At 41.5% G+C, this 59,141-nt stretch overlaps 2 protein-coding genes across 3 annotated transcripts; both read right to left on the reverse strand.

Annotated features, from left to right (window-relative positions):
- Positions 1-299: 299 nt before the first annotated feature.
- DNLZ (DNL-type zinc finger) lies at positions 300-10,889 on the reverse strand. The gene is given in 4 exon segments (XM_044659679.1): positions 300-570; positions 3,429-3,568; positions 6,216-6,620; positions 10,869-10,889. Coding segments are annotated over 4 exon segments (729 nt in total). The 3' UTR covers positions 300-407.
- Positions 10,890-18,554: 7,665 nt separating this feature from the next.
- On the reverse strand, positions 18,555-58,928 carry CARD9 (caspase recruitment domain family member 9). Of its 2 annotated transcripts, XM_044663934.1 has the most exons (13): positions 58,862-58,928; positions 46,481-46,736; positions 42,987-43,124; positions 41,295-41,599; positions 40,446-40,625; positions 35,732-35,875; positions 33,973-34,098; positions 31,843-32,034; positions 26,831-26,872; positions 25,340-25,388; positions 20,442-20,503; positions 19,882-19,958; positions 18,555-19,293 (listed from the first exon to the last, which is right to left on the reverse strand). In XM_044663934.1, the coding sequence occupies exons 2-13, from the start codon at positions 46,662-46,664 to the stop codon at positions 19,194-19,196; spliced, it is 1,599 nt and encodes a 532-aa protein (XP_044519869.1). In that variant the 5' UTR covers positions 46,665-46,736; positions 58,862-58,928; the 3' UTR covers positions 18,555-19,193. The 2 variants fall into 2 exon arrangements, with proteins under 2 accessions (XP_044519869.1, XP_044519870.1); XM_044663935.1 differs by lacking the exon at positions 31,843-32,034.
- Between the last annotated feature and the right edge of the window lie 213 nt (positions 58,929-59,141).

Here is a 59,141-nt window from a genome sequence, read left to right on the forward strand (position 1 = left end):
TCCCAGCTGTGTGACCCTGGGCAAGTCACTTGACCCACATTGCCTACCCTTACCACTCTTCCACCTATGAGTCAATGCACAGAAGTTAAGGGTTTAAAATAAAAAAAAAATATATATAAAAAAAAAAAAAGGCATGTGTCTATGACTTGAGTGCCCTGTGGCCCATACAGGCTAGTGTGGAGGTCACCCAAGGCCTAAGAGTATTCTCAGAGTTCTGATTTTTTGACCACTAAGTTCTAAGACCTGAGACTAAACAGCTTATGAAGCCTGAAAACAGATAACAGACACTGGAATTTGAAGATGATTCATTTTTGTTTATAAAAACAAACAAAGGTAACCCAGAGCCAAGATTCCTTTCTTTTACAGCACAGAGAGAAAATGAGAAAACAAGTCAACATTCATCTGGATCAGGCTGGATCCTTCCTCGAGGCCCCTGAGGGATCTGAGCTGCTTTCCCCCTCCGAGGGAGAAGCAGGCTGGGCCTCAGTCTCCAAAACAACTTCGAGAATCTCCTCACCAGTCAAACGGGTCACCTTCTCCCCTCGAGCTGCCAGGATTTCTTCAATGTTCCTAAAGACAAAAATGACCCAATGTTAAGCCACAGCCAGCTCCCCCGGAGATCTGCTCCTGAAGATGGAGGCTTGACTGACCAGATGCAAACCCATCACTCTATTCTTGCTGACTCTCTAGCTGGTCTCTGCCTGCATTGCCTCCTCTCTCAAGAGTAGAAGACCTATGGCAGGACTGCAAATTGTCACCATCTAAGGTCTTGATCTGCAAATAGGGAGCTATGTAGTACTAGAAGAAAGATTTAAATACTCCTTCCTAAGTTCAGGGCTAGCCCTAAGCAAAATTTTCAAATAAGAAAAGTTAATTTCCATATTCTCCCACACCTTTCTCTCTATTGAGGGAACCTTGTTTCCAGGGTCCTGGCCTTTAGAATGCCCATGAAGTCCCAAAGCAACCCAAAAGAGGCCTAACAAGCCAGCACAAAGAACTCCAAATTCCAAAATACCAGCCTAGGAAGCTAGACAGCACAGAAGATAGGGTGCTGAGTCTGGAATCAGGAAGATCTGAATTCAGATTCAGCCTCAGGCACTAGCTTTGTAATCTGGACAAGTAATTTAATCTCTATCTGCCTCAGTTTCCTCAACTGTAAAAATGGGGATAACAAGAGCACCTAGTTCTCAAGGATAATGAGGGTTCAAATGAGATTTTTTTGTATATCCTTAGTACACAGTAGGCACTTAATAAATGCTTTGTTCTCTCCCTCCCACCTCCACATACCCTAATCAAAAACTTATTCCTTAAATGTAGTTCTCACAAATAGGTGTTAGAGAAAACCAAACTGCCTGAACTAATTCTCACTAAGGCATAACTTACTGACATCCCCAAAACTCTCAGAGGGGCATTTTTTAATACAATGTTATTTCAACCAAATTATCTATAGTTGTTGGCATTCCAGGCAATTTAACAAAGGAAGTGAAAAACTCAGAGCAAGGGGAAAATAGCAGTCTTAGGCAGAAGGGCCACCACATAGAAAAGCCAGTCATTGGTCAAAGGATATGAACAAGCAAGTTTTCAGATGAAGATATCAAAGCTATCAATAATCATATGAAAAAATGTTCTGTACCACTCCATCAGAGAAATGCAAATTAAAACAATACTGAGGTACCACCTCACACCCAGAAGACTGGCCAATAAAGCAGAAAAGTGGTCATGTTGGAGAGGATGCGGCAAAATTGGGACACTAATGCATTGTTGGTGGAGTTGTGAACTGGTCCAACCATTCTGGAAGGCATTTTGGAACTACGCCCAAAGGGTCACAAAACTGAGCATTCCCTTTGATCCAGTAATAACATGACTGGGTCTGTATCCTGAAGAGAGAAAGGACCTACTTGTAAAAAATACTTATAACTGCTCTTTTTGGGGTGGCAAAGAATTAGAAATTGAGGGGATGTCTATCCATTGGGGAATGGCTGAACAAGTTGTGGAATATGATAGTGATAGAATACTCTTGTGCTGTAAGCAATAAGCAGGATGATTTTGGAAAAAGCTGGAAAGATCTAAATAAACTGATATAGAGCAAAATAAGGAGAATCAGGAGAACCCTGTACACAGTAACAGCAATATTGCACAATGATCAACTGTGAAAACATGGCTGCTCTCAGCAATGCGATGATGTGGGACAATCCTGAAAGACTTATGATGGGGAATGCTCTCCAACTCCAGAGAAAGAACTGTTCATCACTGTATTTAGAGTTTTATTTTGGGGGTTTTGTTTTGGTTATATATGAGTGTGTTCTTACAACAACTATCAATATGGAAGTGTGTTTTGCATGATAATACATGTATGGCTGAGATCAGATTGTTTACCATCTCTTAGGGAAGGGTGAGAGACAGTTTGGATCTTATAATTTTGGAAAACACATGCTGAAAATTATTATTACATGTAATTGGGAAAATAAAAGATCTCTGAATTAAAAAAAAAAAAGCAGTAGTGCTAGAAATCAGTTCTCCTAATAAGTCCCTGCTATTCACAATGACAAGCAGTGAAAGAAACCCTGTAGTGACAGCTATCTGGACGTACAAGGTGGTTTGGAAAGTGAGGGAGAGCTCTCTGTATAGATAAATCCAGAACATCTTTTTTTTAAAGATTCACTTCAATATTTTATTTTTAATCACATGTAAAATCAATTATATATGTAAAATATGTATGTAATATATATTATATATGTAAAACATGTATATATGTAACATATGTATATATGTAACATATATATAGATAGATAGATATACTTTTTTTTAAATTTTGAGTTCCAAATTCTCTCCTTCCCTTCTTCTTCTCCCCTCATTGAGAAAGCAAAGCAGTTTGATACAGGAATAACAAGATATCTTAAAAGATTTTTCTTATAATTGTTTTAACTGGTTTCTAAGTATTTCAAATGATGTGAATGTGACTATGGGGGAAATAAATGAAGTTCACACTAAATGTGGGAAAGACAGTGCACCAGACTGTGTGTCAGAAGAACCAAGTTCCAGTCAGAACTGCCATTTACCAGCTATCTGGGGTCAAGACTCTGGATGTCTCTAGTCAAGCCTCAATTTTCTAATCTATAAAATGGGGATAATGCTTATACTGCCTACCTCTCATGATTACTGTGAAGATAAAACACTTAGTAAACTTTAAAAGGTGAAAGAAATGGCAACTATCATGAAGGGCATCTGTACTTATCACATGTTTTCACATATCATGTTTTGGTGAGTATCAGAATTCTGGTTATTGATGAGTTCATGAGTTTGGATGTTGTGTGGCAAACTTCCTTTTAAAAAACTAAAAGGAGCTTATTTCTTAGATCATCGCTGGGATTGATTCCAACACACACCCAAAGGGACTCAACTGATTTCTGTGGGAACTGAGTACTCACTTCTTCCCATCCAGGTCTGAAAACCAGCCCAGGTTGTCAGCAATGATGTGGTGGTTCTGGCAGCTGGGACATGTCACAATCACCACGCCATTATGATAGGCAAGCTTGGAGATTCTTTTAGTTGACCTTGTCCAACAGACCTTGGAGAGAAAGCAGGATTGTGAACCTGCCACCATCACTGACTCCCACCCATGGCCCATCTCAACAACATTCTGTGCTCAAAACAGCCAGCTTGGCCTCAGCCCTATTGCCCTCTACGTAGGGGACACACATGCTGAGATAGGAGGCATGATGCAGTTAAGGGAAAAAATATTGGACTTGGTGTCCAGAGACTTGGACAGACTGCAGCCCGACTCTCTTGTTTACTAGTTGTATGTGATCCTGGGAAAGTTTCCTTGTTGAAATTCAGCCTTCATTTCCTCACCTGTAAAATGGGTATAATAGATACTTTCACTATCTCCCTCACACGTTGTTATAACAAAAGTGCTATGTAAAACTTGAACAGCTTTATCATTATTTCTCCTTTGGCTGCCTTGGTCAGGGCTAAACATTATATAGGTGCTCCCAAGAGTCATATAATGTTTTATAAGCATCCTAGCATAGGCATAGCAGCACAGGCATCCTCACATTTAGCTTCTGCCTCTGGTCCAGTGCTGTCTCACCATGTCCCTATTCTCCCTATCAATGTCTTCCAGCCTGTCTCAGCTCCTCTCCCACCATTTGCCTTGACCACTAATAATACCTCACATTTATAATGCTTTTAAGGTTTACAAAGATTTTTGCCCCACTCCTAATAATGTAGTAAGCAGATAGCCCAAGTACCATTTCCATTCTACAGATGAGTAAATGAAGGATCAGTGGGAAGAGGCTTGCCCACTGCCTCCTATGCCTTAACATCACCTATGGAAAGGGTTCCATTCTCCTCCTCTTTGCCCTTCATCCCTCAACCTGGTGTGCCCTGAGCCATACCTTCCCCTAGACATTGTGCCAAACTATCTCCCCAAATCCCTCAGACCCACTTCTCTTCCTCTTAATGCTCCCTGCCTAATCCAGCCTCAGACCTGTCCCACATGTGACAATCCCTGCATCTCCTGGACTTGTAGATTTTTCTCCCCCACTGAAAGTCCCTGTTACCCCCAAACTTTGATTCCCAGTTCTGGGGCTTATTCCTCCCTCCTCTTCCCCCAGCCCAAAGCCCTTCAATACCTTTAAAGCAATAGAAATATGAGTTATTACAAACACAATGCCTCTGGTTTCCAGAGCTCCTACTTCAGTCTTTCCTCTGCCCTAAGGGCAGCTACAAGGACTGGAAGGGCCTGGAGTCAAGAAGACCTGAGTTTAAATCCAATCTTAGACCCAGGTGACCCTGGGCAAATTACTTAAACCTCTGCCTCAGTTTCCACATCTGTAAAATGGGGATAATAGCTCCTACCTCCCAGGGTTGTGAGCTGTAAAGTGCTTTGCATAATTCCTGGCACATAGTAAGTACTATATAAATATTAGTTCTTTACATTAAATGTAAAGTGCTTACCACAGTGCCCAGCATATAGCAAGCACTATATAAATATTGACTATTAATTGTAATATGCTTACCACAGTGCTTGGCACATAGTAAATATTAGCTGCTACTATTATTTTTATTAAGTGAGACCATAATTGTAAAGCTCTTAGCACAATGCTTGGCACATGACATAAATATTAGCTATTATCATTGAGACAATGATTGTAAAGCACTTTGCACAATGCCTGGGACATAGTAAGCATTATATAAACATTAGCTATTATCACTATTTTTAAATGAGTTAAGTGTAAAGCATTAAGCACAGTGCCTGGTACATTTTTATCATTCTGTTGTATCTGCCTCTTTGGGACCCCATTTGGGGTTTTCTTAGCAAAGATACTGGAGTGGTTTGCCACTTCCTTCTCCAGCTCATTTTACAGATGAGGAAACTGAGGCAAGCAATGTTCCCTGATTTGCCCTGGATCACACAGCTGATGCCTGAGGCCATACTCAAGTCTTTCTGACTCCAGTCCTGGCCTGGAATCCAGGCCCTTTGGCTACCTAGCTGCCCCCTGGCACAAAGAGAGTGTTATATAAATATTAACTGTTATTGAGATAATTGTAAATCACTCAGCACAATGCCAGGCACATAATGACATCAAAATATTAGCTAGTAGTAGTAGTAGAACTCTATCCCTATAGCTCATTCCATGGAAGTAGCCACCATTCGCTATGGGAAGAACACCAACAAGGGAGTCAGAAGTAGATTCTAGTCCTGGCTCCAATTCCAACCCTACTGTGTGACCCTGAGCAAGTCATTGCGCTCCTCTCTGAGCCCTAATTTTCTCTATGTGAAAAATGAACGATTTAAAAATAGTAGTTTTTGAACTAGATAAAACTTAAATCCCAGGTGAAGGTTCTCCAAGTCTGGCCGTGGAAGGGTCCCTGAGCCCCTTTCAGGGAATCTTTGAAGGCCAAGACTTTTTTCCTAATACTTCTATGACGCCTTACTCTCTAATCTCCAGGGCATTGAACCACAGAACCTATAGGCTCCCAGGGATGCACGCACGCGTCAAAGGGGCGGGGACTGCAGCAGCCCAGCCTGGCCCCTCTCAGTTGATCTTGACAGTTTCACAGTCACGCTACTTCCGCTCAGCTGCCCATGAGGTTCGAATGCCGCGTGGTCCAACGGTCCGAGATCCCTTCCCACCCTGCCCCGCTCGGGTTCGAGAAACAACTTCCCCCTGCCGCAGACTTCAATCTGCATCCCTACGCCGTAGGCCCACCTTGCAGGTGTAGACCAGCTGGTAATGAGAGGCCTGTATCCGGCCCAGCTCAGCCCCGGTACCTGACTCTGGCCCGGAACTCAACAGGCGCCGCCAGCACCGCCTCCCTTCCTCCGGGCTGGGCCACAGCCACCTTCTCCCCATGGCATGTCGGATGCATCCCTGCCGTGGGCCCGGCCAGGTGCCGGGGACCAGAGTCCGGGCCAGTTGCGGTAACCGCCAGCCCCACGTCGCTGCCCGTTGCATGTTTCCGCCCACTCCCGGAAGGGCGGATGAAGCCGTAGCACTGCCATCTTGAAGTTGGGCAACGCCGTGGCCTATGGCAACTCCAGCCGGCGAACAAGCTTCCTGTCACGCTGCCCTCCCCTGGCTGGATCGACTCTTTGCAGCGCCATCCTCGCTGTTCTGAGGGAAGAATAGAGGACCCTTCAAGACCTCCAGCCTTCAAATGTTCTGGACGCCCTAGTTTAAGAAGGATACTGATAACCTGGAGAATGTCTAGAGGAGGGCAACCAGGATGAAGAAGGGATTTGAGTCGTTTGTCATAAAAAGTCTGGTTGAAGGGACTGACGGATAGGGGGTGCGGTTTAGCCTGGAGAGAAGACTCTAGGGGATCAGATGGGGAATCTGATAACTGTTTTCATGTATTTATTCTCTTTGATCCCAGAGGGAAGAACCAGGAACAACCAGTAGAAATTGCAAAGTGGCCAATTTCAACTTGTTAAAGAACTGTCCAAAAGTGGAATGGGTTCCTTTCAGAGGCTCCTCTGAGCAGATTTCTTTGATGTGTGGATTCTACTAAATGGCTGATGTGATCAATCCACAAATATTTTCTTTCAAACTCTCCAGCTCTGGGGTAGGGCTGCAGAATCTAGAGCAAGAAAGGATCCTTATATGATGGATTTAGGGCTGGGAGAGTGGATTTGATCCCATTCTTTCATTTCACTGATGAGGACAGCTGAGGTTATTCACCCAAACATCAGAGATGAGATTTTTGAACCCAGGTCTAACTGCAGAGCCAGAACTCATTTCAGTATACCTCTCTGGACCTCAGTGTCTGCACCTGTAAAATGGAGTTGCACTAGATGATTTGAGGTCCCTTCCAGCTCTAAAACCTGTCATAACTCTTGACTTGCTCCCCATTGCTCTCCAGTAACCAACATTCATGAGGCAGTTTGTGACTAGGGGTTGAGTACAAGTCAAGAGACTTCCTCTTCAGGTCAGAAGCATTAAGACCTGCTTTAGAGGAATCTTGTTTTGATGGTTCTTAAAGTGCCTGCTGTGATCTAGACACAGAAAAAAAAAAAGACACCCTACTCAGCACCATAGCCAAGAAGATAAGTCCAAGTAGGACTTCTCAGGCCTGTCTTCCCCCAAGTGACAACATTGCTCCCTCTAAAGTCATCTTCAATCTACTACTACTACAAACAGACTACCCTGATAACATTGGAAGACTAGGCTGTAGGAAGGCAACAATCCAGGCCTATATTATCAACTAATCAACTGGCAAGCATTTATTAAGCACCTTTCAAATGCCAGGCATTGACAGTTGTGAAAATCGTGAAAAGCAATCCCCTCTAGGAACATACAGCTGAGGCCTGGGAGAGGTGTCCATATTTTATTGTTGCTGTTGTTCATTTCAGTCATGTCCAACTCTTCATCATGCTGGAGTTTTCTTAGCAGAGATACTGGAGTGATTTGCCATTTCCTTCTCCAGCTTATTTTACAAATGAGGAAGTTGAGGCAGACAATGCTGAGTCTTGCTTAGGGTCACCCAGCCAGTGTCTGAAGCCAGATTTGAACTCAGGAAAATGAATCTTCCTGATTCCAGACCTTATGCTCTATTCACTACATCACCTAGCTGCCATGTCCATATTTAGGTAGATACAAAATAGATATAAGGGGATTTTGAGGGGAAGGTACTAACAGTTGGGCATCATATTAAGGCACCATGTTGAATGTGACACAAGCTGAACCTTGAAGGAAGCTAGGAATTCTAAGGGAAAAAGTTGAACGGGGAATGAAACCAGGAGCCAGGGACATGGATGAGGAAAAGGAAGAAGGCATGTCCAAGTACAGTGTGCATGATGGGAAATAATATTCAATAAGGTCAGAAAAGTAAGCTGTAACCAAATTGTGGAGGACTTTAAAGACCAAACAGAAGAGTTTAGATTTGATCCTGGAAGTCATAGAGAACTGTGTATTCTCTTCCTTGACTATCTGGAAAATCACCACTGGAAAGGACTTATGACAAAAGATGCCATCCACCTTCAGAGAAAGAACTGATGGAGTCAGTGCAGACTGAAACATACTATATTAACTTCGTATTTTTTTTCTGAGTTTTCTTTTATAAAACAACTAATACGAACAATGTTTTATCATGTAAAATCACTATCAGATTGCTTACATCTCAGGGAGGGGGAATGAGAAGGACAGAATTTGGAACTCAAAATATTTATTGCTTTTACAGGTAATTGAGGAAAAATAAAATAACCAATGAACAACAAGAAATTGAGCTCTGGGCATTCTAGTGAAGCAGAACAGTTCACAAGGGGGGAGTTCCTTTGTATTCCAGATGATGTAATGTGGTTCGGGAATTAATCTTGCTCCTTCCACTTGATTCCAGTATTTAAGATCTTTCAGGAGCTTTTGAAAAGGAGTAGGTATATCTTCCATTAGGTACATGGCTGTCACATTCCTTCATTTTTGGCAAGCATTCAAAATACCTTCTCCCAAAGCATTCAGGTTAAATTGATAACCAAGTTATTACCTGCTTTCTAACTTCATCACTACACTGAAACTATTCTCTCCAGTTACTAATGGCCTCAAATGCCAAATCTAAAGGCTTTTTCTCAATCCTAATTCCTTCTCGACCATTCAGCAACATTTGACACCATTGAATGCCTTTCCTTCATTCTGCTCTCTCCGTTCTACTTGTGATCACTTCTGTTTTCTTTGCTGGATCATTTTCTGTATCTTACCCCTGAACTGTATACCTCAGAATTTCATCTGGGGCCCTCTTATTCTCTTATTTCTGTTCTCTCTCTTGATGGCTTCATCAGTTCCCATGAGTTTGTCATTTCTATGTAGATAACTATCTAGCCATCCCTAGTCTATTTCCTGGGCTCCAGCCCAACATCACCAACTACTTATTGGGCATTTTGAACTGGATGCTTCATAAGTTTTTCAAATTCAACATTTCCAAATCAGAATTCATTATCTTTCTCCAAGAGCTCAACTGTCTTATGAACTTTTTTCTATTTTAAACCCTTACCTTCTGTCTTAGAAGAAATATCCATTCCAAGGCAGAATTGTAAGGGCTAGGCAATGAGGGTTAAGTGACTTACCCAAGATCATACAGCTAGTAAGTGTCCAAGGTCAGATTTGAACTCCGGACCTCCCATCTCTAGGCCTGGCTCTCAATCTACTAAACTACCTTGCTGCCCCCAATCTACTCTATTAACATTTTTCTCCATCGTTTACTCAAGTCTAGGCAATCAGTAAAACAGATCAAGCCTTGATATATAGTATTTGCTCATTTTTATGTAAATGCTCACATGGAATTAACACACTCCTGGAAGTAACCTTAGAAACCATAGAATCTGAGAGTTTAGAGCTGAAAGTGCTCTCAGTCCAACCCCTTCATGGAAAGGGCCTGATTGGAAGGAAAAGAACAATAGCTTAGCTGTCAGAGGGGTGGCTCTGCTAGTCACTGATTTGAACAAGACCCTTACTTCCTGTCCTTGGGACTTAAACCCTTTCTGTCTTAGAAACATTGGTTCCAAGGCAAAACAGTAAGGACTAGGCAATGGGGGTTAAGTGACTCGCCCAGGGTCACATAGCTAGGACGTGGTGTCTGAGGCCAGATTTGAATCTAGGACCTTCTGGGTCCAGGACCTACTCTCTATTCACTGAGTCACCCAGCTGCCCCCTGAACTTAACTACTTTTGTCAAGGGATCACCTTTCTAACTGTATGGGATCACAAACTAGAAATCATTCTTGACTTTTCACTTTTATAATTCCTACTTCCTGACGTAGGAGAGCAAATTTTGTTGTGGGAGAGCAAATACTGATTCTCACCCAAAGAATCACAACTCAGGCATTTGTTTATGGATGTTACACATAGTGTAGTTGGGGCGATGGAAAAGCCATAGTGGAGATTTCAGGGGTCTAGCTTTTTTTTATTATGGGTCTGGGGTACTGCCCTCCTCCCATCCTAGGAATTCTCTGCCCTCCCCTTAGATTATTCCTCCCAGGGGCATTCCAGGGGAAGGGACAGGGAAGGAACACTAAGATTCCCAGTACACCTGGGTGATGTTTCCTCCTATGTCCCATTTGTTAAGCTTGATTTAGTGTTTGAGTGTCCTTTCTCAGCCTTGTAAAACTCTTATCAAAGTCATAATATCCCAGATGCTTCCCCCTCCCTTCAGGCTTGACCTTGCAAGTGCTTATCAGCTGGGAGTAGCTGGGAAAGTACGGAGTTTCTAATATCTGCTACCTAGAAAAAAACATAAGATCTAAAAGCACCATTAAAAAGGATTTTGAAAATGTTTCTAAGATTTTAAAGCGCCATTTACCACTGCCAGCCCTCATTCCCTTTTTAAAATTTTTTTAAAAAATAAAACATTAATATTCATTTTTGAACTGTTTACATGCTTCACCCCTTCACCCATGTTTACATACTTTCCCCTTCACCCATGGCCAACGCACATTTCCACTGGTTGTCCTCATTCCCATTTAATCACTTTAAAAACAAAATCCTTACCTTCCGTTTTAGAATCAACACTGTGTACTGATTCCAAAGCAAAAGAAAGTTAAGGGCTAGGCAATTGGGGTTAAGTGACTTGCTCAGAGTCACACAGCTGGGAAGTGCCAGGCTAGATTTGAACCTAGGATGACCTCCTGTCTCCAGGCCTGGCTCTCAATCCACTGAGCCACCTAGCTGACTCCCCTACCCCCCAATCACTTTCCAGGTTGTATCCATTCTTTCCACACATCTCTTAAACACAATATTTAATTCACTCACACTGCCATCACTTTAGTTCAGGTCCTCATAATTTCTAGTTACCTTCAAAGCTATTGTAGTAGCCTCCTAATTGGTTTCCTTGTCTTAAGTCTCCTTTTCAGGCTAACCTCCCTACAGATAACAGTGCCATGCTTAAAACCCAGGTGTGACCTACTCAAGAAGCCTTAGTAGCTCCCTAAAACCTAACTCCCCTCTATGGCACTTTAAACCCTTCACAAGCTATATCCAACCTACTTTTCCAGGCTTAGTATACATTATTTCTCTTTAGACAAGCTGGTTTTCTCATGTGGAGAACCTCTCTTTCCCTCTCCCTCTATCTGTCCTCTCCTCTCTCTTTCCCTCTCCCTCTATCTGTCCTCTCCTCTCTCTTTCTCTATCTCTAGCTCTTCTCTCTCTCATCTTCTTGCCTCTCTATATCTGTTCATCTCTGTCTCTTATCATCTATCTGTTTTTGCGGGCTTTCCCCCAACCCTGGAATACACTCCCCTTCTCACTTCTCCCTCAGATTTTCTTGCCCCTTTCAAAATTCTGCTCATGTCATTACCTACCAGAGGTCTTTCCTGACATGACACTGTTCTCCCCAGATGCTAGTCAGCCCCCTCAAAAAATGAACTTGTATTTGTTTTGCATATACTCCTTTGTGTATAGGCAAAGACTGTTTCATTTCTATCTAGGGATCCCCAAAGCTTACCGTAGTAAGGGTTTAATAAGTGTTTATTGATTGAAGATTAAAGACTGGGTCTGAAAGCTACTCATTTGTAAATGAAATGGTGTTGATTGTAAAACTTCACAAATCAATATGTATCTAAGTAGGAAGCGCTTATCACTGGAGAACTGAGAGAAAAGAGCAAGATTTCAAGCTTGGCACATTTATAAACAGATGTTCTGTCAGTGCCCAATGGCATATTTCCATACATTGAAATCTTTAATTATTCTCTTCTCCCTCTACACTATCTCACTTAGTGATCTCATCAGCTCCCATGGATTTAATATCTCTGTGCCCGTGATGGCAAATCTTTTAGAGACTGAGTGCCCAAACTGCAACCCTCACACCTCAAGAAGGCATCCTCCCTACCCCCACCCCCGCCAGACAGGGGAGGGAGGAAGTGCTCCCATTGGGCTGCTGGACAGAGAGGCAGGTCATGTGAGAAATGTACTCAGGCATGGTGGAGAGGGCAGGGGAGCCGTCCCCTCTGGCACTCATGTCAAATTCGCCAACATGGCTGGCTCTGTGCTAATGATGCTCCAGTCCTAACCTTTCTCCCTACCACCATTATCATGCTTCCAATTGCCTGCTGGACCTCTCAAAATGGATTACTTATAGACAAACTCAACATGTCCAAAACTGAACCCATATTTCCTCCCCAACTCTTCTCTTTTCCAAATTTCTCTATTATTTGTCTCTCTCTTTTTACATTCTGTGTTAGTATCAATTCTAAGATGGAAGGGCAAGGGCCAGACAATCAAGGTTGTAACTTTCCCAGAATCACACAGCTAAGAAGTGTTTGAGGCCAGATTTGAACCCATGGTCTTCCAGACTCCAGGCCTCGCTCTCTTATCCACTGAGCCGTCCCACCTGGTTGCTTCCTCTGTTATTGTCAAGTTACCAACATTCTTCCCTTCATCTAGGCTCACAGCCTAGATGTGTGTTATCCTTGACTTCTCACTCTTTCATCCCCCATATCTAATCAGTTGCCAAGTCCAGTCAAATCTACTTCACAATATCTCTAGAATATTCATCCTTCTCTGACACTCCCACTACCCGATGTCTGGAATACTGCAGTACCCTACTGGTTAGTTGATTAGTTGCTCTGAATCAAGCCTCTTTCCACTCTAATCCATCATCCACTCATCTGTCAACAAGATCTTCCTAAAGCATTGGTCTGACTCTATCACCTCCCATGGATCAGAGATAAACTCTTGTTTGGCTTCTAAAACTCTTCAAAACTTGGTCCTTTCCTACCTTTCTGGTCTTCTTACTTCCTAACTGGCATTGCTCTTCCTGCTTTAGGATACTCCATCTCTACATTCCAGGAATTGTCAATGACTGCCTCCTATTCCTGGGATTCTCTCCCTCTTCCTCTCTACCTGACTTCCTTCAAGTTCCTCCCAGCTAAAAGCCCACCTTTCATAAGAAACTTTTCTTAATTCTAGTGCCTTCCCTCTAAGATTATCTTTAATTTATTGTGTTTGTGAAGAGTTGTCTGTATATTGTCTCCCCCATTAGACTGTGAGCTCCTCTGAGAACAAGAATTGTTCTTTGCCTTTCTTTGCATTGCTAGGGCTTAGTACAATGTCTGGCACTTGATGTGTACTTAATAAAGGCTTGTGGACCTGGGATAGTGAGGTGGCTCATTAGATAGAGAGCCAGGGCTGGAGGTGGGAATTCTTGGGTTCCAATTTGGCCTCAGACACTTCCTAGCTGTGTGACCCTGGACAAGTCACTTAACCCCCACTGGCTAGCCCTTACCACTCTTCTGCCTTGGAACAATATTTACTATTTATTCTAAGAGAGAAGGTCAGGGTTTTAGAAGAAGGAAACAAAGCTTATGAACCTAACGTTAGAAAAGAAAAAAGACAAAATTTGACTTACCCCTCCTACTCGTTCCTGAAGACAAATTCAGGTCCCGAAGGAACATATTTTCTTCCTTCTGTACAACTAGGTCATTGAGTGACTAAAATCTTTTCATTCTCCCCTCAGGGAGCAGAGGGTGTCTTGGGACAAATGAGTAAATACACACACTCATGCATACTATTTAAAATGAATGAAAGTGATAATGTATGTATAATCCAGTGAAATTACTTGTCACCTCTGGGAGGGGAGAAGGAAGAGGAGAGGGAGACAACAAGAATCATGTAACCATGAGAAAAAATTTTTAAAAATTTAAAAATGAGTGAAAGTTATTCATACTCAGAATGAAGAATAAGGCCAAGAACCTTTAGGCACATGGTAATTTATCTCAGGATAATAAGCCTGGTACTGGATACTTCACAGGACTGTTGAAGAAATGTAAAATGCATTGTATCACTATATAGAATAGATAAGAATTATTACAAATTGAACTACTAATTTTCCTCTAAGTTTGGCCTGCTTCTGCTGATTCTCAGTCATCTCCATAACTGAATGTGTTTCCTACTCAAAGCTGCCTCCCAGAAGACTTATCTTATTGGAAGGCTCAGTTCAGATGATGAGATGATGCCTTTTCCAGGAAGCCTTCCTTGATCCCCTGAAGTAGATCTCTTTCTTCCTTTTCAAGTAATGGGGAAAGGAATAAACATTTATCCATTGCTTTTTTGTGCCAGGCACTATGCTAAACATTTTACAAATATCTGATTTGACTCTCAATGTTATCCCCATTTTACAAAAAAAGAAACCGAGGCAGAAAACTGACTTGTGTAGGTTCACACAGCTCAATAGAGTCCAAGCCTGACTCTATATCTGCTGAGCTGCCTAGCTGCCTGTTATATTTATTTATATACCTGTAACTCCCCAGTAAAATGTAAGTTCTTTGAAAGCAAATATAACTTGTGTGCCATAGATATTTAATAAGATAGTTTAATGGTGTTATTCTTAATACTATAATTATTTGATTTGGACTTGTGAGTGCATTGGTTTAAGGAACTCTTTTGTGTGGAAACTGCTTTCTCTGTTGCAGAATGAGGACTCATCTTTATAATCATAGAGAACATTACCTAACAACTTGCCCATGGTACACAGCTAAAGTGTGTAAATGGAATTAGCTCGAGCCCATTCATAGTCAAAAATCTGCCCATCCTAGGCGTAGAAATGATGTAATCCTCACCTTCCTTAGTGGGGAGGGGAAACGAGTTACGCACACGTGACAATGAGTAGCAAATCTAGAACAAGGGACTGCCCTTTGGGCAGTCCAAATCAAAGTAGAGACTGCCATTTGTCCATTTGAATTAGAGGTGGACCCACGGGAAGTGACGAAGGACACTATCTCTTTAAGTATGTTACTCACTTCCTACTCGGTGCTGAAGGATCTCCTGAGACCACAGACAGCTTACACTCTGTATTGTCACATGGGTAAGTTAGGCTGACTTCCTTGGCCTGACTGGGCCGCTTCCAAGCTCTGCCTATCTGGCTGTTGTGCCTTGTGGCTTACAGCTTCATTTATTTAGCCTTTTAACCCTCTCTCCGTCCAGGCCTTTCCCTTTCTCTTTATTCCTACTCCTTACCTACCAGATTGTAAATAAACTCCTCAACCCGATGCTGACTTGGGTCTGATTTAATTACGGAATCAACCTGAATCATTGATTCCTGGCAGCCACACTTTAAATATATTATCTATAAAATACCCTAAATTTTCCCTCTTACAAAAGCAAAGATCTAAGCAAAGGTCTTTCTGGCCTCAAGGTTGGCCCTCCGTCCCCTGAGCCAGGAGTCTTCCATCTTTTTTGTATTGCAGACTATAGTAAAGCCTAGGAACCCATTTCTCAGAATAAAAAATTACAAAGGAAACAAAATATACTGAAATATTTTTGTTGTTCAGTCATTTCAGTCAACTTCATTTGGGGTTTTCTTGGTAGATACTGGAGTGATTTGCCATTTCCTTCTGGAGGTCATTTTACAGATGAGGAAACTGAGGCAAACAGAGTTTAGTGACTTCCCCAGGGTCACATAGCTGGTAAATGTCTAAGGACAGACTTGAACTTGGGAAGATGGAGTCTTCCTGACTCCGGGCTCTATTCACTGTGTCACCTTGCTGCCCTGGGTTGCCACCATAATCCTTTAAAACAGGGGTCGGCAACCTTTTTGGCCATGAGAGCCGTAAACGCCACATTTTTTAAAATGTAATTTCGTGAGAGCCGTACAGTGCTCACAGTGTGCGCTCCTGTAACCGCGCCTGAAAAAAAATTGACTTTATGGCTCCTGCAGAAAGAACCATACGTTGCCGACCCCTGCTCTAAAAGGATAAAGGCAGCTAGGTGGCACCATAGATAGAGCACTGGGCCTGCAGCCAGGAAGACCTGGGTTCAAACCTCCCTACTTCCCATTCCTATTTTTCCTGTCTCTTTTTTTCACATCTTCCTTTGCATGTTGTCTCCTCCATTAGACCAAAAGCTCTCTGAGAGCAGGAACTGGGTTTTTGGCATTTCCTTGTATTCCTAGTACCATATCTGGCTCAAAGTAGGCACTTATTTAATGCCAATTGACTAACTGATGTCACACAACTATTAAGAGTCATTGGAGAATAAAGAACCGAAGGAATTCCATGTGAACTGGAATGACCTTCAGGAATTGATGCAGAGTGAAAGGAGCAGATCTAGGAGAACATTGTACACAGAGTCTGATACACGGTGGTACAATCAAACATAACAGACTTCTCTACTAGCAGCAATGCATGGATCCAGAGCAAGGCTGAGGGACTTATGAGAAAGAAAACTAGCCACATTCAGAAGAAGAACTGTGGAAGGAGAAACACAGAAGAAAAACAACTGCTTGAACACATGGGCTGTTGGGGATATTATTGGGGATGAAGACACTAAACGATAACTCTAGTCCAACTATCAATAATATGGAATTAGGTCTTGATCAATGATACATGTAAAACCCAGTGGAATTATGTATCTGCTAAGGGGGGTTAAGGGATTGGGGAAGAGGGAAAGAACATAAAATATATAACTAGGGGGAAATATTCAAAATTAAAATTAAAAAAAAAGTTGGGGTTCAAATCTAGCCTCCTGGCCCAAACTTCAGTAAACTTTCCACTATAATACACTTTCTCACAATTCTAATTATTATTATAAACAATTGATTTCCCATCATCCTACAGCCAAGTAGGCAAGGAAATCAGTAGAATACATCTAGATCTTTTCACAAGCAGACCACTAAAGTTACAATAAATTCTTACTTATCTGCTTTGTGATGATTAAGAAGAGTACTAACAACATCTGTAGAAGACAGTTTATCATGCCTCCAACTGTTCACTGCTTTTTTGAGTACAAATCCATTAAAATTTTTTTTTGAAATCTTGACAGTAGACATTCCAACAAACAGACCCCTCCTGTGTAGAGATATTACTTCCATATCATGGGGGTTATGACTGTGGTGTCCTGGCAATCTGGAAAATCCAAGTAAAACTTTTTTGGCTCTCCCTTTGTACCAGAGAAGATTTGAAATATTTCTTTTTCTCTTATGGGTATTTATAGTACCTTATTGTAAAATTTGGGTTCAGTATTTGGTCATGTTAAGTACGTCGATGTTAAGATATCTCTACATTTCTAGCCTTTGTGTATCATCTGCTGGCTATTCCATTCTTTTCACAAACCTTAACTTCTTACTTATTTTAACTTTAAAAAAGAAATTGTTTATATTTATGGTATTAAAAGATAAGATATATTGATATTATATAATTATATAATATTATATAATATTATATAATATATTTTATGTATTTCTGAGTTTCTAAACTTTTTCTGTATTGTCTGTTGGCCTTTGAGTGTCACTAGTGGCTTCCACGAAACTCATCCCCCACAAATTCCCATTTAATTTCTTATGTTGACCCAAGATATATCAAAACCAAAATGAGGAAGTCATTGCAATGTGGAAGTGTAGGAAAATATAAGTAATGGGGTCACCAGGGATATTAAAAATCAACTATGGGGTTTGTGGGAACACTCTCTGGGATGTAAGAGAGACTATAACTGAACACTGAAGTCTTGTACAGCTACACCACTCCCAACTGAAAAAATAACAGCCAACTGTCACTCTGGCCAGAGGCCTTGAATTAACTGACAAGGTAACAAGGTGAAACTGGGTTTTAATTAGAAACAACTAAAAGGAGGGATAGGAATGACTACTCTAAAATCTTAACACCTAATAACAAAACCCAAAGGGACAGAGAAGGACTTATTCAACTACACTAATTTAAGCTATCTAACTAACAGGGCCCAAGGAGCTATACTGGAGTCTCTGGGTTTCTGCCTCAAACCTGGAACCTGCCAGGCTTGGGTACAGCTGGGGCTTTTGTGGCTTTGGGATTTCTCACTGCAATCCATTGATGATGTCTGGATGCCAGGAGCTACAGTTGTCTCAGGAACCAAGCAGTAAGGGGTTTGCTTGAAGCACTGTCCTCTTCTCTTGTTCTTTCCTTAAATGCCACACCACACAGGATCCCAGGGGAAAACAGGATGCAAGGTGTCCTTTGCTCTGAGGTCTCCCAGGCTGGCAACAGTTTTTTGCCTACCACTAATGGAGTCCACACACAGAACACAGATAGACTTCCTCCTCCTTCATTCCAACCTGGAATTCCCAGCTCCAGCTCCTTCCTGCTAGGTACTTCCTAATCAATATATAATCAATACCTAATTACTAGCTAATCTAATCTTACTCATAACAGAAGTGACACCTGCATTAGCCCCAAACAACTGAGCAAAACAGCCTCGAAGATTGAGTATAATGACAGCACAGATTACTTTCTACTTTTTGTAGTTTTTTATTTGTTAACATGAAGGATGGTCACATCCTTTAACTTTGATAATTTGTTTCCATTGTTTTCTACTGAATTTGACCGAGTTTTGTTTCTGTTTAATATTTTCTTCAAACACCTGGTTATAGTTATTATTTTTTCCTCAATTTTCTTTAGTCTACACAGCTTATATAAGTCTGCTTTTTATTTTCTCAGAATTCTTCATATCCATCCTTCATTAAGGTCACAAATCCATTTTAATACCAATCTAAAGTCAATCCTAATTCAGAACAGAAATCCTTGGGTTTAGGGCCTTAGATTCAATAGTCCAAAATAAATGACTTTCCTTCTGAATCTAAGCCAAACAGAAATGGTTTCGAGGCTTAGATGAAGTTTTTGATAATTTACCTTCCCACTCCATTCTGTCCCCATGATACTGGTAGTACAGGGCTTCTCAGAGAGGTTAAATAACTGACTGGGGGGATTCAGGGCTGTGGGTACAACAGGCAAATATAGAGCTAGGAGCCCTCAGTATCTGTGTTGTCACTTCCTGTGGTGTTTTCCCAGTCGACTTCTCCCTGCCGAGTGCTATGGTGAACCTTTCTGTGTGCCCACTTCCTGTGAAAGTGAGAAATGGGTGCAAATGTGAGAACACATCTTGGGATTTTATTGAAAGTCTGAACCACAAATAAAGGACAACCTCCTCTTCCATCCATCCAACCATCCGTTTGTCTGTCTGCCTGTCTATCTACCTGTCTGTCTGTATGTATGTATGTATGTATGTATGTATGTATCTATCTATCTATCTATCTATCTATCTATCCATCCATCCATCCATCCGGATATCCATCCATCCATCCATCCATCCATCTAAGACCCTTACCTTTTGTCTTAGTATCAATTCTAAGACAGAAGAGTGGCAAGGTCTAGGCAACTGGAGTTAATTGACCTGCCCAGGGTCAATTGCTAGGAAGTATCTGAGCCCAGACTTGAATCCAGATCCTTTCAACTCCAGGCCTGGTGCTTTATCCATTGTACAACTTAGGTGCCCAGACCTCTTCATTTTACATGCAGGGAAACCAAGGCCAAAAGAGGCTTAGTGCTTTGCTCAAAGTCATATGGGTGGGAACTTATTAGGAGCATTTAAAATCCAAATGCATGGCACCAACTGGGCACCTTCCTTCCTTTGAACCAAGTCACTCTTACCTACGATAGTTCTCAAAGCTTTCTTTGATACGGCGCCGTTCCTTCTCTTGGTGATCTCCATTGCTCAATCTATTTCCCTGGAAAGAGAAAAGAATGAGGTGGTAGTCAGTGTCAGTGGGGTGGGTCTGGCACCATTTCAGAGAGCCTAGAATGAGGGCGGTTTGGGTTCCATCTTTAGTTCTTTTTTTCCTGCCTTCCAGGCCCTCTCCCATGGTCATTGCTCCAGCCATGAGTCTCTTGTTCAGCTCAGATGAGTTGGTCAGAGAAAGAACTCTGAAGGTTTTTTGTTGTTGTTGTTTTTTTTTTTAAGCAAGCATTTATTAAGGCCTTACTGCTTTTCTGCCTTAGAACCAATACATAGTAAGGGTTAAAAAAAAAAAAAGACAAAGCTGCGTGTACAAGTGAACACAAAAGTACAGTCTCGTATGCATGCCAACACAGAGCCACAGGATCACACAGAGGGGCCGGGATCCGCCACAGGGGGAAGTTTGCTGACTCATGTGAGCATCAGACACCCTGTATCTAGTTTCCATCCATCCAGGGGTCACTCAATTTCTTACATTTTGGGCCAGAAAAAGCTTCTCCTTCGTGGTGGCAAGACGGTTCTCCTTAGCTGGATGACCTGAAACATACAACAGGGAACCACAATGTCATCAGTCCATAGGGCTGGGCATGGGATCCGGTAAGACGGCTCCACACTCGGGTCTCCTGCCAGCAGTGTGCCCTGAAATAACAGTCATGCCTCACTAGACATAATATAATGATATTAATAACAGTGGCAATTTATGAAGTGCTTTAAATTTTGCAAAGTTCTTTATAGATGTTAGCTTATTTGATACTCACAAAACCCCGCAAAATCACTTTTCTTTAATAAACTTATCCCAACTACTTTCTAACATCATAAGATACTATTTCTTCCTGGTTTTCTGATATATACAGGTGACCATTGGTGACATTTTACAGATAAGGAAATTGAGACTGAAAGAGGACAAGTGAATTACCCAGGGTCAAGTGACTCAGTATCAGAGGAAGGATTTGAACTCAGGTCAACCTGACTTCAAGTTTAAAAGTCTATCTATTATACCATGTAGTTGCCTCTATTCCCCAAAAGGTCAAAAACCTAGGGAAAGAATCCCTGTGAATATTTATGGCAGTCTTTTTATTTTGTAGTAACAAAAAACTGGAATCAAGATAGGGACAAAACATGCATAAACCTCCCTCCTCATCTCCACCTCCTGGCTTCTCTGGCTTCCGCTAAAATCCCATCTTCCACAAAAAGCCTTTCTAATTTTTCTTAACAATGGTGCCTTGGGGAGTAGGGGGCAGCTGGGTGGCTCAGTGGATTGAGAGCCAGGCCCATAGACAAGAGGTCCTGGGTTCTAATCTGACCTTAGATATTTCCTAGCTATGTGACCTGGGCAAGTCACTTAACCCCTATTGCGTAGCCTTTATATACACAGTATTGATTCTAAGATGGAAGGTAAGGGTTTAAAAAAAAATGGGCCTTCTTTCTGCTGATTACCTCCAGTTTATCTGGTCTTGTTTGTACATAGTGGTTTGTATGTGGCCTCCTCCATTAGACCAGGAACTCCTTGAGGACAAGGACCATCGCTGGTCTTTCTAAGTATCCCCAGAGCTTAGTTAGCATGTGCCAGGCAGAGGAGGCCCTTAATAAATGCTTGCTGACTGATAAGTTGACATGAATGTAATGGAAAACTCTTATGCCAATATAAATGACAGCAGTGTTGTTGTATTGTGAGGAGAAGCCATGCTTTGGAGTCAGAAAAGACTTGGGTATGAGTCCAGCCTCTGACATCTACTGGCTATGGGCCCAAGGACTAGGCACTTGATCTCTCAGTGTTCAAGCCACTGAGAAAGACTCATAAGTCTTTAGGTAAGTGTCAATCTACATTGGTCAGAGGGAGTTTCCTCACTGGGAATTGCAAGAGGAGGAGGAGTTCATCAGGAGTCCAACTACAGAATCCCACGTGGTAGCTTCCCACACTAATTACTCATTATTGCTAATTAGGTCTTCACCTCAGTTATTTTTACTTACCAAAGGAGTGCAAATGCATTTGGTTTGTCTACACTTTGGTAGCCTGGAGAAAAGCACTGGTTATCCACTCTGGTTAAGTCTCTTCACAGGCCTCTAACCCAATTTGTCGAAATAGAACTATCTTCCTCCTTAAACACACTCCTTCTCTAAATTTCCCTATTTCTGTTGCAGGCATTATCTTTCTTGTACTCAGGTTCACAACTTAGAAATAATCCTCACATCTCTACTCTCTCTTATTCCTCATATCCAATCAGCTGGATCCAACGAAGGCTTGTTGATTATACCTCTCTAATACCACAGCAGCCATCCCCTCCTACCTGTGATTCTACTGGGCCATGACCATCACTCTGTAGTTCTGGACCTCATCACCTTTTGCCTAGGCTATGGAAATATCCTCCTAATTAATCTCCTTTTTTTTCTAGGCTTTTCCTTTTTCTAATCCACCCACCACACAGCTCCCAAAATATTTTAAGTCTAACCATGTCTACTTTTTGCTCAAGAGCTTTAATGGCTTCTTGTCTCCTCTAGGAAAAAAATACCAAGTCTTTGTTTTATCACTTACTGATCTCTACAATCTGATTCCATGTTGCCTTTCCTGATAATTTTTCTTGTTCCCCATCATGCTTTCTTCATTTCAGCAAAACTGGGATGCTAGCTCTTTCCTTCTCTATGGGTTCCCAGACACACAGGTATCCCCCATGCCTAGAATGCTCTGAGAACCTCCTCTCTTCCTCTGAAATCCCTAGCTTCCCCCAAGGCTTCCCTTTGGTGCCTCATCCCCTAGCCCCGACCCCCAGCAGAATATGCCCTCTTTCAGGGCAGGGACCATTTCATTTTTCATCTTTGTACCCCCAGGGTCTAGCATAGTGCCCTGCACATAGTAGGCCTTTATTTTTTTTACTTTTTATTTTTTAAAAATCCTTTACCTTCTGTCCCAGAATCAATACTAAGTATTTGTTCCAAGGCAGAGGAGCGCTAAGGGCTAGGCAATTGGGATTAAGTAACTTGCCCAGAGCCATACAGCTAAGTGTCCAAGGCCAGATTTGAACCCAGGACCCCCATCTCTAGGCCTGGGTTCTTTAACCATTGAGCCATCTAGCTTCTCCTACATAGTAAACCTTCATTGAAGGAAATGAATTGAATTGGATATAATTTAATCCTTTTCAGACAGTCATTTTCTGATAATGTTGATCTCTTCCCCACTGTTACAGTTTTAGAAAAGATAATAATAAATTGGAGTGTGTTAAGAGGAAGATGAACAAAGTGGTGAAGAAACTAGAGATTAATCAATCAAATAATTAATAAGCACATATTAAGCTGCCCACCCTTTACCACTCCTGGGCCAAGGAGGGTCCCTAGCCCGGATGAAAAAAGGAGGAGGGTTGGGCGTGGGGCTAGCAACCCCACCCTGTAAAAACTACATCTGCTAAAGAAACTGCAACCTAAAGTAGGGGTAGCTGGGCTAGTTCAGTGGATTGAGAGCCAGGCCTAGAGACGAAAGGTCCTAGGTTCAAATCCAGGCTCAGACACTTCCCAGCTAGGTGACCCTGAGCGACTGTGTGTCCCATTGCCTACTGGTTGTGGCCCTATGCTCCTAGAATGGAGTCCCAGGATAAAAAACAAACAAACAAAAAAAAACATATTAAGCATCTATTATGTGCTGTTCCTAGGTCATTCCTAGGCTCAGGGGGATGCAAAAACAAAACATAAAAATAATCCCTCCCCTCAGGGAGTTTACATTCTATGGGAGGTGGATTACATAGCAATATATGCACACATAAATATAAAATAGATACAAAGTAAATACAAAATAATTTTGACGGATACTAGTAACTGGGAACATCAAGGCAGGCAAGACAGAGGAGCTGAGTTAAGTGTAAAAACATCTGAAGATCATGCTTTCTGGGGACTGGTTGAAGGAATTGTGGCTATTTTGCCCTGAGAAGATTTAGGAAGGGGCATAATTACTCTAAGTCATGACAATCCATTATGTGAAAGAGGAATTGGGTTTTGTTCGGCTCCACCCTAGAAAACCAAACAAGGAACCTTGGGTGGAAGTCACACCAAAGTTGCTTTAAGTTAAATGTAAAGACAAACTTTGTTAACAGTCAGAGCTGTCCCTAAGAGAAAGGGGCTTCCTCCCAGCTCTGGAGCTTCTCAGGGAAGGCTGGATGAGCACTTCTTGGGGAAGGAGTAGAGGTGGCATGAACCCCAGATCTATAGGAACAGGAAAGATTCGATGAGTGTCTGAGGTCTCTCCCCACTCTGAGTTTCTGCAATTCTGTCTTCTCTTTCCTTGAGGCTCCTCACAATGTGATTTCTCCCAGCAGATCTCCTTTTGGAAGGAGCTCTGCATGCTAGAAAGACTGAGAAGTCCACACCACAAGCTGCCTTCCCATGGCCATGGCCCCTAGGGCTCAGAGCTTAGCCTTCTCAGAGCCTTGACAAATAAGAAGCTGAACTCACAAGAGATGTTCCTCCAGACTAAAGATCCTCCTTCCTCATGCCCTAGCATCTCCCATGCTGCCCTTGCCAACTCAGGGACTCCTTCCATTCTTCCTCAAACCTTCCTGCTCTGCCCCAAACAGTCCAGCAGAAGAAAAACTCACTTCCTATCTGATTTCCTTCCCAGATCCAGCTGAACAGCAGCTGGTTATTTAGCCACACATGGCTCTTTATCTTTTTGACACCTTTACTCTGTGGGATGTGTGTGTGTGTGTGTGTGTGAATGGTTCTCTCCCAAGAATTTAGAGCTGAGGTCCCCTTTGGACAGATATGTGAAATGAGGAAACTGGTTCACAGGCCTTTGCTTGTGAACTTCTCCCCACCCACCCCTAGACGTTGCCAGGATGGAAAAAGGGTGTCACACAAAATCATACTAAAAGTGAAAGTGAGTGATGATCATGACTAAGCAAGTTCTCTTTCCTAGGGATAATTAACTGCATCTGAACCAGACTCTCAGATCCCTGACCCAAAGCAGAGACCCTAATGGTAGTATATTAGGCATCAGTGACTGATTGGTTGGGGGATGTGAGGGAAGGGACAGGATGGGTCTGGGAAAGTCTTAAATCCTCTCAGTTTGTACCGCATTATTGGTTCTACATACCCATACAGTCTACCCAACCATATATACAGACTCTTCCCAAAGTCTCCCAAGGCGGCTGCTTAAAGATATAAGACAACCACAGAATATGGAGTAAAAGAGACTAGAGATTAATTAGTCCAACTCTTATTTTACAGATAAGGAAACTGAGTCCCAGAGAGATTAAGTTATATGTCCAAAGACAAACAGGTAGTAGGTGTTAGAGATAGAAATGGGATTGGAGAACCAAAGTCCTCTAAATTAGTTCCCTTCCCACTGTACCACACTGCTGGGGAGCTGAAGCGCAGAGATGGGCTCACTTTTGTCGGAGAGTTGTGTATCCTCCTCCAGGTTCCTGGGAAGAGTTAACTTTGGGAAAGAGACAAACAGCCTAGTTTAGACCTCTATACTGGCCCTCACCCATAACCTCAAATTAGATTGCAATAACTTCCACCAACTTTATCCCCTTTTAGGCTCTCTACAAGGTACACCTCCCCCCAAACCTGCTGATGTATTTAAGACACCACAAAATATTACGTAACAAAATCTGAGGAATGTGAAAGAGGTGTACCAAGAGGGTCCTGTTGGCCCTTCACTTCTCCTTTTAGCCCACATAGGGAGAGAGGCCTCCAGCAGTTCTTTCTGAACAGCCCTAAACTCCCTCCTGAGACTATAGCTTTCCCACCTCTTTCCCACCCCTCCTCACCCTTGTTGCCCAATAACCGTCATAGTAGGAGTGTTCCTTTTTTTGTGCCCGTCACTGAATTACAGTCTTTCTGGGTTACAAATCCACCAGCTTGTCCCTCTTACGTTTCTGCCAGCCTAGCCCCAGCCTCCAAACTTCCCACTGTCATAGTACTTTCTATTTTATAAAGTACCTTCTCACATGATCTTCCTCAATTCCCCAACATCCCCAGGAGTCACAGAGTACTTAGGCTTGAAAATAATGTGAAATAATGGAGAGAACACTAAATTTGGAGTCAGCAGAGACATGGGTTTGAACATTCTGCCTTTGACATTTATAGAGGTGTCATATACAATAGACTCTTTTAAAAAAAAAACCTTACCTTCTGTTTTAGAATAGATATTAAACAGAAGTTTCAAGGCAGAAGAGTGATACAGTAAGATCTAGACAATTGGGACTTGCCCAAGGTCACATGGCTAGGAAGTGTCTGAATTCAAATTTGAACCCAGGTCCTCCAGACTCCAGGCCTGCCATCTATCCACTGTGCTACCTATCTACCTCCAACAGATTCTTAAATCTTTGTTGAGTTGAACTGAATTCCAAGCTATGTAATCATGGGAAAGACATTTCTCCTCCCTAAACTTCAATTTCTTTGTTTGCTAAATGGAAATAATAATGTATATTTTATATATTATAAATATCTATATTTTTATATTTATAAACTTAACTTATATATAATTATATCTATACAATACACATTTAAAATGCATTTATGAACTTAATATTTATACTACCTATCTCAGAGGGCTTTGTAAACCTTAAAGTGCTTTGGAAGTAGAGTGATCTGCCCCTTGGTCACACAACTGTTAAATGGCAGAGATGGGAGGAGAGTCCAGATCCTCCCTCTGACTCTAAAATCCTTGTTTTTTTATAGGACAGCCATTTCTTATGAGTCAATAGACACTGGATAATCCATCACCAAAACTCTTTAGAGTCTGACCCCAGCAGTGAGGAAGGTGAAAGATGGTTCTTAACTAACTCTTGGTCTAGGCAAAGCTATGAGTCTAGTGAGGAAGGAAAGATAATACTCAGAATTAAACTAATGTTGAAGAATCATAACACTCACCTCCTGAGAATTTCTGGGCGAGCTGTCCTCTAAGTCTGAACTCTGGGTCACAAGAAAAGAGAAAAAAACTTATCAGGGCCTTTGTCCCTCCTGTGTAGAGAGCGGAAAAAGAAAGAGGAAGAGAAGAGAATGGGCTTGGGACAAGACAGCATGAAGGCAATTGGGATCCAAAGGCAAATCACTCATAGACATTCTCTAAAACCATTTTAAAAAACAAGGAAAGGAAGACCAAGCAAGAGTTAGAAAACATTACAAAATATAAAAGAAATAATTTTGATTACATTAAATTAAAAGGGTTTTGTACAAACAAAACCAATGCAATCAAAATTAGAGGGGAAATAACAAATTGGGAAAAATCTTTTATAATAAAAATCTCTGGCAAAGGTCTAATTACTCAGATTTATAAGGAGTTAAATCAATTGAACAAAAAAATCAAGTCATTCCCCAACTGATAAATGGGCAAGGGACATGAATAGGCAATTTTCAGATAAAGAAATCAAAACTATCAACAAACACATGAAAAAGTGTCCTAAATCTCTAATTATTAGAGAAATGCAAATCAAAACAACTCTAAGGTACCAACTCACAACTAGCTGATTGGCCAAAGGAAAGTAATAAATGTTGGAGGCGATGTGACAAAATTGGAACATTAATGCATTGCTGGTGGAATTATGAATTAATCCAACCATTCTGGATGGCAATTTGGAACTATGCCCAAGCACTTTAAAAGACTGCCTGCCCTTTGATCCAGCCATATTGCTGCTGGATTTATACCCCAAAGAGATCATAGGGGAAAAGACTTGTACAAAAATATTTATAGCTGCGCTCTTTGTGGTGGCAAAAAATTGGAAAATGAGGGAATGTCTTTTGATTAGGGAATGGCTAAACAAATTGTGTTATCTGTTGGTTATGGTATACTATTGTGCTGAAAGGAATAATGAACTGGAGGAATTCCATGTGAACTGGAAAGGCTTCAAGGAATTGATGCAGAGTGAAAGGAGCAGAACCAGAACATTATACCCAGAGACAGATACACTGTGGCACAATCGAATGTAATAGACTTCTCTACTGGTAGGAATGCAATGATCCAAGACAATTCTGAGGGATTTATGAGAAAGAATGCTATCCAGATTCAGAGGGAGAACTGTGGGCGTAGAAACAACAGAAGAAAAACAACTGCTTGATCACATGAGTCGATAGAGACATGATTGGGAATGTAGACTCTAAGCAATCACCCTAATGCAAATATTAATAATATGGAAATAGGTCTTGATCAATGACATATGTAAAACCCAATGGAATTACTCATTGGCTATGGGAGGGGGATTAGGAGAGGAGAGGGAAAGAACATGAACTATGGGAAAATATTCTAAATCAATTAAACTTTTTTTTTGTTCTAGGGTGGTCATTAAGAGTCTACATCCCAAGTGTGTCTGCATCAATCCATGTGTTCAAGCAGTTGTTTTTCTTCTGTGTTTCCACTCCTGCAGTTCTTCCTCTGAACATGGGTAGTGTTCTTTTTCATAAATCTCTCAGAATTGTCCTGGGTCATTGCATTGCTGCTAGTAGAGAAGTCCGTTATGTTCGATTGTACCACAGTGTATAAGCCTGTGTATAATGTTCTCCTGGTTCTGCTCCTTTCACTTTGCATCAGTTCCTGGAGGTCATTCCAATTTATATGGAATTCCTCCAATTTATTATTCATTTGAACACAATAGTATTCCATCACCAGCATATACAACAATTTGTTCAGCCATCACTGATGGTCTTAGGCAAACCACTGACACCCTGGGAGTCTCAGTTTCCTCATCTGTTAAGTGGAAAGGTTGGGCTAGTTCATTGAACAAGTGGTGTTCTGGGACTTTTTGAGGGGGCAGTGAGGTGCTCAGTGGAGAGAGAGCCAGTTCCAGAGGCAGTAGGTCCTGGGTTCAAGTTTGACCTCACACACTTCTTACCTGTCTATAACCCTGGGCAAATCACTTAACTCCTATTGCCTATCCTTTACTACTCTTCTGCCTTGGGACCAATGCACAGTCTTGATTCTAAGATGGAAGGTAAGAGTTTTTTTAAGTAGACTTTTTGAGACAAAGATTCAGGCCCTTGTTTGCCCCTTGACTGATCAATTTTATAAAACCTTCTACTTTGACCCTGTGCCTCACATCTTTATCTACTAAAATTCATCCACCACAAAATTGCCAAATTGATTCTCCTAAACCAGTGATGGGCAAACTATGGCCCTCAGGCCAGATGTGGCCCCCTGAAATGTTCTATCAGGCTTCAAGACATTATTTCTAATCTGAGGAATACAATGAGTAGGATACAATACAATGAAACTTCGAAAGAGTTGCCTTAGAAACAGAATGACAGATGAGCATTTCCTTTCCTTTGACCCCCTCTTTAAAAAGTTTGCCTATCACTGTCCTAAACCATAGATTTGATGATGTAACTCTTATTCCCTCAATAAACTTGGGCAGCTCCTTTATTACCTCTAGAATCAAATCTGAAGTCATCTGTTTGGAATTCAAGGCTCTTCACCACCTGATCCCTTCCTACCCCTCCTAGTCTTCTTCCCATCAATCTGATGGTGATATCAGCCTGTTTGTTGTGCCTTGCACATGACACTGGCCCCTACCTTTGCACTGCCTGCTCCTTCAGCCTCGAAAGCTTTCCCTTCTCACCTCTTGACATTCCTGGCTTCCTTCAAGACTCAGTTCAAATATTACCATCAAGAGGCCTTCTTGGTCCTCCCCCTTCTCCACCCCTTTCCCCCAGCCTTTACTTGTCCCTTCACCTTTAATTCCCCCTGTATGGACCCACATATTTATATGGTATCTTTCCCATTAGTACAGAAACTCCTTGGGGTTGGGGATTTTTTTGTCCTTTTGCCTTTCTTTGCATCTCCAGCAGGGAACATATATACAGGTATCCCTTCCAGACTATAACTTTCCCCATCACAGTTTTGAGATATCACAGGTCAGGATAAGAAATTAAATGATAATTTGGGTGGGGGGGAGTTTTGGAGAAGCTGTAAATGACATAGAAGAAGTTTAGAAACTCAGAAATGTATAAAATATACCTAGAGTATTATATAATAGCAACATTTTATCTTTTAATATCATAAATATACACAATTTCTTTTATTGTAAATACCCCATAAAAGAAAAAGAAACAATTCTGATTTATTTTCTGGTATGAAGGGAGGAGCAAAAAAATCTTATGTGGATTTTCCAGATTATGGGGGTTCCATGATGCGGAAGGGATGTCTGTACTGAACAGCTTAATGACTAATTCAATCAGCTATACAGGCATCAGTGTTCATCAATGAAGAAGAGATGAAGGAGAAGGGGAAAACTCTATGGAAAAACTTATAATAGAGAAAGCAAGATAAGACTGGCCCAAGAAACTATATGTGGCATAGGATCCTTACACAAAACTGGCTCTCAGTAAATGTGTAAACAGAATAAGGAAACAATAGGAAGTCACATGTAATTAAGTGCTAAGCTTAAATTGGGGTGGGGAAGGGGTAGGACTTAAGCTGGAGGCTTTAAAGAATAGAGAGAATTGGGAACTGGTAAGTAGAAAGGAGGAGAGAGGATATTTATTGAATCAATCCATAAACATGTCTTAAGCACCTACTATGTGCCAAGCACTGTGCTAAACATGAGGATGCAAAAAAGTGGCAAAGGACAGCCCCTGCTCTCAAGGAGTTTACAGTCTAATGGGAGAGACCACGCTCAAACAAACATGTACAAAGCAAGCTCTATAATGGATGAGTAGGAATAATTAACAGAAAAAGGGCACTGGGGGTAAGAGGGATTATAGAAGACTTCCTGTAGAAGGTAGGAGGAGAACCAGAACACAATGGTATCCTGAAAATCCAGAGAGAAAAGAATATCAAGAAGAAGAGCTTGATCAACAGTGTCAAAGGCTGCAGAGAGGTCAGGGAGAATGAGGAATGAGAAAAGGTCATTAGATTTGGCAACTAAGGGATGATTAGTACCTAGAGAGAGCAGTTTTAGTGTAATGATAAAATCAGAGGCCAGAGTATAAGGAGTTAAGATGAGAGTGAAAGAATGTGGAGACACCTATCATAGACTGCCTTCTTTTGGAGTTTAGCTCCAAAGCACAGAAAAACTAGAGGACTCTAGTTAGCAGAGATGGAAGGAAGAATCAAGTGAAGGCTTTTTTCAGGGTAGAAGAGACATGAGTCTATTTGTAGCTAGCAGGAAATGAGACAATATTCAGAGAGAGATTTAAAATAAGAGCAGGTGACTCAGTGGATTGAGAGCCAAGCCTAGAGATGGAAGGTCCTGAATTCAAACCTGACCTCGGACACTTCCTAGTAGGGTGACCCTGGGCAAATCAATTAACTCCCATTGCTGCTCTTCTGCCTTGGGACCAATATACAGTATTCATTCTACGATAGAAGGTAAGGGTTAAAAAAAGTAGATAGAAGGAGTAGAAGAGGAAAAGATTTAAGATTAATGGAAATTTGTTGCCTATGGAATAGATATTGCCTATGGAATAGAGGACAGTGAAAGGGCTAGGTGGAGTTAAGTTGGAACTTTGCACTAGGAAGGTTGAGGGGGGGGTGGGAATGAGGAATTGGGTGGTGGGTGGTGTGGAATGGGGTTTGGATGATGATGTAGAGGAGCTCAGAGTTGCTGGGATGTGAAGAGTATGACTACGTGAGGGAATGTTCATGATCAAAAGAAGGGTGCCACTGTCTTCCCCTGTAAATATTAAAAATGATAGATGCTTGTATAAATATATAAATTAGTATTTTAATTAAAGCCATGTTGATAGATAAAATCATTAGACCACGCGCTTGAAGTCATGACTGATAAAAAGTGGACCCCAAAGGTAATAGAATCCTGGGGGTGAGGGATGTAAAGAGACAATGAATCCCACTGTCTGGCCTTCAGGAAAGACCAACACGAAGGCTCCTGGGACTAGAGGCAGACAGGACATCATCTGGGGGCCCTGACGAATAACCTCCTATAAAAGCATACCAGGATGGGGGTCTCCAGCTGAAGCCGCTTCAGCTTGCTCTCCATAAACAGCAACTCGCCTTCCTTCTTAAACAGCTGGAGCTGTAGCTCATCACACTTTCCCCCCAGCTCCCGGATCTGCTTCCGCAGCTCGTCCTTTTCCTTCAGGCTAGTTGAATACTGCAAGTGGAACTCCTCCCTCGTCATGATGGCCTAGGGTGGGAAGGGTGGCACAAAGGGAAGCTGGGCTGCTGCCCCTCCAGGAGAGATGTCCCAGGACTCCCCACCCCGCATTCAGAACATAGTTCTTAATCCCACCAGAAGTAGGACAGCTGCCTAGATGTATCCTGAACTTTGGGGCCTGATAAAGATGGTGGGATGCCAGCACAGAGATAACGGCATTGTGGACAAATAGCAGAACTCATAGGGCAGGTGGCTCAGTGGATGAAGAGCCAGGTCTATAACTGGAAATCCTGGATGCAAATCTGTCCTAGCTGTGGGAGCCTGGGCAAGTCATTTAACCCCAGACGCCTAGCCGTTACCCCTCTTCTGCCTTGGAACAGATGCTTAGTATTTATTCTAAGACAGAAGATAAGGGTTAAAAAAAAAAAAGGAAAGAAAGAAGCTGTAGAGCCAGAGGATCAAGGTTCAAATCCTGCTTCTGACACAGCAGTGTGACCCTGGGCATGCCACAACTTCTCTGGTCCTCAATTTCTCCACATAAGAAATGAGGGAGTTGAACTTGATGTCCTCTGAGGTCCCTTCCAGCTCTAGATCCACTATGAAGAGAATATTTGTTGTTCATCCTTAGTTTTTGAAGAAGACTAGTGACAGTCAGTGAGGAGTCACAAGATTCCAGAGTAGGAAGGAAGGCTAATTATTTCAGCCTCTTCATCTTATACATGGGGGAATGTGGCCCAGAAACATCCCAGGATGGCCACAGGAAATGACTTTCCCAAGTTTACAAAGCCTAGAACTCAGGTCTAAGGAATCAACACCCATGGTTATTTCTGTTGCCCCCATCTCATGAATGTCCCTCTCTCATGAATGAGGACATTTTCCCATCTCAAGGCAGATGAATAAGTCAGAGGATCATAGAATGAGAGTCATCGGAAGGTCCCTTTCTGTTACTGTTTTAAACCCCACCTTCTGTCTTAGCAACAGTTCTAAGACAGAAGAGCTGTAAAGGCCAGGCTAGTGGGGTTAAGTGACTTGCCCAGGGTCACCCAGGCCTGCACCCAGGTCCTCTGGACTCCAGGCCTGGCACTCTATCCACTCTGCTACCTAGCTACCCTTCTTTTTAGTTTTTTGGATGTGGCTGACTCTTTGTGACCCCGTTTGGTGTTTTCTTGGCAGAGATCCTGGAATGTTTTGACATTTCCTTCTTCAGCTCATTTTACAGACAAGAAAATAGGATTGAGGGACTTGCCCAGGGTCACATAGCTAGTAAGTATCTGTGGCTGGATTTGAACTTATGAAGACAAATCTTCCTAATTGTAAGCCTATTCTCTGTCCACTGCACCTCCTAAGTGCCCTTAAGGAAGGAACTTTAGAGGACGGCTAATCCGCCAGCCGCTATATTTCTCACATGAGGAAACCACCTGGCCCAAACTCGCATGAGAAGTGGCAGACCCAGGATTCAGACGTAGGGCCTCTGACCCCAAATCCAGAACACTTCCCATTTCTCACCACAATCCTCCCAGTGGCTAACAGCCTCTGCCCTTTGCAGGCTCTCTATTGGGTGAGCAGGGGGAGGGGGAATCTCCTAAACCATGCCAGAGAAAAGGGCAGGCACGCCTCAACCAGCTCACTAAGAAATTAGCCTGACTTCCAGCTGGCATGGCTCTGATCCCACTGCTCAGGGGCCTTCTTCCTTTTTTTTTTTTTAAATTTAATTTTTTAAACCCTGACCTTCCATCTTAGAATCAATACTGTGTATTAGTTCCAAGGCAGAAGAGCAATTAGGGCTAGGCAATGGGGATCAAGTGACTTGCCCAGGATCACACAGCTAGGAAGTGTCTAAGACCACATTTGAACCCAGGACCTTGGCTCTCAATCCACTGAGCCACCCAGCACAGCTGCATTTCTGCTGCCAGAACTTTCAGATATTGGTTGCCAAGGGGCTGGCCTGAGTGGCCGGCCTGCACCTACCTGGTCCCTCTCTATTGCTACTTCTTCCATCTGCTGCAAGATAGCTTCAATGCGCTCTTTGTACATCTTAGAATCCTTGCGCAGGGCCATGCCCTGCAGCTCAAACATCTCCTTCTCTTCTATACTCTGAGGAGAAAGGAGAAGTCATGGGCATCAGAGGGGTTCCTGCCGGACCTCTTCCCCAGCCCCTCTGAGCACATGGCAGGGAAGGACCATCTTCATCATGCTTTTTCCTCTTCCCCACCCCCATCTTCACCACAACAATTCTGTAAAAGAAGGTAAGAGGCATCATTCCCAGAAGCTGCCTGACAGATCAGATTAAGGAAGGAAAAACAGGAAGTACGAACAGGAAAAGGAGGGGGATGATAAAACTGTTTAAGATTGAGCTTGGCATATAAAAAGAGGACTTTATGCATCAATGGAGGAGGCAGAGACCATTACCTTTTTTTTTTTTTTTTAAAGATTTGAGGGATCCCTCAAAGGCCTTCTCCCCACAAGAATCTCCCTATCTCCACTTGCCCCAATGCCTGAAACCCCACCATGAGTGCTTCATTCCATGGGGATTTGGCACTGCCCTCTTCTGATTCCTCTTTTAAGACATAAATCCCCTGTCAATACATTCGGTCTCTCATATTTCAGTATGAAGGAATTTATGATATTGCTATTCTGTGGGGAGTGAGGGGGAAGGAGGAAGAAAAGAGATATAGAGAAAAGTATGCAGAGATAAGTTTTAGGGGTGCCAAAGACAAATATGGGTATAAAAGTGCTTTGAAGAGTTAAAAGAGCCAATGTAAATTATTTTATGTTTTATATTTACATTTTATTAAATATGTAAACACATATCAAATATTTCTCTATTTATATTTACTTAATGAATTATGTTTGCACATGTTATTGTTGTTCAGTCATTTCAGTTGTGTTTGACTCTTCATGATCTTAGCTGGGATTTTCTTGGCAAGGATACTGGAGTGGTTTGTCATTTCCTTTTCTAGTTCATTTTTACAGTACTCAAGTCTTCTTGACTCCAGGCCCTGCATTCTACCCACTGTGCCATCTAGCTGCCCTGTATTTATATATACCCAAATATAAATTATTTTATTATTTTGCTTGGTGTCCCCTGACTGTTGGCAAAATAAACTAATGGGTTAGACTTGAATGGGTCAGAGACATATAACTGCTGAGATATGAGTAAATAAGGACAGAGAAGAGCTTCCTCCAGTCCCAGGAGCATGTGAAGTTGTGAAGTGGGACCTAACCCCTCTCCAAGCCCTTCCCTCTCTCTGAAGGTATCACAGGTACCCACAGATCCTTGGGGTTGAAAGGAATATTCCAGGTCATCTAATTCAACCAACACTTGGAACACTCCAATACACTAAACTGCTCATTGAGCCATCACTCAAAAATCTCCAAGAAGAGAGAACTACTTCCTCAGACCCTAGGACAGCTTTGGGCAGCTCTATCTGTTGAGAAGCTTTGCTTTACATTAATTCTAAATCTGTTTCTGTATCTCCCTCCCTTTTCTTCTAATTCTGCTCTCTGGGGTGAAGCTCGTAGTTGAGGAATCCAGAGTGGTTTGTGGCACTCAGCAGTTACTGACTACTTGACTGACTCCAGGACAGGCTGGGGAGCTGAGCAGTGTCTGGGTCCAAAGCCACCTACCACAGCTGAGCTCTGGATTGGCCTGTTTCGGGACAAGGCACCAAACTATAAAAGAGACCCTGCTCTGAGAGAATGGGGCCTTGTCCTCCAAGGAGCCCACCTTGTTCCGAAGTGCCTCGGCTTGCCGAAGCTCCTTTCGCAGGTGGAAAATTGTGTTTTCCTTTTCCTGGTGATCCTTCAGGGCCTCCCTCCAGTCTTCTTCCAGAACTTGGATGTAAGCATTATTCTTATCCCGTCTTCCTTCCTGAATGATGTGGGAGCCAGCAGGGAGAAAACAGCTTAATAATCATAATCGTTTGTACTTCAATAATTCCCTTAATGTAAGTAGCACAAATATTATTATCCCCACACACAAAACAAATATTATTATCCTCATTTTATAGATAAGGAAACTGAGGCAAAGGAAAAATGATTTGTCCAAGTTCATTCAAGTGGTCAAGCCAAGACATGAGCTCAGGCCACAAGAATCAAGAATCTTATATTTAGAAGTGGAAGGGGCTTTGAAAATCATCTAGTCCAACCTTTACATTTTACAGAGAAGGAATCTGAAGCCTTAGAGAATAAATGACTTATCCAAGGTCACACAGATAAGATGTGGGCAGAGCCAGGTCCTCTGATTTCACCAGGACTCTTTCCCCTGAATCATGCTGTTTGATCCCCAAATGAGTGATAGGTCGTGGTACCTAAGAAAGTCTCCTTATACTTACTTCTCTGGGTGCATGAAATCCTACCATTAATGTTTAATTTTTTTCTGAATCTTTCTGCCATAGCAACAGTGGCCTTTAGGTCTGGAGGGATCCATAGGACAAAGGGACATTAGGAGAGACTGAGGTAGAGTGTGTGAGGGGAATCTCTCTTAGGGGACAATGGGAAATGCATCTTGGAAGGAGGTAAAAAGGAGTCCTCCCCTGCTGGCCTTTTCCTGAACAAGGTCAGTGAGAAGGGTGAGGCACAGGAGCAGCCATGGCCTGAGCTCCAGACATCAGAGCAAGGCCCCCCAGACCAGCCATCTCCTCATTTCCCAACTGTAATTCCCCTCATGCCTCTGGTAAGGGCACCTTCTTTTCCTCTTTTCCTTTTCTAATGTGTACTTCTTCCCCATTGGAATGTAAACTCTTTGAGGGCAGGACCTTTCTTTCTTAGAATAGTACCTGGCACATAGTAGAAGCTTAATAAATATTTATCGACTGACTGACTGACTGCTGTCTGATGACTAGATTGGCCTCCTAGAGATCACAGGGTTTAAAGATTAAAAGAACTGTTCAAAACGGGAAGACCAATTCTGAGGAAAGGGCATTTCTATAGTCCAGGGTTGTATTTCCCAGTCTTGAGAAAGGTCAATTTGTGAAAACTAAACTTTGTCTTTTCTGCAATGGCCAGATGTCCACTTGAGTGAGGGGCTAAGAGATCAGAAGGGAAAGTCTGCAAGGATTAATTCTGCTAACTTCACATATTCACTGTGGGCTCTGGGCAATATCTTTCCAATTTTACATTGCAAAGGGATGCCCAGGAACCCAGGACACATTCATTTTTATTTTATTTTATTTTATTTTTTAGAAAATTTTTTTCCATGATCTCATGATTCTTGTTCTTGCTCTCTCTCTCCCCACCCTCCCACCCCCTGTAGCCGATGCGCATTTCCACTGGTTTCTTAATGTGCCAGGGCACATTAAAAAAAATTTATTAATGAATAATATTATGCATAAGGAATGATGAACAAGATGATTTCAGAAAGAGCTGTAAAGACATACATAACTGATGCAGAGTGATATAAACAGAACCAGGAGAACATTGTACACTCTACCAGCAATACTATGGAATGATCAACCGTGATAGACTTTGCTACTAATAGCAATACAGTCATCCAGGACAATTCTGGGGGACTTATGAAAAAGAATGCTACCTACTTCTAGAGACAGAACTGTTAGAATATAAATGCAAATGAAAAGATATCATTTATCACTTGTTTATTTGGGTATATGATTTGGGGTTTTGGTTTTATAATTCACTTACAAAAATGAATAATATAGAAATAAGTTTTGCATAATATATGTATAACCCAGATTGAATTGCTTGTCTGCTCTGGGAGAGGAGAGGGAAGAAGAGAGGATACAACATGATATAACTTTAGGAAACTTTTGTGGAAATTTATTATTAAAATAAAGAAAAAAATTATTAGGCATTTCCTATATGCCGGACATTGTACTAAGCATTGAAGATACAAAAGGGGGTAAAAAGCAGCCCCTGCCCTCAAGAAGTTTACAGTCTAATGCCTTGAAGAGTCATCTATTCATTTATTTATTTCAAGATATATTTGCTGAGCATCCAGAGCATTAAACTTGGCTGGATGAAGACCTGGCTTTGAAGAGAGGCTCTCAGATTTCCTAGCTGTGTGACCCTAACAAGTCACATTTCATTTTGGAGTTTCATTTTCCTCATTTGCAAAAAATGGGGCCTATAGTCCTTGTACCCCCCACTTAATAGAAATCTGAGGAAAATGCTTTTTCAACTTTAAAGCACCATCAAAGTTGATACTGTTGTTATTATTTCTCTACTTCAGTCCTACTCTGATGTATCCTCATAGCTTGGATGTAACCCTGGATTCCTGAAGACTCTATGAGAAGAATGCAAGCTCTAGTGGGTTATGTCAAAATGGGGAGCCTTTCAGTAAAGACCCAGTGAGGGAACATATGCCTCCTGTTCAAGACTCATCACCAGAGTGGCAGCAGCAGAGTGCTTTTTTTTTTGGTGGGAGGAGGGTGTTATAAACTGCTGTAGGATAATGGATGGCCCAAGGTCCTCTGATGGTATGAGAAGCTGAAGCTGAGTGGGTGTGGAAATCCCTAGGTGTAGCACTAAGTTGTGGTAGTGAACACTAAGGATCCCATAGGAGTATTTGTGAATAAACTAACAAATCCAGCTTCAATATAACAGTGTCCCAGGAATAAGTGATCAAGTAAAGAGACTGTGGGTAAGATCACACAGCTCCTTTGACTGCTTATCCTGGCTCCAATGATGCTAGTGACTGTGGCTTAACTTTAGTTTGAGTAATCCCTCTTCCTTCAGATACCCAAGGATATGTTTGATCATCCTTACGGTAAAAATGACATCCACCTAAGTAAGTTTCAAGATTTAATGATAACAGACTTAGGGAAAGAGAAACATGGAACTGAAGGAAAGAGGTGTAAGGGAAAGCTTGGCTAAAGCTACAGATGGTCAGGTGATATCAAATCAAACATAGTTAGGGTTTGAGATTAGCAGTTGAAGAGGTTTGCCTTTCTCAGTTGCAACCTGGCCCAGGCCAGGCTGCTTAACCTGAACCAGGTTGTTTGATGGTATTTATATTGCTTCTTCTTTGATGACCAATTAATTAATGTATAGTACAGAGTCACACAGAAGTTGAAGGTAGTGATCAGAGCTGGATGCAGGTATCCTAAATTGATTTGGCCTACCCAATTCCCAACCAAACCTCCCCCAAATCCCTTCTCCAAATTGTGAGAGCTTTTGGTCCAAAATCCTGCTATTTATAGTCTGCCAACAACTGACTTTTGCCCCTGCTGGCTCATGCCAGACTTGGTTGATTCTAAGTTCCAAACTGCCAAATGTCAATCATTCTGCTCTCCATTTTGCATAGCAGAAATGATATTACAAGGGGCAGGGCAGGGGTGTTGTAGCAACTCTTAAAATCATCTCCAAAGTCACAGGGAAGCTATGAGCTATATTAGTGGGTTGGGGGCTGCAAGGAGTTAGAGTTAGGGTCATATGAAATCACAAGTCTGATGCTGAAATAAGATCTAATAATAATAAGTTATTATTATTAATATTGTTGGGGAAGTATGGGAAATATAATGAAATAGAAGACATGGGTCCTATCCTTAGGGAGCTTGTGATCTAGTTAACCTATTTAGGAAATAGGTCTTGGAGTTTTTAGGGGAATCCCAAATCTATTAATATTCCTTCTGCCTTTCAAAGAATTCCATTTTGGGGCTTCTAGGTAGCTCAATAAATAAAGAGATTGGAGGTCCAGGGTGCAGCTTCAGACACTTCCTAGCTATGTGTGGGCAGGACTCAATCTCAGTTTCATAGCCCTTATCACTCTTCTGGCTTGGAACTGATACTTAGTTAATTTAATTTTATTAACTGATTTTGATTATTATAAATTATAAATATATTATTCAATTTAATCAAATGATACTTAGTTTAATTCAATTTTATTTTGTTTTTAAGTTTTCATTCTTTCTGTCCTGTCTTTCCACCCCAAATTGAGAAAGCAAGAAAAATAATCACACACCTCCTTCCATCACAAACACAGCTATAGTCAAGCAAAACAAATTGTCCCATTGACCAAGTCCATAAAATTGCCTCAATCTTTGCTCTATCACTTCTCTATCGGGATGTGGGTGGTATGTTTTTTCATGAGTTCTGTGGCATTATGGTTAGTCATTATGTTGAGAAGAATTTCTAAGTCTGTTTTGGAAAGATAGAGTTATTTGTCTTTACAATACTGTTATTGTATAAAAGGTTTCTGGTTCTACTCACTTCACTTTGCATCAGGGTCATACAAGTCTTCCCAAGCTTCTCTCAAACCTTCCTCTCACATTCATATTTCATAACTTGTTCAGCAATCTCCCAATTAATTAGCGTCCCTCAGTTTCCAATTCTTTGTCACAAAAGAGCTGCTATAAATATTTTGTACATATGATTATTCCCACTGCCTTGAAGATCATTTTCCAGCCCCCAAGATATCACCAAGGCATTCTCTTAATTCTTCTGTGAATAAGATCTGAATCCTTGGAGCCAGGTGGCTTACCTACCCTGATGGAGCTCTCCAGTTCTTGGATCTTTGCCTGAAGAAGATCCTTCTCCTGCTGTATCTCCCACACAACCTCCTGACTTGGTCTCTGTTCCATGGCATGCCTAAGCTTCATCGTGTGCTTCCTTTCAACATTGCAGTCATCCTCAGCCTTCATCAGGTTGTGCCTTAATCGGTCTATCTGTAACAAGATTATTCACCCCCATTAGATTCTTCTCATACCCTCCAAGACCTTGAAATTCTTGCTGGTTTTGCTTCTGCTCTCTGAGAGCTCAAAGGGAAAAGACCCTCACTCAACTTACTAACAGTTCTATCTGCTCTCATCTTAGTTTTTACCCAGAAATAATGGCCATGGTGCCATTTCTAGGCTTGGAAGTTTATTGGAGGAGAGCATGGAAATGGAAATGGCATAGTTGGGATGAAAGTTACCTATGGACTAGGGAGATTTACTCCACTTCCTAGGGTCGAAGAGGGTCAAAACCCTTGCTTTAGACCACACTGATAAGTAGGAAAAATAAGAGACTGACAGATAGATACAGGTTAAATCAAGATAGACCCAGAAGTTGAGATCTAGAGACCAAATAAACTAACCTAGATTCAGAGGCAGACAAAAAGATAGTGGCAGACCCAGAGACAAATAGTGTCAGATCAAGAAACAGACCTAGAGATTGACACATAAGCTGATCTAGGTCCAAAAGCAGAGATAAACCCCAATCTAGAGTTAGACAAACAGAAATGGAAAGACTGACATCCAGAGATACAGAGCCAGAGCCAGAGGCTGACAGAGGGATAGACCAATCCAACCCCAGAGACAGCCAGAACATGGGGGTCGGGAGATGGAAGGGCACACCTCCAACTGCAGGTCACGATTCCTCATAAGCGCCATGTTTTTCTCCTCACTTTGCCTGGCGTAGAGCATGGCCAAGTCATAGTTCTCATCCTTGCACCGCTTGAGCTCATGGCTGAAGGCTTCACACTCGTCCTTCATCTTCTGCACACGCTCCTGGTGCTTGCGCAACATGCTGTCTTTCACCCGCATTTCCTTGATGAAGTCATCCTTAGCACTAAGCATCATGTTCAGGTCCTGTACCTTCTTCTGAAGCTTCATGACTTCATTCATGAGCAGCTGTGTCAGGCCCGACTCCCCAGAAGCATCTGTCCAGGCAGAGGAATTACCAAACACAGTTATATCCCTCTTGGTTCAAGCCTATCTCTCCTCCACTTAGCCCCTACTACTAGCTTTCTGTCAAGAGAGGCTCACACTTGCACCCGTTGTTCATAACTGCATACAGTTAATATTTATTCCTGCTTTAGAGAAAGTGAAGGTGCCGAACACTCTCCCCAGGAGGCCAAGGAGAAGGCTTAAGAATCAAGGCCATTTTAGTTCCATCTCCTCTCTGATGGAAAATCACCAACAGGACAGGTTCCAAATCCTCCAAAGGGATCCACCAAGAGCAAGAAGATCTCACACAGATTAGTAATGAAATAATTTCCATGGCTATACTGCCCATTTCAGAGAAGAGGAAACCAAGGCCCAATATGATCATTTCTATGATATTATTTAGTAAGTATATGTCCTTACCCATTTCCAATATGCTCAGAGTACTGAAAGTGCAGTATTAGCTTAATGGTCAAAAGACCTAAGTACTTGATTTATAATGTGACTATGGGCACTGTAATCTCTTTGAGCTAAAATTTCCTCATCTGTAAAATGGGGATAATATTACTTGGGGTCCAGCTACCTTTACAAGGCCATTATAAGAAAAGTGCTTTAATATGGCAAATATGAAAATGTTTTGTGTAACTTCACATATATCAGGTTGCTTGCCTTCTCAATGGGACTAAAGGGAGGGAGAGTATTTGGAACTCAACATTTTTAAAATGAATTTAAAAAGAAAGAAAAGGTTTTATAAATCTTAAAGAATTATAGAAATGAGAGCTATTCCCATTGCCTTTTTTCATTCTTTAAAAAAAATAGGACTCAAGATTATATGTGAGGCAGCATTCATCTTCCTAATGCCTCCCTTCAAGGCAAGGTCTAAGATACTTATGCACATTTTACAGAAGAGAACACATAAGCAAAGGGGGACTGGATGATTTGGGACAAGGTTGAGAATGGAACTCTTATTCCTCTTACCAACTTTCTAAATGGCTGCTTAAGAATTTTTCCACCCCCACTTTGTCATCTAAATATCCTAAAGAATAACATCACTTTGTTTTCTAGATTATTTATGTCTCCAGAACAAATAAAGACTAGTTCAAGGTACTAATTATGTACTATTGTATAGAACATTTACCATATCAGAATATTTTTATCTCCATAAACTCCTATGATGTTCTCATAAATCCTGGAAGATAGGCAGAGATTATAATCTCCATTTTACAAAGGGGGAAACTGAAACCCTGATATTTTAAATTATTTATCCAAAGTCACAGAAAGTCAGTAGCAGAGATGAGACTGAAACCCAAGGCTCCTGACTAACCTTAAACCACCACTTTCTATTACTACAAGTTGAGCTTTACTGTCCTGGACCAACCTTACCTATTATCATGGAGAAAACCCTGGTGGGTTCCTTCCCAGTAATCTTCTTATATAGCTGTGGATAGTAAAGTTCCAAACTTTCCAGAAAGGCTACATATCCCTTGTGGCCGGTCCTTTGGAGAATGTCCAAGAGAACACCTAAAAACCAAAGAGAACTAGGGGTAAAATGTAAATTGGAAAGACCTCCAGGAATTGATGCAGAGTGAAAGGAGAAGAACCAGGACATTGTACACAGAGATGGTACACTGTAGTACAATCAAATATAATGGATTTCTCTACTAGCAACAATATGTTATCCAGGACAATTCTGAGGGACCTATGAGAAAGAACGCTATCCACATCCAGAGAAAAAACTGTGGGAGCAGAAACATAGAAGAAAAACAACTGCTTGATCACATGGGTTGATAGGGATGTGATTGGGGATGGAAACTCTGTAGATCACCCTAGTGCAAATATCAATAATATGGAAATAGGTTGTGATCGATGACACATGTAAAACCCAGTGGAATTGCATGTTGGCTACGGGAAGGAGACAGGAGGAGGGAAGGGAAAGAACATGAGTCATGTAATCATGGAAAAATTTTCTTAATCAATTTTTTAAAAAGCTAGATTAAAAAAAAAGAAAAGAAAAAAAGAACTAGGGGTAAAACTGGAAACAAATTTCCTAAAATGGAGAGGCAGAGACAAGATGGCAGAGTAGAAGCATGGAAAATTAGGACTGCTCTAAGAATCCTCTCCAACGAACTTTAAAATAACACCTCAAAATGAATACTGGAGTGACAGAACCAACAAGGGACCAAAATGAACCAACTATCTTACAGAAAACAACTTGGAAGGTAGGCAGAGAGGTTCTGTTTCACTGGGGTGAAAGGGGAAAGCAGCCATAGCAAAGCTGCATCAAGGAGTACTGGCACAAGCCAACAGCAAGCCACACCCCCCACCCCACCCCCGCTCCAGGTCCTTTTTTTTTCTTTGAGAAATGTAATTTTTTTACTCAAAAATACCATATTTACTCAAAACACATATGTTCAAAGTATAATTTTTAAGTTAGAACAGAATTTTTAAAATCAAATTTTAAACTAATGCAATTTATAACTTCTCATCTCAACATTGAAATATCACTTATAAATGCAAACTTTTTTATTTCTAGAGAACATTATGATCAAAATTTGACTTCGTTAAATGAGTTTTTGTTTTGTTTTGTTTTGATTTTGAATATTTTCCCAGTTACATGTTTCATGTTCTTTCCCTCTCCCCCAAATCCCCCCACCCCACTGTAGCCGATGCACAATTCCACTGGGTTTTACATGTATCATTGATTAAGACCTAATTCCAAGGCCTAGAGACAGGAGGTCCTAGGTTCAAATCCAGCCTCAGTCACTTCCCAGCTGTGTGACCCTGGGCAAGTCACTTGACCCCCATTGCCTACCCTTACCAATCTTCCACCTATAAGTCAATACACACAAAAAAAGTTAAGGGTTTAAAAATTAAAAAAAAAAATTATAAAAAAAAAAGACCTAATTCCATACTATTGATAGTTGGACTACAGTTATCGGTTAGCGTCTACATCCCCAATAATATCCCCATCAACTCGTATTCAAGCAGTTGTTTTTCTTCTGTGTTTCTACTCCCACAGTTCTTCCTCTGAATGTGGCTAGTTTTCTTTCTCATAAATCCCTCAGGATTGCTCTGGATCCTTGCATTACTGTTAGTAGAGAAGTCCATTATGTTCGATTGTACCACAGTGTATCAGTCTCTGTGTACAATGCTCTCCTGGTTCTGCTCCTTTCACTCTGCATCAATTCCTGAAGGTCATTCCAGTTCATATGGAATTCCTCCAGTTCATTATTCCTTTGAACACAATAGTATTCCATCACCAGCATATACCACAATTTGTTCAGCCATTCCCTAATCAAAGGACATTCCCTCATTTTCCAATTTTTTGCCACCACAAAGAGCATGGCTATAAATATTTTTGTACAAGTCTTTTTCCCAATGATTTCTTTGAGGTATAAACTAAGCAGTGCTATGGCTGGATCAAAGGGCAGACAGTCTTTTAAAGCCCTTTCGGCATAGTTCCAAATTGCCATCCAGAATGGTTGGATCAATTCACAACTCCACCAGCAATGCATTAATGTCCCAATTTTGCCACATCCCCTCCAACATTTCCTTTGCTGTCATGTTAGCTAATCTGCTAGGTGTGAGGTGGTACCTTAGAGTTGTTTTGATTTGCATTTTTCTAATTATAAGAGATTTAGAACACTTTTTCATGTGTTTGTTGATAGTTTTTATTTCTTTATCTGAAAATTGCCTATTCATGTCCATTGCCCATTTATCAATTGGGGAGTGGCTTGATTTTTTTGTACAATTGATTTAGCTCCTTGTATATTTGAGTAATTAGACCTTTGACAGAGTTTTTGTTATAAAGATTTTTTCCCAATTTGTTGCTTCCCTTCTAATTTTGGTAGCATTGGTTTTGTTTGTACAAAAACTTTTCCTGTTCCAGGTTCTGAACCTGGGCCCAACCCCACTTTGAGACTCCAAGACTGCCTAAGCCAAGAGCAAAGCACCCCACACTAACTACTCGAAGTTCCAAGTCATAGTGCAAGTTTTCTTTAAGGCCCCAAGCTCCAGTGTAAGGCATTCTGTAGTGTGACTGACCTGTGTAAGCCCAGAGTGAGGCCCAGAGCCCCTGCCCAGGGGGTTGAAGTGAGGTCCTGAGCCCCAGCACAAGGGAGCTCACAATGCTCTGAGCCCTACAAGCCATCAATAGTGCCTCAAGGAGACTGAATCAGCAGCTTTCAGAACTCCCGGCCCACAAGCCAGCATACCACTTTGGAAGAATCAAAACTTGCAGAAATCCAGAACTAAAGCTCAGGGTAGCATCAAGGAAAAACTGAAGTTTAAGAGAGTCTACCCTGAGAACAGAGCCCACCTTTGAGATAAAGGTTTAAAAAAAAAAGGCTGGGAAAATTAGCAAACAGCAAAAAAACAATAACAAAACCCTACAACCACAGAAAATTACCATGGTAATCAAGAAGAGCAAGGCACAGACTCAGAAGGGGGCAGTGAGATCAAAACGAATTTCCTAAAAACATGTTCCGCTTAGAGCTGAGCTATGCTCTGAGATGCTTGGTTCAACTAGAAACTCTCCAAACCTGAGCACCTGAAACCCATAGGACATTAACTATCTTACCAAAATGCTTCAAGGCCACACATCCACATATGTGTATTAAGAGTGTCAGGGTGAGCTGCTACTTGGCACATGGTCAAAAAAAAAGAAAGAGAGAGGATAGAAGGAAGGAAGGAAGGAAGGAAGGAAGGGAAGGAGGGAGGAAGGGAGGGGGAGGGAGGAATGAGGGAAGGAAGGAGGGAAGGAAGGAGGGAAGGAAGGGAGGAAGGGAGGAAGGGAGGAAGGGAGGAAGGGAGGAAGGGAGGAAGGGAGGAAGGAGGGAAAGAAGGAAGGAAGGAAAAAAAGAAGAAAGGATACTGACCTACTTTCCTTTTTCGAATGACCAAGTTGGGATCACTGAGAACCTGTTCCTCATCATCTAGGTTAATGACTTTACACTGTCGGAGGTATGGTGTGATCCTAGAAGGGTCGATGATGGAGATAAGCTTCACCCGAAAGCCCTCAAGCATATTCCAGCATTCTTCATCATTTTCATAGTCTGACATGGTGGGAAAGATGACTTCCTGGGAAATACCCACTGCTGCTGTAGAGAGCCAGATAGGAGCTGGACAAATCACCTGAGGACATGTATAAAGAACTTCAAATCCTCCACTGCTTTGATTATATTGTCCATTCCCCAAACATCATAGAAGTGTAAGTATATATGTGTGTGTGTGTCTGTGTGTGTGTGGAGAGAGAGAGAGAGACAGAGACAGAGACAGAGAGATGGAGAGAGGGAGGGAAGGAGGAGAGGAGAGTATATATCATAGAGTGATAAAGGACCATAGAGAAAAATCTAACCAGCCTGTCCTCCCATTTTGCAGACAAGGAAAACTGAGACAGAGAAGAGAAATGATTTGCTGAAGATGCTCCAAGAATGGTAAGTATCAGTAGGATCATAACTAAGAATTCTGATTTCTGGGGCATATTCAGTTAAAGGAGTAGGGTATAAGATGCAATGATTACTATACACAGAGTAACCTGGATGGAGGTCATAGGAGGTGAGGAGGTTGAAGAAGAAAGAGAATTCCATAGAAAAAAAGACTGAGCCAGGTCCTGAACTTATTAGGAGTGGGAGGAGTGAGAGCATGTGGTCCCTAAATGGGGGCAAAAGAGTATAGATAGGATACAATTCAAGAAAGACTGTAAAGGTGGAAGAGAAAGTTGCTCAGTGACAATGGTGAAAGGAGTCAGAAAAAAGTGGAGAGGGAAGACAGCATCTTTTCAGTCCTTAGCTGTCTAGAGGTAAGAGGGGAGGAGTATCTGGTTTTGAAGATGGCACCAAGAGATGTAGTAACTTCAGGAGAAAGCTACTCCTAGTAGCAAGCACCAAGAGAAGGAAGTGAGAGGAGGACACCTAGGATGAGGTGGAGTTTGTTAAATTCAGGACAATTCGGGACAGCTAGATGGCACACTGTATAGAGAGCTGGCTGGGATTGGAAGGATCTGGGTTCAAATCTGGTATCAGATACTTCCTAGATTTCTGACCCTGGTCAAGTCACTTAACCCCAATTGTCTATAGCCCTTTCCCTGCTGTCTTAGAGATGTTACTAGGATAGAAAGTAAGGGCTTGAAAACCCCCCAACATAACAATAAAAGATAATTTTAGAGGGCCTAATGGGAAGGGAGGGCAGAGAAAAAATAGGGACAAGAGCTAACGGTGAGTTTACTAAGTGGAGAGTGGAAGAACCCCATATGATTCCCTTCTTTGCCCCTACTCCAGCTTCTGTTGGGTACAGGACCTAGGTCAGGCCACGTCATAGGGAAAATATATCCTAGTGAACCTGGGTAAAGGAGTATCTGCCCAGAGGCTGGTCATGAGAACAGGTGTTCTGCCAGATAGGAGGAAGCACATTACCTTAGATGGTGGCACTTGGGGCAAAGGTCTGGTTGCCTGGGCTAGTTTTCAGCTCTGGGTGTCAGACACAGAAATGCAAAAAGCAAGTGCTAAAGAGCTTCAGAGAGCCTGCATTGGAAGGGCGGTATGAATTTAAAATGAAAAACTTGTTATTAACAGTGTATGAATATATGAGGCTACTGAAGATATAATGAGTATTGAAGATCTTGATAGTACCTTCCATCTCCAGATCTGGCACTCTATCCACTGAGCTACCTGCTAGCCCAGGATATCTTCATAGTAACTGATAAATTTGTTTGCTATACATAGACCTTCCCATCTAAGTATGTCATTCTGTGAACCTCAGTTTCCTCATCAACAAAATGGAAGTAATAAATGAACTACCTATAAATATATTTTGTAAATAAAGTATTATATAAATGTGAGTTATTATTATAATACATGATGATGGGTGGGACCTGAAGAAAAAAGAGATCTGAAGAAAGCAAAGAGGATGATAAGCCAATTGAGGAGGGAATAATAGCAATTAAGGGAATAGGGTTGGACTCAATGAGGTTTTTTTGCTCTCATATTGCACTGGGGAGATGGTTCTGAAAAACTTGCTGGGAGAAAATTCACTTAGCTACTAATATCCTTTGAGCCACAGATCCCACTACTAGCCATTTATCCCAGGAAAAGTCAAAAGCAAAAAGAAAGGTTCCATATATCCCAAAAGATTTATAGTAAGACTTTTTGTGGTAGCTAAAAACCAAAAACAACAAATTGCAAACAGAATAGTATTTGCACCATTAGAAAGGAATATGAGGAATTCAGAGATGAGAGGACTCCATGTGAAGTTTTATACAATGAAGTAAGATTCAAGAAAATACTGTATAAAATGCCCACAAAAATGTAAACATTAAAACAAAGCTGAACACTTGTAGTGTAGAACCCAATCTTGGCCCTATAGAAGAGATTAAGAAAAGAATCCATCTCCTTTGTTGGAGTGGTGGAAAGCTATGGAGGGGAATAACATATGCTGGGGGATGTGCTGCTCTGTTGGTTTTTTGTTATTGTTCAGTTGCATCCAACTCTTCAAACCCCTATTTGGGGTTTTCTTAGCAAAGAGACTGGAGTGATTTGCCATTTCCTTCTCCAGCTCATTTTATAAGTGAGGAAACTAAAGCAAAAGGGTTAAATGATTTACCTAGGGCCACAAAGATAATAAGTATCTGAGGCCAAATTTGGACTCAGGAAGATGAGTCTTCCTGGCCCCCAACCCAGTACGGTATTCACTGTACCATCTAGCTGCCCCATTAAGTTGTTTAGTTTTGCTTAGTTATTTCTCTTTTTTTTTTTAACTGCTTACATTTCATCTAAGAATCAATCCTGTGTATTGGTTCCAAGGAATAAGAGTTGGTAATGGCTAGGCAATGGGGGTTAAGTGACTTACCCAGGGTCACACAGCTAGGAAATATCTGAGGTCACATTTGAACCCTGGACCTCCTGTCTCTGGGACTGGCTCTCAATCCACTGAGCCACCCAGCTGCCCCCCTTAACTATTTTTCTTTGTTACAATGGACAACTCACTGGAATGGTGGGTAGAAGTATATTTGGAAATGACTGATATAAAAAGAGAAAGTAAAAATATAAAATTTACTTTAGGAAAAAAAGGCACATTGTCAATTCAATTGTTTTTTTTTTCAGTTTTTGTTAATTTTTTATGTTCAGTTTCTATTTTAGTATTTAGTTTATTTACTCCTCCACATGATACACTCCTGACTCTCTGAACCGTATGCTCCCTACCATGCCATAGAAATGTCTTCTCCCTGGAAGTTCATTTCATCTCTGGTTCTCACATGTTGGAAACACCTCTACACCTTCTGTTTGGCTATTTCCTCCCGGAACTTTCATAAGGAGATTACCCAAACCAGTTATGTCTTTTTTTTTTTTTTTTTTTTTTTTTTTAAATTTTATTCAGGGTCATGCAGCTGGGCAGTGTTTAAGGCCACATTTGAATCCAGGACCTCCATCTCCAGGCTTGGCCAACTATGTCTTCATTTCTCTCTAAGTTTTACTCCTGACCATAAGACTTTCTCTAACTTAGCACCTTCATCTCTTCTCCACCCAGTTGCTTTTCAGTTCCCTAGAGGTGTTGTTAGAATTAGTTCCTTGAGGGCAGGGCCTATCTTTCTTGTGCCCTAGCACAAGAACAATTACTGTAAAAGTGTCATGTACAGCCTAGAAATTAGTAAACTCCTTCCTTTTCCTATTTCACTAATCATCAAAGATCTATTATCTAATTTTCTAAAGTTCTCTTCCAGTCCTTAACTCTTGCTGTGTTTATCTTTTTTGTTAAAGTTGTCTATATTTGAGAGGAGTACATTGAGGTTCCCAACTACTGATATTTGTTATTTCTTCTTATAATATAATTAACATTTTTTTAGATGCTAGGACACTCAGTACACTATTAAGTAGACATAGTTTCATTGTCTAAAGTGCTTTTTTAAAAGCATAATATGGTTTCTTTTTATTTCTTTTAGTTGTCTGAAGCATCAGATTAGATAGCATTTACAAAAGACTTTATGTATGCATGCATAAGGTTTCAGCTCTCCTTTGATCAGTTCAGACGAAAATGAGGTTCACAAGATACTCACTTGCCTTTCTCTTTCCCTCCATGTTTTTATACTCTTCTTCTCAAAGTTCTCCAATTATAGGACATAGATAAGGAAAATGTTAACGTTTTACTTTGGGTTGTTTGATAACTTTGGATATGGTGCTCTTTTTAGATCATTGCTGGAATATATGTGGGAGTTTGGCTCTTTTGTGCGCTTTCATGACACTGATCTTTCCTCCTATCGGTCTAATAATTTCTTCTCAGTCTTCTTTGCTAGATCTCATCATTCGTGTCTTGATCTCTAACTGAGAAAAATTGGACAACCCCACTTCAAGTTGCTGAAATTTCTATCCATTGTTCTTACTCCTAGTCAGCCAGAGCAATGCTATATCCTTATTTTACAAGACTGCCTTTAGATTTTTTAATTCAGTGATCTTGTCTGCTCTAGAATTTTTCTTCTCTAAGCTAAATATACCTTTTTCTTATATGCTTCAAGTAGAATATACCACCTTGAGGATGCTACCAGTACCTAACAAAGTGCCTTGGATAATGCAGGCATTAATAAATGTTTGCCGAGTTGAATTCAACCAATTCTTGTATGGCATGGTCTCTAGGCACCTCCTCATCCTGTAACTTTACTTAGAAACCTCTCCAATTTGCCAGTGGCCTTCTTAAAATGTAGAGCCTAGGGCTAAACACAGAATCTCATTCTTGGTTTGACTAGGGCAAAGGAGAGTAGGACTATCCTGTATTATGTCATTGTTATCTTTGAATGCTGTTTCAGAGGGACCAGCTTTCAGAGAAGAGGGGGAAGAGTTGATGAAAAATATGTTTTTAAAAAGTGGAAGGGTCTGAATGCTTCTGTGCTTTCCTAACCCAAAGAGACAATATGAGTGTGGCACCTGACATGCACTTTTATATGTGGGCTTTCAGAAAAGTAAACTCCATGGTTCCACATTCACTCACAACCATAGCTTAGATGCCTCTACCAGAGGATACAATTAGTTAAAAGTAAAGATGGTTAATGAAATAGAGAAAAAAGAGTAGGAAGAAGAGGAAATGCCTCCTCTGGAAACTCTGTGGTTCACCCTCCTACAAATATACTATTAGTGGGAAGAGTGGCCATGCCTAGGGGACACACATAGAAGATATTCACTGCCTGGTCAAGCATGTGCTGCTTCCCACTGGGGGGCATTCTGCCATATCTACCTATAGATTCTGTCTCTGGGCTTGCCAGTTCATTTACATGTCAAGCAAGTTCAACACTCGCTTTCAAGTCTATTCACAGGGCTTTGACTTATCTCCCAAATATCTGTCCTTACCCTTTCTTCCATCATCTAGGCCTTCAGGGAAAGGAATTAGAGATAAACTCTGATCTAATTCTCTAACCCAGAGCTAGTGGGTATAGTTAGACTAGACAAGAGTCCAGTGTTGGAGAGAAAAGAGGTTTGGGGAGGGTTTCCCCAGAGGTCAGTAGCAACATCTTGGGGCAACGAGGGGACATCCTACTTCTTTGGCATTTTGGGAGCTGGGGTGAAAAACCAAGAAGTAGCTGGAACCTCTTGGTGAACAATACTATTGAGTGCAGAATTTGAAGTCAGAAGACAAGGAGAAGCAGAAAGAAGAGCAATCAATAGTCATGGAATTTCAACAGCCCAGGACTGATTCATGAGGAAGGTACCTTTTTCTCTATCAACTTGGAATTATGTTACAAGGAACTGGTCAATGAGGGCTCCAGTCCTGGATGCAATGAGCTTACTTCTAGAAGCACTTGATATACTATTTTTTAAATACTCTTTATTTTTGAGCATGTACTGCTTCTTTCTCTAGGACTGTTTCCTAACCAATTACTGTATGGCAAAAAAAAAAAAAAAAAAAAAAAAAAGCAGCTTTTTGATTGGCTGCTAAGCTAGAACTGTATTTTACTCGTTTTTATCCAAATATTTGCCAGTCCCAGCAAAGGTCATGGTTACATGGCTACAGCTTTCATCTCAACAGAATCCTTCATTTTTATGGAATCATCTCCTTATATATTCTTGCCACTAGAAAGATCAAGGAAACATATCCAAAACCAGGAGTGGGGAGGTGAGGTGAGGGAAGAAGGGAGGGAGGGAGAGACAGAGACAGAGTCAGAGACAGAGATAGAGACACAGAGAGGGTTTGAAGCCTTCACACTGCCCCACTAAGTTTTCTTCTTCTTCCCCTTTCCTCTTATCTTGAAATGGATATGAAACATTGTTATACAGGAGGCGGTAAAGCATTCTAGAGGATGAAACCAGATACAAATGGGCTTAAACTACAGATGAAAGGATCAGGATAGATGGAAGCTTCTTGGCAGGATGAGTTGTTATGAGACTCAGAGAGTCTCCTTCTTTAGAAAATTGTGCAACTAGAGAGCGAGCTACTCCTAGGAGGGCCTTGCTCCTTGTGGTGACATGGAGTCAAATCAGCCTTGGAATAGGGGAAGAAGGGTTCTCTTGGTTTAGGGGTGCAGGCCTTGTAGGCTGAATTTTGAAAGGAAGGGAGGAGGCCGATTATCCCTGGCCTCTCCTTGACCAGTCATACCTCTTGGGTTCCTATAGAACAAGAGTAGGTTCCAACTCTGTAGGAACAGGCCTTGGTCCTGGTCTAGGGATGACACTGGTCTCTTGAGGAACCCACAAGAATATGCTTGGTTTTTTCCCTAAAGCTCAGAATTGATCATGCTCCCCTGCTCAATAGTGCCAGTGGGATCTTATTGGCTCTAGGATAAAATACAAAATCCTTTTTGTGACAGTTAAAGCCCTTCACAACCTGGCCCCTTTCCGAACTCATCACACCTGACTCCCCTTCACATACTCCCTGGTCCTAGTGAAACTAGCTTCTTATTCCATACCAGATATTTCATTTCCTATCTCTACACTTTTGCACCAACTGTGTCCCTGGAATTTCCTCCTTTACCTCTGCTTCTTGAAATCTCGTTTCCTTTGAAATACAGCTCAAGTACCATCTTTACAGAGTTCTTTGCAATCTTCCCAGATGCTAGTGCCATCACCCCACAAAATCACCTAGTATTTATTTTGCCTATACATGTATGTCATCTCTTCCACAGACAAACTCTAGGATAATTTTATTTTTTTATCTCCAGTGCCAGACACATAAAAAAAAAAACCCCTATAAGTACTATGTATTGGAAGGCAGAAGGGCCATAAGGGCCAGGCAATGGGAGTTAAAATAAAACTAAGAAGTGTCTGAGGTCAGATTTGAATCTAGGACCTCCCATCTCTAGGCTTGGCTCTCAATCTACTGAGCCATCTAGAGGACCCTTGCCAGGCATATCTTTGCTGTTCAGTCATTTCACTGTATCTGACTCTCTGTGACCCCATTTAGGGTTTTCTTGAGTGATTTAGCATTTCCTTTTCCAGTTCATTTTACATATGGGAAAATTGAGGCAAACTGAGATCCGTGACTTGCCCATCAAAAATCTAGGTAAGTGTGGAAAGCCAGATTTGAACTCTTGCTGCAGAAGCATACATGTGCTCAGCTACTAACTCTCAGGTTCCTTGTTAATTTAAACCTGTCTGGACCCAACTGCTTGACTGGGTAACAGTAACATGCAAGTACAAGTATTCCTTCTACATCTCAACTTTCCCCATTGTGGTTCTCTTAATTTAATAAGACATTAAATGGAAATTTTAGGAGAGTTTTGAGGAAGTCACAGATGACAAGCAAAGTCACAGGAAAAGTTTAGCAATTCAGAAATGCATAAAATATATGTATAGCATTTTATAATGTCAACATCTTTTATCTTTTAATACTATGAATATATACAATTTTTAAAAAGTTAAAATGAGTAAAAAGTTAAAGTTTATGAAAAGAACATGAAAGCTAGCATATAACACACAAAGGCTAGAAATGTAGAGCCATATTAACATTGACCTACAAATAGCCTATGACCAAATACTGGGCCCAGATTTTACAGTAAGGTACTTCAAACATCCCATAAAAGAAAAAGAAAAAAATTCAGCCTTCTTCTCTGGCACAAAGGGAGGGTCAAAAAATTTTTGCTCAGATTCTTCAGAGTGTGCACCTCCAGCCCCTGCAATATAGAAGGGATCCTTGTATATTTAAAAGCAGGGACTCAGTGGTAGAACACTGATCAAACCACCACTAATTCACTCCCCAAAATTCCTCTAGTGTGGTGGAAAGAGTATTGACTCTGGAATTTGAGACCCTGGGTTCGATTCTTGCCTCAGATGTTTAGTATCTGTGTGATCCTAAGTCTCAATTTCCTCATCTGTTAAATGAGGAGGCAGAATTAGATGGCCTTAGGTCCCTTCCATCTCTATAATTCATAATAGTCTTTGACTTCCTGCCAAGTCATAAAATCTGGCCCATTTCCTTGGTTCATGATCCCAGATTGTTTTGTTTATGCTTCTAGCAGCAATCCAGAAAAAGAACCAAGGTAATGCCTCTGGATGATGCAAGCTAGGAAGGTGACATTCCCTGACCTGTGTAAATACTTTTGCAAGAAGCCATTTTGGACCAGAATAGTTGCCAGTTACTGAATTGGAATACAGAATGCAGAGGTGGCATGAACTGGCATGAGACCAAAAAGTCGGTTGAGATGTGCCTATAAGAGGAGAAAGACTTTGAGCTTCAGGGTCTCAATCTTGAGATGTGGTGGGAGGTTGGCATCATCTCTGAATTATTAGCTAAGTTACTTATATCTCATAGGATTAGGTACCTAGGCTGCTCATTAGTCATTCAGTGCTAACAGCATCTGCCTTTAGACATCATTCATCAACAATATACAAATCTGCAAAATGTATGAAGAACATACATGATAACAACATGTCTCTTGGAGTGGAGGGTTTGTGGTTTAGGGGGCTGGATGTACTTCTTCCTTCAGGGCACCAACATCCAACCAAGACAGGTTTCTTCCCTGGGGTGGCCATTAGCACCCTCTGGGTCCCTTAATAGGCCACTAGTAGGTCAGAAGGACCCCACCTCTCTCATTCGGAGAAAGGATGTGTCTTTGGATGTCAGGATCCTACAGGAAGAAGATATTCTTTCGTATCCTAGCACTTGCTCTGTGTCTGGAACCCTTTGCTAGGTGTTGGGGGAAAATACAAAAATTAAGATGATCCCTGATCTCATGGAACACACAGTCCATTAAAGAGATGACATAAACCCATGAATAGAAAACACAGTTTTGGGGGCAGCTAGGTGACTCAGTGGATTGAGAACCAGGGCTGGAGACAGAAGGTACTGTGTTCAAATCTGACCTGACACTTTCTAGCTGTAACCCTGGACAAAGTTACTTAACCTTAATAGCCTAGCCCTTACCACTCTTCTGCCTTGGAACCAATACTTAGTATCCATTCTAAGAAGGAAAGTAAGGGTTTAAAAAAAGAAAAAAAAATAGTCTTCCATTATTAAATGTTTAAAAAGTGCTATGTGAGGTCTGATCAAAGAAGCCTTTTCCAGCTTTTCCAGTCCCACTGACCTTAGCCTTCACTGTAGTCCTATAGAACATATTATCTACACCAACACTATCTGTTTCGTATTGTTTCATTTACTTTCAACGTAAATGTGTCATACACAATTTACTTTAAATCAGAGTACATTAGTCTTGTCTCCTCAACAAGATTTTAAACATTGGGCATGTAATGCATTAATAAATACTTGCAAGCTTGACTTCTCTCCCCCAAGCATGTTGTCCAATGGAGACTGGGGAACCTTCTACATTTTGAAAGAAACCTTCCCACTATTTACAGCTGATAAAGGAAATTAGCTATGCAAGGCAACTTCCTCCTGAGAGAGGCAGTGACCCACAGTGATCCATCTCTCTCAGATCTCTGACTTAGATCAAATTCATTTCCTCTAATTCTTTTCCATTGCCTTTTTCCTTTCTTATTGTCTAGCTGTGGAGTGATGAAATATCTTTTTATGATCCTTGTCTCCCCAAAAGCCAGGGCATTAAGCTTGGCCCTTTAGCAAAAATGGAGAGTGCTGGATTAGTACTAAATACAGAGATACAGGCACTCAGTTCTCCCAATCTTCTTTCTTATAGAACTAGCCTAAAAAAGAAAAAAGCTTCAGAAGCACATGGTAAGCCCATCCAGCTGGTCTCTTCAAGAGAAAGTATTAGAAGGGAAACTGAAGGGGCAGCTATGTTACTCAGTGAATAGAGAGCCAGGCCTGAAGATGAGAGGTCTTGGGTTCAAAGGTAGCCTCAGACACTTTCTAGCTATGTGACCATGGGCAAGTCACTTAACCTCAATTGCCTAGTTCTTACTGCTCTTCTGTCTTAAAAGTGATCCCTAGTATCTATTCCAAAGCAGAAGGTAAGGGTGGAAGGAAGGAAGGAAGGAAGAAAATAAAGAAGAAAGGAAGGAAGGAAGCTGGGCTTGAGATCCTGTCCTGGGTCTGCCCCTTTAAGAGTAGGCCAAGTCATGTAATCTCACAGAGCCATGATTTCCTCATCTGTAAAATAAGATGGTTGGTCGGTCTAGAACTGTGTTGGAGAACATAGGGCCATTTGCCAAAGCATGTTGCAGGGGGCTGCTCCTCTTCCCTTCTCCATGCGCACCTGAGGACATTTCTCACATGACCCGCTCCTCTGCTCAGCAGCCCAATGGGAGTGCTTCCTTCCTCCCATCTGGGGTAAGATGGGGGTGAGAGGAGGCAGCTCACACGTGGCATGAGAGTTGCAGTTTGGGCACATGGTCTCTAAAAAGTTCACCATCACTGGCCTAGAAAATCTCTAAGATTCATTTCACTTCTAATAGTTTATGGTTCTGGAGCATTTTTTCTGTTCTGAATTTTATAAAATTCAATGAAAATACAAATCTAATCATTTACTCCAAACTACCTAGAAATAGGGGCTTGGAGAGACCATGTAGTGGCAGTCTTTGTTACATTTATAGGCAGTTTTATGAATATTATTAAAGTTTTATTGTTACCTTTTGTTTTCATATTACATTTTCCCTTAATTTCCCCCTACCCACTCTCTCCTCTAATCAATAATCCTAACAGTTCAGCAAAGTCAACCAAGTATCCCATCTGGCAGGATTTATCACATCCCTAGTCCCTTGACTTAAGAGGAAGGAAGTATGTTTCATGAGTAGTTTTTTAGGACTAAGATTATTTTCATTATTCATCATAGTTTCTAGAATGCTATTTCTATTACTATTATAAACTCTGGGAATTCTTTTTCACTAACCAGAGACATTGAAGATCTTCAGCTATGTTAGTCAAAGAAAGAAAATCAAGGCTATCCATGCTTGGCAGTCACACTAGTGATTGGAAGGATTGGGGATAAAGCAAGGGAGACAAGAAATTTCCATTAGATTGTGAGCTCCTTGAGAGCAACGACTGTCTGTTACCTCTTTTTTATTTCCAGTGCTTAGCACAGGGTTGGGCAGTGTGAGCCACTAACATTGTTTAACCCAGATGAAACCTTGGCTTTTATGTAGATCAACCAGCTGTTCTTGGTCAGAGCAGATTTTGGACTCATTATTGTTGAAACCCATCAGCCTTGGCTGACAACTTGCAAGTGGTCTTTTATCTTAATTTCTCAACTTTTACCTGTACTTCTTTTTCCTATGGGACCTCAGTCAAAAATAATAAGAGTTGCTTCTTAGGATCAATGAGAGACTGGCACTGAGAACACCAGCCCTTTTTGTGAAAGGGACTTGATAGATGAACCTTCTCATTGTTCTTGCTGGGCCAGATCCCAAAGCATCACATTCAACTTTGTGATATTTAATTTGGTTCAAAGTAACAAATAGATATTAAGCATCTGATAACCAGGATTCTAATCTGGGGTGAAAGGAAATCAGCATAGAAGTTCCTTGTCCTGCCTTGGAGCAGCTGGGTTAGCTGATTCTTTGGGGATACCAGACCCTATCACAGCATCTTTGAGCAAGTTTTAGAGCTAGAAGGGACCTCAGAAGTCATCTAGTCCAACCTCATCGTATTATATATGAGGAAACTGAGGACCAAGGCTAAGTGACATAGCCAATGTCACATGGATAGAAAGATTTAGAAGTAGAATTTGAACTCAGATCCTTTGACTCCTGTCAGTTGATCTTTCCATTGTGCCCCACTGCCTATCCATAAGTGGCCATCCATCCTATGAGACTACTCATTGAGAGATTAATGAATGACTGCCTCAATTTGAGTCAATTTCTTCTGACCAAACATTTCCCACTTCCTTCACCTACCTGCCCACCTTCCCCCTTAGGATAGCAAAACCATCATACCTCTCAATTGGTTCTTGGAGCTTCTAGCTTGGCTGTAATTCTGCCTTCCATGTCCTGGAGCATTTCCTTGGTCCTCAGACCTTAAAAGGAAACCCTACAAACAATACAGGAACTTGGGGAGGGTGGAGTCAACTGGGAAAGACTCTGCTATAGGGCACTTCCTGATGGGGTTATAGCCAAGAGACATTCCTAGATGCTATTTCTTCTGATTCGTCCACCAGAGTTGGAGGGGGTAGGGGGCGGAGTATGGGAAAGGAGAAGTAGTCTTTCTGTCAGAGGC

Source organism: Gracilinanus agilis, chromosome 2, assembly GCF_016433145.1.
Source record: "Gracilinanus agilis isolate LMUSP501 chromosome 2, AgileGrace, whole genome shotgun sequence".
Classification (NCBI taxonomy): domain Eukaryota; kingdom Metazoa; phylum Chordata; class Mammalia; order Didelphimorphia; family Didelphidae; genus Gracilinanus; species Gracilinanus agilis.

What these genes read in the sequence shown, in the direction of transcription:
- CARD9 (XM_044663934.1), bottom strand. Translation starts at nt 46,664, where the DNA reads ATGTCAGACTATGAAAATGATGAAGAATGCTGGAATATGCTTGAGGGC. An exon ending in TAGCAATAGAGAGGGACCAG is followed by an intron (nt 32,035 to 33,972) that starts GTAGGTGCAGGC and finishes TTCCCACCCTAG; the next exon opens with GCCATCATGACGAGGGAGGA. An exon ending in CGCCCAGAAATTCTCAGGAG is followed by an intron (nt 25,389 to 26,830) that starts GTGAGTGTTATG and finishes TCTTTCCCAAAG; the next exon opens with TTAACTCTTCCCAGGAACCT.